This window comes from Eucalyptus grandis, chromosome 10 (genome assembly GCF_016545825.1).
Source record: "Eucalyptus grandis isolate ANBG69807.140 chromosome 10, ASM1654582v1, whole genome shotgun sequence".
Classification (NCBI taxonomy): domain Eukaryota; kingdom Viridiplantae; phylum Streptophyta; class Magnoliopsida; order Myrtales; family Myrtaceae; genus Eucalyptus; species Eucalyptus grandis.
Genome location: NC_052621.1, coordinates 35,737,125 through 35,809,213, shown reverse-complemented (window position 1 = coordinate 35,809,213; position 72,089 = coordinate 35,737,125). Strand labels below are relative to the sequence as shown.

At 38.4% G+C, this 72,089-nt stretch overlaps 5 protein-coding genes and 1 long non-coding RNA gene across 6 annotated transcripts in view; 1 reads left to right on the top strand and 5 right to left on the bottom strand.

Annotated features, from left to right (window-relative positions):
• Positions 1-492: 492 nt before the first annotated feature.
• Positions 493-1,089, bottom strand: LOC120288857 (abscisic acid receptor PYL3-like). Its single transcript, XM_039303038.1, has one exon. It carries the CDS (start codon positions 1,087-1,089, stop codon positions 493-495), a length of 597 nt encoding a protein of 198 aa, XP_039158972.1.
• A 21,801-nt stretch (positions 1,090-22,890) lies between these two features.
• LOC104423037 (abscisic acid receptor PYL2) lies at positions 22,891-23,707 on the bottom strand. Its single transcript, XM_010035494.3, has one exon. It carries the CDS (start codon positions 23,651-23,653, stop codon positions 23,051-23,053), a length of 603 nt encoding a protein of 200 aa, XP_010033796.1. The 5' UTR covers positions 23,654-23,707; the 3' UTR covers positions 22,891-23,050.
• Positions 23,708-31,221: 7,514 nt separating this feature from the next.
• Positions 31,222-31,950, bottom strand: LOC104423035 (abscisic acid receptor PYL2). The gene is given in 2 exon segments (XM_010035493.3): positions 31,222-31,407; positions 31,410-31,950. Coding segments are annotated over 2 exon segments (618 nt in total). The 5' UTR covers positions 31,933-31,950; the 3' UTR covers positions 31,222-31,312.
• Positions 31,951-36,301: 4,351 nt separating this feature from the next.
• Positions 36,302-42,464, bottom strand: LOC104424140 (ABC transporter C family member 8-like). Its single transcript, XM_039303037.1, has 12 exons — positions 42,440-42,464; positions 40,269-42,217; positions 39,863-40,183; positions 39,675-39,761; positions 38,962-39,564; positions 38,695-38,859; positions 38,316-38,610; positions 38,018-38,232; positions 37,638-37,943; positions 37,461-37,524; positions 37,011-37,250; positions 36,302-36,432 (listed from the first exon to the last, which is right to left on the bottom strand). Exons 1-12 carry the CDS (start codon positions 42,462-42,464, stop codon positions 36,302-36,304), a joined length of 4,401 nt encoding a protein of 1,466 aa, XP_039158971.1.
• Positions 42,465-46,599: 4,135 nt separating this feature from the next.
• LOC104423034 (ABC transporter C family member 8-like) lies at positions 46,600-53,062 on the bottom strand. Its single transcript, XM_010035492.3, has 12 exons — positions 52,867-53,062; positions 50,705-52,653; positions 50,300-50,620; positions 50,114-50,200; positions 49,403-50,005; positions 49,136-49,300; positions 48,755-49,049; positions 48,456-48,670; positions 48,075-48,380; positions 47,895-47,958; positions 47,454-47,693; positions 46,600-46,918 (listed from the first exon to the last, which is right to left on the bottom strand). Exons 1-12 carry the CDS (start codon positions 52,889-52,891, stop codon positions 46,788-46,790), a joined length of 4,401 nt encoding a protein of 1,466 aa, XP_010033794.2. The 5' UTR covers positions 52,892-53,062; the 3' UTR covers positions 46,600-46,787.
• Positions 53,063-71,611: 18,549 nt separating this feature from the next.
• LOC120288918 overlaps positions 71,612-72,089 on the top strand; it is a 762-nt gene continuing 284 nt past the window's right edge. Inside the window, exons 1-3 of the long non-coding RNA XR_005546831.1 lie at positions 71,612-71,752; positions 71,839-71,964; positions 72,087-72,089. The exon at positions 72,087-72,089 is cut by the window's right edge and continues 284 nt beyond it. This is a non-coding gene — a long non-coding RNA (uncharacterized LOC120288918). The remainder of the gene's footprint in view (positions 71,753-71,838; positions 71,965-72,086) is intronic.

Below are 72,089 nucleotides of genomic sequence, written 5' to 3'. Positions count from 1 at the left end.
CTTTTTTTTTTTTTTTTTTGATTAGTCTTATTATAGTCCTACTTTAACTCTCACTCTCAAACTTTTACCCTACCTCCTTGTAATGCATGGGAGTTGAAACCCACTCTTGAAACAAATTCGTCCTCACCTCATCCCCTTGAGAAAGTGGAGATTCGAACCTCCATCGCCCCCTTCCATGTTGGAAGGGTGGCCGCTCGGGAAAACTCCAGTGGTTTGAATACACTATACTTATAGAAAAGTCTTTTCACTTTTCATTATTTGACACGATTACAAGATTCATTTATATGTAGACTTAAAACACAACTCTTGACATACCTTAAATATATGAAAATACATGTCTAAATAAATAGTAATAAAGATACTTTAATATGTGTGCCGAAAAGACTTATGTTGGAAATTGAACAGCCTTTTGACCAAAACATGAATAGTCACGAGAAATAGGCGGTGATATCTTCAATAATCATGAGTCATCATCAGCACTTTTCATCACCATCATGCATTTCCTCCTTCATTTTTCTCTTTCTTCAAAGAAGCCATGACTATTTCTTGGTTCTGCTTCAATATGGTGTTGACGAACACCTTGGTGTCTTCACAAGTTTTTCCTTCAGGGATTTGCACGGCATAAGACTCCAAAACCAAAGTCGCGACCTTCCTTTCTCCTTCAATGATCTCATTCACCGAGGTCACCGAACGGTAGTCGCAAAGCCCGTGGTCGCCTCCAATAATTCTAAAGCTCACCACGCGCCTCTCGTCGTCAAGGATCTCCACTCTCTCCATGCTCGTCGAGGCCGGCGGCCCTGAGAGCATCTCGATGTCACGCCTGCTCCAGACCCTGACCCCAACCCCGCCATTGCCTTCCCTCATATGGCATTTCCTGATGAAGGGCTTGTACCTCCGAGGGTTCGTGAAGTCAAGCGCCAAGGGCCACACGGCATGGGCTGGCGCGTCGATGCTCCACGCTATGAGGGACGTGCATGTGTTTGGGGCCACCGCGCCGAGGGTGTGGTGGGTTTGGATGATGGATTTGAGCCTGTCTGAGTCTTGCGGCGAGAGTCGATATTGAGAAGAAATCTTATCGCCAGGGTCCATACCTTTCCCTGCGTGCGGATCGGTTGTTTGGTATAGATTAGGCGGAAAAGGCAAGTGGGGAGGCTTTTATTATTGGACAGTGATGGAGAGGAGAGAGGAGGATTAGAAAAAAAAGGAGATTATTCTCTGTCAAGAGGGTTCAAATGAGAAAAAACTTTAAGTACACAACACATATAATATTTTCTTACGATATTCACATTTATCACTATAAATTGAATAATTGGAAAAAAAATTCAGATTATTACTACTTATATCAATGGCGATGGAGGTGGATTGTGTAGCAAAAAATGTTACGCAGTCTATGAATCATGTGACATTCTAGTCAATTATCATATTTGGGATACTTCAAGTTAGGGGCATTAATATTTGATGGGGGAAATATCTAGGGTTTATTAACAACCAAGTGATTTTCAATTGCCAGAGAAAAAATTGTCTGGTCTTCTTATTTGGTTCTTGAATATCGAAATGAGCTATATCATATAATATAATAAATATGCAAGAATAGCTATCGGTAGATGTCCCGTTTTACTTCTTTTTCTTTGTAGTAAGAAAAGAATTAATGAGATATTAGTAAAAGGATCATGGTAAATCTAGGTAAAGGTATCGAGTAAGAAATACTAAGACTTGTCTCAAGTATTTTATTAGATTTTTATACAACAATGCTAGAAGTATTAGGAGATTTTACTTAGAAGTGATTTAACAGCTTCATATTGGGTGCTAGGCACTTTTAGTATACATATATTATACTGCATAACATCTCGACGTACGGTTGTGATTAGGTAGCTTAAGTAATGTACTCACAATACGAAGGTTCTGTTGGGATAAAGAACAATATTTGTGGAAAAGGCCCAGATAATTTTTTCCTACTAATATTTTTGTGAAAAATAAATAGGATAAAATATTGAATGAAAACAGTAAAGATGAATAGTAAATAACACCAGAATTTTAACATGGAAACCTCCAAGATACCTCAAGGGGGATTCCACTATGATAAATAATGAGATACAACTTCACCTTAAGGGGGATCTCTCAGTGTCTTTAATTTGTGGATAATAACTTTCTCGTTCTTCTGTTATGCTGCTATGATATTCTTGTTTTTGTATATACTTCTCCGTTAAGGAGGATTAGGAGCAAAATGCAATCCTAATTAGAATTTTACGATATAAAAATCACCTAAATTTATTTCATAATATCTTGTGATTTCGTAGATCTAAGAAAATCAGTTTGAGTTGTTTCCCAATCTCCCTTGATTTGCTTAATGGGGAAAATCATGTTGATTTATCTCCTGATCTCTTTTGATTTTTTTCTTTTTCTTTTTTCTCTCTTTTTTTCTTTTTACTTCTACACAATCACTACCATATATATTCTACTACAGGATATACATAATTGTGTTGCCCTCTCCAATTGGGAGTGACCTACTCAGCAAGTTCCACTAATTTTTTTTTTTATATATATTAACTGGGTGTTGGGGTCCTTAAAAGTGGTTTAACAGCTTCATATTGGGTACTAGGCACTTTTAGAATAAACATATTATACCACACAATATCGCGATGTGTAATCACAACTGGATAGTTTAAATAACGTACTCGTTTGACATGCAAGTTCTGATTTTTTTTTTTTTTAAATATTAACTGGGTGTTAGGCTCTTTAAGTACCCAACTATATCCCAGCGAGTGTCGCAGTGCCCCTATCCCATATATACATTGGATACTTATCAAACTCTTGGAGGTGGCAACAATAGATAGCCCAAGTGTGCAGATTTGAACTCAAATCTTGTGCGAGAAGGACGAACCCGATCACCACTTGTCTTGTTATCAATTTATTTAGTGCACAAATTTTAGTAAACTTTTAGTACTTCTAAAATCGCTCGCTCATATGGTTCCTCTTCTCATGGGAGAATTACCAAAAAAGTCCTAAATCTATTGTGATTGTGCCAATTTAGTCATAAACTTTTTTTTTGCCAACTTAGTCCTAAACCTTTTACAATTGTGCCAATTCAGTCCATCGGCCAAAATTGGTCGGCCGGTCCGCGTGGACGCCGGCCGGCCAGCGAACGATTTTTTAATAAATTTTTTAATTTTTTCGATTTTTTTAATTTTTTTAATTTTTTTTTTTTTTTTTTTTCTTCCTATCTTCTTCTTCCTCGGCCGGCGAGGCTCGCCCCGCCGGCCACCGGTGAAGGCGAGCCTCGCCAAGTGACGACGAGGCCGCCGTCGCCCGGCCAAGGGGAGGCTCGGCCTCGCCCGGCCATGGCGAGGTCGAGCCTCGCCCAGATCTGGCGACGGCGGCCTCGCGTCGCCGGGCGAGGCTCGCCGCCAATGGCCGGCGGGGGCGAGCCTCGCCCAGACTGCAAGGCCGCCGTCGCCCGGCCAAGGCGAGGCTCGGCCTCGTCCGGCCATGGCGAGGTCAAGCCTCGCCAGATCGACGGCGACGGCAGCCTCGCCGGCCACGGGCGAGGCCGACCCTCGCCTTAGGCCGGGAGAGGGTCGACCTCGCCGGTGGCCGGCGAGGCCGCCGTCGCCGGGCGAGGCTCGCCCCGCCGCCACTTTGGCGAGGCTCGACCTCGCCATGGCTGGGTGAGATCGAGCCTCGCCTTAGCCGGGTAACGGCGGCCTCGCCGTCGCCGGGCGAGGCTCGCCCGCCAGTGGCCGGCGGGGGCAAGCCTCGCCCGTGGCGGCGAGGCCGACCTTGCCGGCCGAGAAAGAAGAAGATAGGAAGAAAAAAATTAAAAATTAAAAAATTAAAAAAATTAAAAAAATCGAAAAATAATAATTTATTATTAAAAATCGTTCACCGGCCGGCCAGCGTCCACGTCACGGCCTGGCCGGCCAATTTTGGCCGGATGGACTGAATTGCACAATTGTAAAAGGTTTAGGACTAAATTGGCAAAAAAAAAAAAGTTTAGGACTGAATTGGCACAATTGCAATAGGTTTAGGACTTTTTTGGTAATTCTCCCTCTTCTCATGGTAGGTGTATAAGACCACTAGCCTTAATAGAAAATGTTAATATATGAAATAATTTGGCCATTAAAGATGAAAATTCGGTGATTCATTACCCATTCACGCATGACTACACTGGTTGAGGCCTTACCTCCTGACCACAAGGTCAGGAGTTCGACTCCTGGAGTTCATCACAACTTCTAGAGCAATTCCGTGACTTAAGTGGGGGCCCCGGCTGGCTTGAGATGTGAAAATATATACTCAAAGTGCATTTTTGTTCGAGGTGACAATACAGCAATGTTTAATATTGCAAAAGCAAAATGCACAGGTCCCAAAAATTCTCTGGAAAGGAATTTACAATTTGGCAACTTGATGATATCAAATTCATCATTTTCTATCACACCCGAGACTATGGACAAAGGGGCGTTATTGGGAGTTGACTCGGGCTCAGATAAATTAAGTGTTTTGTATGTCCTTCTTTATTTGAAGAATAATATCTATTGATATTATGTTCTTATAAGTGAGCCAATTGGTTCATGGGATTCTACTGTAATTAAAGCTTATTCTGTTCCTGGTACACATAATTATCGACATAAAGCACCCAAATGTATGTAGCTCAAAAAAAAAAAAAAACTAAATTTAACAGAATCATGACATGTTTAATCCCCCATAGCAACCTCTTCCACCCATCCGTCCCTTCTATCCTCCATCTTTCGGCATTCCACAAAACTCACAATACCTAGATTGAAGAAAACCCACAAAACCCAAAATCCATATCTGCATTCTACCCATTTGGGTTTCGCCGCTCCATTACTTTGGGTTTTCATCCTAGATCCAAGAATACCCACATAATCCTTACAACCAAATTCCAGCCATTTGGTGCTTTTACCATTACTTTTCGATCATGAAAAATTCCATCCTCTGACCACCTCACTTGGTGCGACAATTTAGCAACACGATACCAGCGTAAGAGCTCCCTTCAAGCTACCTTTGCTACGCCAAAGAGTCTGTTCTCCAGGGCTTAGCATTGCAATTGCTCCTCAGGGTAATTTTATTTCTTTAATCTTCTCGGACAATAGCTGTGGATTGAGAATCTCTTTATTGGCCTGTATAAGAGAAATCGAAATGGATAATGAGCATAATGATGAAAGAAGAATGGTGGTTTTGTGTAAAAGTCTTGGCAATTTATGGTCCAAAGATGATATTGTTGATGTGTGAGATGAAATTTCTAAAGAAAAACTGAAAGAATGCAAGCTAACTTTGTTTTGGAAGCTATATTCTAAGCCTAATGTGAATTTTCAAGCTTTCCTTAACACTATGAAGAGAGCTTGGAAGACTAAAATGTGGACTGCACCTTATTAGAGCTAGGGTTTTTCTCGTTTTCCTTTGCCTCCCAAGTTGATAAATAGAGAGTTTTAGACTCAGGGCCTTGGTCAATTTCCAGCAATGTCGTCCAGATACTCTTGAATTATGCTATGAGTTTACCCACTGTGCTTTTTGGGTACACCTTTATGGTCTCCCATTTGGTCGAGTTACTCACGAAGTTGTAAAGGATGTTGCATCGAAAATTGGAGAAGTTGTAGAGGTGAAATTATAAGCCAAAGGAAATTACAATTACAAGGTAGGCAAAGCAAGAGTTAACCTGAACTTGGTTGCCCCTTTAAAGACTGGAGTCATTATTAACTTGGGCAGAAAAAAAGGTTTGGGTGGAATTTAAATACGAAAGACTCTTGCACTATTGTTACTTTTGTGGAATAATAGGGCACTATGCCACTTTTTGTATTGAGATACCATATAAAGATTCAGGCCTTGAGAAAAATTTACATGGGAAGTTTGGGCAATGGTTGAGAGCATAGAAGAAGTCAATTCAGTGGGCTTTGGTGGCTAGCACTAATAAGCCACCGGGTCATCCATGAAGTTTCTAAGTTAGAATTGTAAAGGGTTGGGCACACCCTTGACAATTCAAGCATTGAAAGTCTTAGGCTTCTTCTTCTTCTTCTTCTTCTTCTTTGGCCATGGCTGGTGCCAACGACCGGCTAGATGAGGGTTGGCGACCTCATTGGAGCGTCGCCGGCCCTTAGAGACGCCGAGCCTTAGCCTCGGCAGGCCAAGGTGAGGCCGACCTCACGTTGCTTGGCGAGGTCGAGCCTTGTCGGTGACCTCGGTGGCTAGCGAGCCTCATGGTGGCCTGGCAAGGCTACGGCGAGCTCGCCAAAGGTTGCCCAACCGGTCGCTGGCTGCTGCTGTGGCCGGCGACTGGCCACAAAGAGAAAGAAGGAAAAAAAAAGAAAGAAGAAAAAAAGAAAAATATAATAAAAAATGTTGAAAAATTTAAAAAAAATAACAAAATTATATAAGTTTACCAAACATATTTCTATTCTTGAAGTATAAATTTTTTGTAGTTACCAAGCGTGTTCTTCTACTCATAAATTTTCACGATAATAGAAATAAATAAATAAACTAGTTATGTTTAAAAATTGTTCTTGGAATAGAAACATTACCAAACGCGCCCTTAGTGACTTAGGAAAGGCCCAATATAGTGTTTTTAATGGAAACAAAAAATCAAGAGCAAATGGTGCAATCCGTTAGAAGGCAACTCAAATTTCAGAACTGTTTTTTTGGTAGATCCAAAGGGTTTAGTAGCGGAAGGTTTGGCTATGTTCTGGGATGACCGGGTTAATTTAACAATGGAGGGGTATTCTAAGATTCATATAAATGTCCGTGGTCAAATCTTAGAACTAAGACAACTCATGAGAATCACCTTTTTGCATGCCCCCAATGATTTCAAAGAAATAGTGTTATTATTGGAGTCGATCCATAAAGACATCATTACAAATCAACTTCCTTGGCTATGTCTAGGCGATTAATGAAGTCTTGTATCATTGGGAGAAAGATTAAAGAAGGTTGGCTAAGCATTACCGAATGACAACGTTTAGGGATTTTCCGCATGCTTGTTCTTTAATTATTTGGAAAGCAAGGGTTGTGTGTTTAAATGGACAAATAATAGAGAATGGGATGCCTTTGTTAATGAAGAGCTAGATAGAGCAGTTTGTACAACGGAGTGGAGATTAGCATATCTTAATGCAAAATACCTAGCCTTACTAGCTCTTGGCTCAGATCATAGCCCCCTAATTTTATCACTTTTCCCAAGAAATGATCGCAGAAGAAGAATGCTTAGATGTGAAGCTTACTAGGCAGAGGATGAGGAATGCAGACAAATAGTGAAGAAAGCTTAGGTTTCAACAAACTCTCCAAGGAGCAATATTGTAGATAAGTTGAATATAGTGACCAAAAAGTTGGCGGAATGGAGTAAAAACAGATTTTCTAATGCACATAAGAGAATTTCGTGGCTAAGGAATGAGCTCCAAGTACTGATGAATAATCCTAGGGGGTCAAATGATCATGTGAAAGTCTAAAGGATAAACTAAGAAATTAAGAATCTATGGTGGTAAGAGGAGTTATATTGGAGGATGAGATCAAGAATTAGCTGGCTTAAATGGGGGGATAGAAACACTGAATTTTTTCATGCTACTACTATCCAAAGAAGAATTCGGAACAGAATCACCATGCTGAAAAATTCAGAAAGGCAATGGATGAGAAACGAGAAGGTTATCAAGGAAATGATAAGGGAGTACTTTAACGATCTGTATAGATTGGAGGGGAACATAAATTTTTAGCCAATTTTAGATCAGCTTATATGCTCGATTTGATATTAATCAACAATTGACACAACCCGTCACAATGGATGAAATTACAGTTGCAGTATATCAATTAGGAGCTTCTAAAGCTCCTAGGCCTGACGTGTTTAATGGTTTATTCTTTTAACATCATTGGAAGGACTTAAATCAAGAGATTTTCAAGGAGGTGCAACAATTTTTTGAGACATGATACTTAAACCCTGAGCTTAACAGAACATAAATAACCCTCATTTCAAAAACCCTAAATCTAGAGAAGTTAGAACAATTCCGCCCTATAAGCCTATGCAATTTTATCTACAAGATCATCTCCAAGATGTTGACGAATAGGCTGAAACCTTTACTCCCCAACCTAATTGAAGTAGCACAGAGCACCTTTGTAGGAGGATGCCAGATTCAAGACAATATCTTGATCGTATAGGAGGTGTTACATAGACTAAGAACACAAGAGAGGAAAAAAAGGTTCCAAGCGGTCTTAAAGCTAGATATGCAAAAGGCTTGTGATTGAATAGAATAGGATTCTCTTAGAGAGTGCCTAATTAAGATGGGTTTCTGTGGAAAATGAGTTAATTGGGTAATGCAATGTGTTTCTACGGTATCTTTCATAATCAAATTTAATGGGGAGCCCATGCCTTATTTCAAACCCACTAGAGGAATTTGCCAATGTGATCTGTTGTCTCCCTATCTTTTCATTCTAGTGGCCAACGTACTCTCTCTCTTGATAAAGCAAGCAGCCTCAGTAGGTATTATTTGAGGAATCAAATTGAGTCATAACTGACCTATTCGCAAATGACTTCATTTTTTTCCTACACGGAACTATAATGGAATGTCAAAATCTAGTGACTATTCTATATCAATACTGCTTTGGTTTTGGTCAGGCTATTAACCTAAACAAATCTGGGATATATTTTAGTAAAGGTTGCCCATAAAGTTTGAAGAGAAATATGGCTTATGAGTTATGAGTTCCTGTAATTAACAAAACAGGAAAATATGTTGTTATTCCATCGGATTGGGGGGGATCGAAGAAAGAGCCGTTTGCTTGGATCCTTACTAGAGTCAATATGAAATTAGAGAGCTGGAAAGATAACTTATTGTCCAAAGCCGGGAGAGAAATATTGATAAAGGTTGTGGTGTAGGCTATTTCTCAATACGCCATGTTCATTTTGAAAATTCCACTTTCAATTTATAAAGCTATCGAGATGAAAATTGCCAATTTTTGGTGGAGAACTAGTAACAAAACAACTAGTTTGCGTTGGGAAAAATGGGACAATTTAAAGCTTAGAAAGGAGGAAGGAGGCCTCGGATTCAAAGATTTAGGGGTATTTAATAAAGCTATGCTAGAGAAACAAGCTTGGCAATTAGCTCAGTAGCTAGACACGCTTTGGGGTCAAGTTATGAATGGATTATATTTCCACAAGGGGATTTTTTGAATGTTGGAAGAGGGTGTCGGTCTTCGTGAGGTTGGCAAAGTCTCACAACGAGGACAAATGCTATATCTCCTAGAATCATGTAGGCGGTTGGGAATGGAAAGAAAATCTCAATTAAAAATGATAAATGGCTAAAAAAAGGTCTGCTTGGTGGTCCGACAACAAGGAATGAGCCAATCAAACCGAGATTTGGTGTCCTAAATATTAATGTTGATGCCTCTTCCTTTCCTCACTCTGATGACCCATCCCAAGCCGAGAACATTACAAAGGCGGACATAAGAGGTTTTCGAGCGGCTGTTCCTAGGGGTGAGCATGGTTCGGGTTGGGTCGGTCCACCCCCTAACCCTAGAACCAACTCGCATGGTGTTGGTTTTCAATTTTTAGGACCGAGGACTGACCCTCTTAAGCTTGGGACCAAGGATCAGACCAACCCAATGGGTTCAGTCCGATTCCAGGGTCAACCTGGGACCAACCAATAATTTTTTATTTCATTTTTTTATACTTTTTAAAAAAACGATTGAGAACCGAAGTGATTAATCGGTTTGGTCCGGTTTCAAGGTCAACCCAAGACCGACCAATAATTTTTTATTTCATTTTTTGTACTCCTTGAAAGGGTAACCGGGGATCGTACCGACCCAATGGGTTCGATGATGAGCAAGTTTAACTAAGAAAGGCAAGCGGTGAGGGTTAAGTGAGGTGAGTATCGAACAAAATGAGCATCGAATGTTGATCGGAGAGCAACAAGCCAAGCGAGCATCAAGTGGCGAGTGGCACGAAGTGGTGAGCGGTACGAGTGACCCAAAGTGAGCGAAGCGAGTGTTGAGTGACGAGCAGAGAAGTTGTTTCTTTCGATTTTGGCAAATTGAAGACTAAAATGACAAATAAGACAGAAGAGAATGAATACTAGATGATGATGCCATAAGGTGCCTTTTTGGACGCCATGAGGATTCCTTACAAAAACATTTTCCTTATTCGTAAATTATAACTATTGATGCCGTAAAAGACATTAAAAACCTAAGTTATTAAAGAACGATTTAAAATTACTTGAACTCCTCACTAAAGAGCCGTTTAATGTTGTTAACGTCGTTTATTTTAAGATTTTATCTATATAAAAATTTATAAATAATATCTTATATATATTTATATATAATAAGGGTTGGTTCGGATTGGACCGACCTGAAACTCTCAGGACCGATGACCAATCCGTATAGTGCTAGTCCAGGAATTCTTTGACCAATGACCGACCTAGTCTCCCTAGGAACCGGACCAAGACTGGCAGGGTTGGGTCGGTCCATGGTCGGTCCAGGGTTGAACCTAGACCGATGCTCACCCCTAGCTGTTCCCTTTGTTTGAGACTTCGAAAAATCCCACCACGAATCGAGACGAACAAGGATGCGAACAAAAGAGGAGTTGCGATCATTACAGAGGCTAATGATAGAGGATCTCTGGTGGTTATCTCCTTCGTTCGAGCCTTTGCTGTTTCGACCCGGACCCAAGTCAAATAGGGGGACAAACAGAGGACATCCAGTGTCAATGAGCGAGATGAATAGAGGAGAATCTTCAGATGAGGCCTCGTTCGTTCGAGATGTGGCAGATCTACCTCGAACTAAGCCGAGTACAGAAGTGAACAGTGAAGACTCTCGAGCAGATGCTTTGTTTGATGGAGTTTCTGAGGAACGACTTCAAGACAAGAACATTACAGAGGCGGACAGAGGAGATTTTCAAGCGGCTATTCTCTTCGTTCGAGACTCGAGATCCCACCACAAACCGAGACAAACAAGGATGCGAACAGAAGAGGAGTTGCGATTGTAACAGAGGCTAACGACGGAGGATCTCCGACGGTTATCTCCTTCATTTGAGCCTCTGCTGTCTCAACCCGACCCAATTCTAATACGGGGACAAACAGAGGAGATCTGGCATCGATGAGCAAGACGAACAGAGGAGAATCTTCAAAGGAGGCCTCCTTCATTCAAGATGTGGCAAATCTACCCAGAATCGAGCCGAATACATAAGTGAACATTGGAGACTCTCGAGCAGATGCTTTGCTTGATGGAGTTTTCGAGGAACGACTCCGAGACGAGATGAATAGAGGACGGAATCACACGGCTGTGGCCTGCGTTGTCCAAGATGCGTCCGGAAGGATGCTCGATGGGTTCTCCAAAACAATTGCAGTGAGCTCACCTCAACAAGCAGAAGCTGTGGCGTTGGTTGAAACCCTAACTTTCCTCCTCCCCAGATCTACAAAGACTTTGCAGCTTGAATTTGACTGTAGTGTACTTGTACACTATGTAAACTCCTCTGATGTGCTGAATTAGGAAGTACAATCCCTGGTGGACCAAGCCAAGGAGCTGAAGAGTAAATTTTTGGGCCTCACTATAACCCATTGCAGCTAGGATTCGAGGGATTGGCTAGCCAAATCACAAAGGCTAAACATTTTACCTAAGAATTGGGTCACCCACCCTCCCTCTACTCTCTTTAATATGTTATGTTCTGATGCTCTTGATGTATTTTCACCATATTTCATTAAGTAATGAATATTATATGGATTTTCGACCTCAAAAAAAAAAAAAAAGTCCATGTTTGGACATTCCAAAGTTTTCCATTTTTTTACCTAATGCTGCCTTCGACAAGGAGAAGATACTTCGTGAGGTTCGATCAACAAGGCCGAGTTTGGACTTTTCCATGTCTTTCCTCCTTGACCGACTTGAATATCGCTGAAGATAATTTTCGTAGATTTCAAAACAACACTTTATCCAATACAAAGTTCAAGCTAATATTACTTTTCATTCTTGGCCACATCTTCATCACAGAAATAATATTTGTAATCTTTAATACGCCATTGAACGTTATCCGCAATTCAATTTGGATTAAATTTGTTCAATAGCTTTAAACTCGAAACATATTTTAGTAGTAATGGTGACTTTTCATCCAATTTTTAGTGCATTACTTTCCGTTGGTCGTAATTGGAGCTACATGTGCAGGAGAAGCTTAGTCAATAGTGCAGAACTACGAACGGTGCTTGCTGGTCAGATTAGTTTAGTGCATTTTAGTATAGGAGGGTGATTTGAGTCGAGGCATACAATGTATATGAGGAAATCTTAATGCTCAAGAGAAAGGAAATGATGTATACGAGGAAAATTATTGAATTATTCCCTTGATTCTTTCTCGAGAGTCCATCTTAATTTTCCCTTAAATTGCGCATGCTCTGTGCCCGCTAACAATTCTTTCCATTCCTTAATCTTCCTTCTTAAACATTGTCTGATTAGGAATGAATTCAAGGGAATGATATGAGATTCTCAACCAAGATGCAATTAGTAAGCAGAGTTCCCATACAAAGACTCTATAGCTGCAAGTCCTACTTTTTTCCTTCCATTTCATTCTTTTCATGGAAACAAATTGATCCGTTGCAAAGCAGAAGATTTCCATTCCTAATTGGAATTGAGATCCAACACTTCCCTTAGTTGCCTAATCGAGTGAAGATTGTTGAATGCAGCGCTACACATATGTAGGTCGAAGAACCTCGTTTGGCTTGCTTTCATAAGGTTTTGTAATTGCAAATACAGATCATGCTAAAACTTTATCTGCTTTGCTACTTCTGCTGGGTGCCATGATTAATATACCGAGAAAGGGGTTTACTCGAGCAAGAATCCCTGTGCCTGAAAAGACAACGGGTTTTGCTAAGCCTAAAGGCACAGTGAAAACCATAGAGGTTTGCTGTTTGGTTATTTCTATGAGATTCTACCACCTTAGTCTGCATAGCAGTCTACCTGTGTGAAATGCTGGAATTGAATTGCAATGTTGCATGCTACAGAGTCACTATCCAAGCGAGTTGATCCATTGTGTCGACATCTTCAAGCAACCTGCCTTTGATAATCCACTTTTGAAGAATCACATCCTCCTGGTATTGCTAAATGCAGTTTAATTTGAGACTGGTGTTGTTGAAATGTTATGGACCGCACCAGATGAGCAACCTAAATGCGGTTTAACCGTTCAACCATACAAGACAACATCCTATTGAAGGTCAGCATGTAGCCATCGCAAGAGAAGTCAAAATTTTTAGGGATACAGACCAATTCTGATGGTTTAAGTGATTTTCCTGTTCACGTTTCTGTTTTTAGCACTCAGGAAGATGAGCCAGTTAGAGATGGCTTTATCCAGGAAAGTAGGAAGATGTAAATACTTCTCTATAGATCTAACGAAAGCTGAAACTTTTATCTTCGATTCTATACACGTGAAACCGAACTCAACGCAGAAGTTAAGGGTGGCAGAACCACCTGAAGGCGTGTTCAGACAGGCTGGTGGAAATATGGAAAGTGCCCTGAAGGAACAGTCCCCATTAAAGCCAGCAAAAGCACGATGAAGAAAATAACCAATCCGTTTGTTCAGCAAACGAAGAGAGCCAGTCAAAGCCAACCCGACACATGTTGCGATGGGGCGAGCAATCGAACAATAATATAGACAAAAAAAAAATCGAACACCAGATTTACGTGATTCAGTCGTAAAGAGCTACGTCCACGGGAAGAGTAGCAGCGAATTTCACTATAGATCAAGCGATATAAGGAGATTACACACTCAAGTCACTCAAACACTCTCTTAGTGTTTCCCAAGCCAAATAATCTCTCAATCTCACGAAGGAATTACACGCAAATCTTACCACAAGATTTAATTGGTTTCAACACTAAACCTTCTTGGATGTAATCCACGACAAAGAAAATCCCTCCCAAGCACTCAACAATGAGGCGGCGCTTCAAGACCAATTCTTCATGATCAACGGCGGAACACCAAGCACTCACGCAGCGCTTCAAGACAATTTGTGATACACCTTCTTCCATCCATGGCCACAAGTCTATATATATATCTAAGTGAAACATTTATTCCTTTGCTAACTTCTCATAGGATTTTTTTTCCTATCTTTAACGATTTTATCTAAAACATATCTTTATATATTTTAAACAAATTCCAAATCCAAGTGAAAGTTGGACTTTCCTATTTCAGTGGCCAAACTCTCCAACGCAGATTCGAACTTTGAGAAGTTGATCTTCATATCTTGCTCAATTTCGAATGTCTGCAACATATCCAATTCGGAATATTCGGAATTTCACATTAGGCTCAAACTCGAGACATATTTTAACAACCCGAACCAAGCTCCCCGTCATGAAGTACGTGCAATCTGAAGGAAAAGAGATGCTCTTAAGACCGTCACCTTTGAGTTCATTTACATAACAGAGATGCTTTAACTGCATTGAAGCAGACTTCTTCAATGAATACGATGTCGAATTTCATGGAACAGTATGCCCAGCAGCACTTGCCGTGCAGCGCGTGCGAATGTCAATGTGTGGAATCCCACGATATTGGACAACGAAGTTAGTTTCGCTCAAACGTGGGCTGTAGCGGGGCAAAACGAGGACCTGAATACTATCGAGTTTGGATGGACGGTAAGTACATGATGAAAAGGTTGTATCGGCATCGTTCGTTCTCTAGAAGTGCCCGGAGGAAAGTGTTCTCTCCTTGCGGGTTTCAGGTAAGTAAGGCTCCTAATTTCGGCAAGCAGACCAGGTCATTCATAATCTGGACTGTGAGTTCCTCTCTCTGTCTTTTATCATATCTGAGATTGTCATCAGGACTCGGGATCGAATGGTTGACGATTGACATGCTTGTTCTGGATGATTTTCAGAGCGATAACTACCAGAAGACCGGTTGCTTCAATCTCGACTGCCCGGGATTCGTACAAGTGGACCGCAGAATTACTCTTGGAACTCCGTTGCAACCCATACCCAGCTACAACGGGGATCAATCCGAGGTTTATACGTCTGTAACCCAGGTGAGGGAAACTGTCCATTTACAGAAAGAACAGCTTCTTTCATGTTCTCTGTCTAGTTTTCTAGTCATAATAGATAGATCGTATGATGCTCATCGTCTTCATCTGGATGCCCCAGGATCCTGCTACCGGACATTGGTGGCTTCGATATAAGAATGTCGACGTAGGATACTGCCCCAAAGAAATCTTTACTACTCTAAGCACAGGTGCTGATGGGGTAAGTTAGGGCGGAGAGATAGTAAACAAGGAGCCCGGTGGTCGTCATACGACGACGCAAATGGGGAGCGGTCACCTTCCATTAGATGGATTTGGGAAATCGGCCTATTTCCACAACCTTAAATATGCTGACGTCGATTTGGTGAACAGAGACGCGGATAATGCTTTCAGGATAGTGACGAACCCCGGGTGCTATGATTTGCAGATGAAGGATAAGGATGCTCGTTACGGGGTTAATTTCTTTTACGGCGGTCCTGGGTACTCAGACCTGCGTTTGAAGTAGTAAATAGCGGCTAAGTCATAGAGCAGGCCTCCCTGGTGCGTACATTATGTGCAGATAGTTTCGGAACGGCATCCGGAAATTACCGTTCATGATCGTTTTTGGAAGTATGGTCACATTGGTTTGCATTTCAGATGTATCGTCGGCTTCGAATTTCAGCTGATGGTGAGCAAGTAACAATTTGAAAATCAGTTGCGAGTTTCCACGAGAGTCTTGGAAGTTCATGCCTTGGCACTTCTCCCATATTTCTCTCTAAGCCTTTAGTTCTTTTCTTTAGCTGGCTTTGATGGGGCATAAAACGTAAAGAATCGGCAAGTAAAGAAGAAGAAAAGAGGAAAATAGAGAGGGAGTGCAAAGAAACGAGAAAGAGAGAAAAAACAAAAGGGGTTTCTTGCGTGCATGCTCCAAAACTTTCGACAGGCTAGGTTAATTCCATTTTGTAGCGCCCACTAGGATTCGTACTATTCCAATCGGATGAAATTTCAAATCCAAGCTGTAAATTCGGATCCATGTGAATTCTGAATCCCTGGGTTCAATCTAAAAGTTGTAAAGTTATGTAATTATATGGAAATGATAGTTTAGAGTATTATGAGATTTTATAGAAGTCGATTCCGAATTGTGATTTAGTTAGAATAAATTTTTAAAGTTTTGCATACATTGCTTCCTAGTTCCGAATATCTGTTTCAGCAATTGCTAGTGATGTTCTGTTTTCGGCAATTACTAGTGATGTACATTACGCAGACACATACGTATAAACTTAACTGATTGGAGAATGTTTTCTCAACTAGAACTAAAAGAAAGACGTAGCCCTTTTCTTAATGCTTTCGCTCAATATGCCATGGAAATATTTTAACGAAAAAAAACTTTTACACAAAAAGAAATTTAGTTTGATTAAGTAGGTAAACCCTAGACTCATGAAATAGCTTACTTAGATAAATTACCTTCTTCAAAATCAGAGGTTGATATACCAAATATGCTTTCGCTCAGATGCTGAGTAAGGTTGTTAAACATGTGGGGCGAGTAATTGAAGTCAAAGTAGATACAAAGGAAGGTACCAACTTCAAATCAGGCGAGCTAGGATGGAAATTGACATACGGATGCCTTTAAAGATAGGACACCTAATCCGCCTTAACGGAAAAACTATATGGTTAGACTTTCGATATGAAAGACTCCCACATTTCTGCTATTCATGTGATGGGCTATGCCACTATGCCACGTACTGTCAAGAAATACCTTTCACAGAAGCAAAAATGGCCAGCAAGGAAAAGATGGCCTTCGGCCAATGGTTTTGTGCAGAAGTAAAAGAACACAACCCATATTGGCTAACCTTTTATGGTGACCAGGGAAGACCCACCGAGACAGAGGAAGTGGTCCCAGAAACTCCTCCCTTTTTGACAACTAAGGCTCCAGCAATTCCCCCCACTGAGAATAATGCTTCTGAAGGCATCAACTTTCCCACAATGCCATTTGAGTTGGATGGCAAGACAGCAGGACAATCATCTAAAGGGGACACAACCTCTATAGCACCAAAATAGAAGGGTATCCTTGTTCCTTACTTGACTGATAAAGAGAAGAGAGTTGGGATCATGCGGGAACTAATCATTCCTTAGTTAGCTGATGAGGTTCAACAACATACGCAATACTAGCAACAGCAACAACAACTTCACTTGAGTTCTATGTGCCCAACTGTTTCCATGGGGGATTTGATCGCTACACCTTCATAGATGAAACGTATCTAGGATCAGCACATGGATGTTCTAATACCAAAAAAAAAATAAAGCAATCACGAGTTTCAACAAAAGCAGGAATGGCAAAGAAGTTGAAGAGATATAACCCATATGAGTCGAGAACTCATATCATAGAGGAATTGGATGAGACTCAATTAATGGATACTCCAGTACTAATGGCTGAAGAGAACAACAAAAGGGCTGAGGTGGCTTGCCCTCAAAAGCCACCAATAGTAAAATGAAGCTCCTGAGTTGGAACTGTCAGGGTCTAGGGTCTTCCCTGACAATTCAAGCCCTTAAGGCCCTCCTGGCCAAAGAAAGACCGAATCTAGTGTTTTTGATGGAGACTAGAACAGACCAGAAATGATCACAAAAATTCAGCGACAGCTCAAATACACATCTCTCTCAGAGTGGTTCAGTCACATCAGGACTTCATAGACATGATATGTACTGATTCAAGGAATAACATACCTACACGTGTGACTTGTGTCCATGCACCAGCGGTGTTTCAGCTTCGACAACAGCTATGGAATGTCCTCCGACAAATTGCAAGCTCTAATTCTTCACAGTGGATAATGTGTTGGTGATTTCAATGTGATAACCTATCACTAGGAGAAAATAAGGAAGATGTTAGCTGATTTTCACCATATGAATTCCTTCCTGTTGGAGAAAATCTCATTGAGTGTTTTGAAGATGACAAAACGTTTCCATTAGTCTAGTCTGAAGACTTGCAGACTCTTCCATCAAAGTCTGAAGACCTCCGGACTGCCAGACTCAAGACTCAAAGTCTATCCTCATTGACAGTTTCTAGACCATCGAAGAAGACTTATCTAGAACTGGATGTTTCGTCAAGGATTTGACTTTATTAACTGGAGTAGATCTTCTGGTTGGATATAGCATGTCGGAATCCTTTGTTCTGATCAAGATTGATTTGAGAATCGTGGATTCGTTGATTGGCGAAGTATATTTTGAAGGTTCTACTTATGGAAACCAAGATCCTGATTGTATGGGCGAGCAGGATTGATGGGCTATCGTCATGTTCCTTAAATAGCTTGAAGATCATCCTAATTGATTATGTCCAATGGGTAGATTGAAGAAATTCCTTTGGTAAGTGCCAATGGGTATGATGGCATAAAGGAGTATATAAGAAAGACGTTCCAGTTGTTCAAGTGTATGCGCGATAGAAGAATTCCAAAGTCTAAAGCTCCTTGTTCTTAGTCAATTAAACTGCTGAGCGAAATCTTGTACGTAAAAGAGAGTCTATATCATTGAGAGACCTTGAGGAAGTGTAGTAAAGTCTCTACACTGTGGATTCAAGGAATAGCCTAACTGTAACAACTCTTTTGTTCATAGTAAAATCCAGCCAGTGGGCTGTCAGTGCGGAAGAGTGGATGTAGGCTTGGATTAAGCCGAACCACTATAATCTCTGTGTTCATATTCTCTTCTCTACACTCTTCTACTCTGATCGTAATTCATTTTGAGAATTTCCTTTTCATAATCTATTGTTGATTTGCACTGCACATATCTCGCAAAATTGTTTCTGCACCTATTCACCCCCCTTTAGGTGCTCATACTAGCTTTCACACTTCCGAGAGGTGTTACATGACTGCTCCTTACTTGACATGGAGAGTAAGGGATGCACGTTTACTTGGATGAATAATCGTGCGGGAGAAGAAATTATCAAAGAGCATTTAGATAGGTTCTTTGCAATCTGGATTGGAGAATCGCCTTCCCGGAAGCTAAGGTGTATACTTTACCAGTGGTAGGATTAGACCATAGTCCTCTAATCTTAAATACTGAAGCGCATATAGTTAGAAGACGCAGACCTTTCGTTTTTGAAGCATTCTGGTTACAACATTCGGACTGCAAGAAGATCATCACCAATGCTTGGAAACAGGCTGCTAACTCTAGTTTTGACTGCCACATAAATTAAAACTGGTTAGTTCAGCACTTGCCTTGTGGAGTCACTAGACTTTCTCCAACGCAAATAAAAGAATCAGCGAACTATAGCAACTGCTTGAACATATTACAAATCAATCTGATAGACACTACGATAAAGCGACATCAACAAAAATTAAGACATAAATTCAGCAGCTTTGGCAGCAAGAGGAGCAGTTTTGGGCTATGAGGTCACGAATCAATTGGCTAAAATGGGGCGACAAAAACACAAAATTCTTTCATGCAACCACCATCTACAGAAGACAACAGAATCAAATTACGATGTTGTTGGACGCCGACCAAAGATAGGTGAGAGATGAGGCCCCACTAAAAGAGATGACACAGCTTTCTTTTCCAACCTTTACAAAACAGGGGGCTACTGCGACTTCTACCCTATACTTGCTCAATGCCCTAGCATTGTTACAAATGACATGAATGCCTCCCTCACAGCCACGGTAACAAAGGAGAAGGTTCGCATTACTACCTTTCAGCTGGGCGCGAACAAGGCCCCGAGCCCAAATGGTCTGAACGGGCTGTTTTACCAATCAAATTAGGACACCCTATAGGATGAGCTATTTCTTTCGATTCAAATTTTTTTTCATTCAGGATTGATGCCCCCAGACCTTAATAAGACTAATGTGTCTTTGATACCGAAGATATCCCTTCTTGAAAGTTTGGACTATTATTGTCCTATCAGCCTCTATAATTATGCCAATAAAGTCATCTCCAAGGTCCTTGCAAATCGGCTGAAGCCTTTATTACCTCACTTGATTTCCACTAAACAAACTGCCTTTGTAAGTGGGCGACAGATCCAGAATAACATCCTTATGGTCCAGGAGATTCTCCATCAAACAAGAATACGAAAACAACGGCGAAATTTCCCGGCAATCTTAAAAATGGACATGCAGAAGGCATATGACAGGGTGGAATGAGATTTTCTAATGGCTTATCTACTCAGGTTAGGCTTCCATCCTACATGGGTTTAGTGGGTCTTTCAGTGCATATCAACAGTATCTATTAGTATAAAATTCAATGGCGAGCAACTGGAATATTTTCACCCGACGGAAGGACTTCGACAAGGCGACTCTTTGTCCCCTTATTTGTTTATTCTGCTGGCAAATCTCCTTTCAACCCTCATCCATCAAGCCATTGATATGGGACACTGAAGGGCATCAAACTTAACAGGTGGAGTCCTATTCTTTCCCATATGTTTTTCGCTGATGATGCTATATTCTTTCTAAATGGTACAATTAGAGAAAGTCAAAATCTGACCAATATTCTGAATCAATACCGCCTAGCCACGGGGCAGTCTATAAATAGGAATAAGTCTGGTATTTTCCTAAGTAAGGATTGTCCAAGGTGTCTCAAGGAAAATCTGGCTAGTGAACTAAGAATTCCTATGCTGGAAAGAACAGGCAAATACCTAGGCATCCCATCTGATTGGGGGCAATCCAAAGGAGAGATGTTTGCTTGGCTTTTGGGTAGAGTGACTACAAAGATGGAATGTTGGAAGGAGAATCTAATTTCTAAGGGCGGAAAGGAAGTTCTAATAAAGATTGTTGTGCAAGCCATACCCCAGTATGCAATGTCCGTTTTTAAAATACCTATATCCATTTGTAAATCTATTGAAAAGAAGATTGCCCATTTCTAGTGGCAGAATGATTGTCGGAAATTAGGGATTCATTAGAAACAATAGGATGTTTTAAAAAGCACAAAGGTGAAGAGAGGATTGGGTTTTCAAGATCTCGTTGCTTTCAACAAGGCCATGCTTGGAAAACAAGCATGGCGACTAGTTCAATAGCCATCCTCCCTGTGGAGTAAACTATTCAAGGCCCTCTATTTTCCATCAAAAGACTTTCATTATGCGGATAGAGGTGCCCGCCCTTCCTGGGGTTGGCAGAGCCTTTTGTCAGGAAGGGATGTCATTTTATCTAATCTTCTTTGGTCGGTTGGCGACGGAGATCAAAATCCATGAGGATAGATGGCTTCCTAGGGGAATTCTCGGCGGTCCAGCACAAAGAGAAGAACCAGAATTGGTGTCTGACCTACTGGTACAGAATTCAAACAACTGGAATGTGACTATTCTGAATAAATTTTATGATGAACAAACAACACAAGAGATTCTCAGAATTTTAGTGCGAGCTAATTTTGCAACAAACCGATTGGTATGGATAGCAGCAATCAACGGACAGTACTCAGTTAAAAGTGGTTATCACTCAATCAGGAAAGAATAAACAAGTACAATCACGCATCAAGCATCTTCCTCATATCAATAGCCCCCACAACTTTCGAAGAACATTTGGAAGCTTAAAGTAGCACCAAAGGTCAGGATTTTTCTCTGGTCTATTTGTCACAATGCATTGCCCACGAAAGATAATCTATTCCATCGTCGAATTAGCAATGATCTCATATGTACTTTATGCCTAAATCAACAACTTGAGTCGATTGAACATCTCCTACTGCTCTGCCCATGGACCAACTCAATATGGTCCCACCCTAACATTCGCATCCAGATTAACGCAACAGAAGTTCACTGCATGGACAAATGGATAGCAGATCATATAATACAAAAGAAAACCTCACTTGATTTGGAGACAGTTGTAGCAATGTTCTAGCAGGTCTAGAAGGCTCGAAATAGGGCCATCTTCTCTCAACATCGATCGGATTCGAACTATGTTGTCCAAGCTGCTCTCACCCAAGTTAAATTTGCCCAGAACTGTGCTTTGTCTTCGACGAGAACAGGAAAGAATCATGAAAGCCATGGCGACTTTTGGAAAACCCCTGATCTGGGCACTTTGAAAATAAATATTGATGGGGCTTACATTTCAGGTAATACAAAAGGATCTACAGCCTTTATTTGTAGGGATCACTCGGGGAAAATGCAAGAAGGCTTTACTAGGACTGTAGTTGTGTCTTCGCCCCTGCAGACAGAAACCCAGGCTATGATCGTTACCTTTCGCCACCTTCTGCAGCATGGAAAGACTAAAACGCCTCTGGTGATTCAATCGGACAGTCTTCTCTTGGTAGATTTCATTAACAACTAGCAAGAACCACCATGGGAGATCCGCACCCTTGCCCACGAAGCTGCTGCTCTTTGCCGTCGTTTTACCCTCCTTCAACTTAGGTTTTGCAAAAGGGAAGCAAACTCTGCAGCTGACTGGGCCGCAAAAGCCCACAGCAAGGGTTCCCTTTTACCTTCTTGGGCTGAATCCCCTCCCCCTCCTCTCCTTGACCTGCTTCTTTTGGATGCTCTAGCGGCGGGTTGTATTTTGCCCCTCTATCAATAATATTCTCCTTTCTGTCCCAAAAAATAAAAAGAACTACGAAAGTAATATGAAATCTTCTCAGTGCCATTGCTAAATTCCTTTACAATTTAAACTCGATCATGGGTAAGATGCCAAGATAGCAAGCTAGAGACACATAACGTCACCAGGCAAAATCCAATCAAATCCGACGTGCATAACATCATTTCCAGGTTCACATATATCTTCAGTTTGCATTCACTGAACTTTCATTTATATATTAAAGCTTCAATTCTCTCTCTATCTCTCTCTCTCTCTCTTTGGAGAACAGTCTAGGATGAGGATCAAGTTCGAGTAGTATATACCATGACTCACCGGTTCATAAAAATAACTAAAAGAGGTACGAGACAACCAAAACAAATTTTCCCCGAAAAGAACATGAGAAGTAAAAAGGCAGAAAAACATAGAATGCATGCACCGCCCCGATTTATATAATTTACTCTATAATGCATAGTAACTAGAGGAATCAAAATGGTACGCAATATATATAATTAAAGTGCAATGTACAGCAATTCGCACAAATAATTAGTAACATCCTTTACATTACAAGCAGTTTCTTCACGCAATCGGACGTTCATCATCGTCATCATGAGTCATCATCAGCACTTTTCATCACCATCATGCGTTTCCTCCTTCATCATTCTCTTTCTTCAAAGAAGCCATGACTATTTCTTCAAGCTTTTGCAGGTTCAGCTTCACTATGGTGTCAGCGAACAGCTTGGCGTCTTCACAAGTGTTTCCTTCAGGGATTTGCACGGCATAAGACTCCAAAACCAAAGTCACGACCTTCCTTTCTCCTTCAATCATCGTCACCTCATTCACCGAGGTCACCGAACGGTAGTCGCGAAGCCGGTGGTCGCCTCCAATAACCCTAAAGCTCAGCACGCGCCTCTCGTCGTCAAGGACCTCCAATCTCTCCATGCTCGTCGAGGCCGGCAGCCCCGAGACCACCGTGACGTCACGCACGCTCCCGACCCCGCCATCGCCTTCCCTCATATGGCAGCTCTTGATGAAGTGCTTGTACTTCCGAGGGTTCGTGAAGTCACGAACCAAGGGCCACACGCCATGGGCCGGCGCGTCGATGCGGCGTCCTATGAGGGACGTGCACGTGTTTGGGGCCGCCGTGCCGAGGGCGTGGTGGGTTTGGATGATGGATTTGAGCCTGGCTGAGTCTTGCGGCGAGAGTGCGTATTGAGAAGAAATCTCATCGCCAAGGTCCATACCTTTCCTTGTGTGCGGATCAGTTGTTTGGTATAGATTAGGCGGAAAAGGCAAGTGGGGAGGCTTTTATTATTGGACGGTGGTGGAGAGAGAGAGGAGGATTAGAAAAAGGAGATTATTCTCTGTCAAGAGGGTTCAAATGAGAAAAAAATTTAAGTACACAACACGTATAATATTTTCTTACGATATTCACATTTATCGCTATAAATTGAATAATTGGAAAATTTTCAGATTATTACTACTTATATTAATGGCGATGGAGGTGGATTGCGTAGCAAATATGTTACGTAGTCTACGCATCATGTGACATACTAGTCAATTATCATATTTGGGATACTTCAAGTTAGGGGCATTAATATCTGAAGGGGGAAATATCTAGGGTTTAATTAACAACCGAGTGATTTTCAATTGCCAGAGAAAAAACTGTCTGGTCTTTTTATTTGGTTCCTGAATATTGAAATGAGCTATATCAAATAATATAATAGATATGCAAGAATAGCAGTCGGCAGATGCCCCGTTTTACTTCTTTTTCTTTGTAGCAAGAAAATAATTAATACCACTCAAGAAGCAATTTTTTCCTTTATTATTTTATATCATCGAGATATTAGTAAAAGGAATATGGTAAATCTAGGTAAAGGTATCAAGTAAGAAATACTAAGGCTTGCCTCAAGTATTTTAGTAGATTTTTATACAACAATGCTAGAAGTATTAGGAGATTTTACTTAGAAGTGATTTAACAGCTTCATATTGGGTGTTAGGCACTTTTAGAATACATGTATTATACTGCATAACATCTCGACGTACGGTCGTGATTAGATAGCTTAAGTAATGTACTCACAATACGAAGCTTCCACTATTTTTCTTTTTTTAAATATTAACTGGGTGTTGGGCTTCTTAAAAGTGGTTTAACAGCTTCATATTGGGTATTAGAATAAACAAATTATACCACACAATATCGCAATGCGTAATCACAGCTGGATAGCTTAAATAACGTACTCATTCGATATGGAAGTTCCGATTTATTTATTTATTTATATTAATTGGGTGTCAAGCTCTTTAAGTACCCAACTAAATCCCAGCGAGCGTTGCAGTATCCCTACCCCATATATACACTGGATAATTATCAAAGATACACTGCTCTATCGCTCTTGGAGGTGGCAACAATAGATAGCTCAAGTGTGCAGATTTGAACTCAGATCTTGAGCGAGAACGACGAACCCGATTACCACTTGCCTTGTTATCAATTTATTTAAAGCACAAATTTTGGTAAACTTTTAGTACTTCTAAAATCGCTCGTTCATATGGTTCCTCTTCCCATAGTAGGTGTATAAGACCACTAGCCTTAATAGAAAATGTTAAATATATGAAATAATTTAGCCAATTAAAGATGAAAATTCGGTGGTTCATTGTACTGGCTAGCTACGCTTCTTGAGATGTGAAAATATATACTCAAAGTGCATTTTTGTTCGAGGTGACAATGCAGCAATGTTTAATATTACAAAAGCCAAATGCGCAGGTCCCAAAAATTCTCTAGAAAGGAATTTACCATTTGGCAACTTGATGATATCAAATTCATCATTTTCTATCACACCCGAGACTACGGACAAAGGGGCGTTATTGGGAGTTGACTTGGACTCAGATAAATTAAGGGTTTTGTATGTGCTTCTTTATTTGAAGAATAATATCTATTGATATTACGTTCATATAAGTGAGCCAATTGGTTCATGGGATTCTACTGTAATTAAAGCTCATTCTATTCCCAGTACACATAATTATCGACATAAAGCACCCAATGTAGCTCCAAAAAAAAAAAAATTAACAGAATCATGTCGTATTAAAGGTTCGAATAGGTTGACTAATATGCAATTTTAAAATAAAGTGCTCTTTAAGATATATGCATGTGGCCCCTGGCCATCATATGTGTATAGACTCTCTCTCTCTCTCATTACCTCTCAATATAAAACGTAGGTTGAAGCACAATTATTTAGTTGGATAATAAATATTGACAACTTGTGTTAATTTAAACCAATGCCAGTACATTTCACTCTTTTTTGAGTGGAATTGGAATTTGATTTTTTTATAGTTTTCTTTTTGTGGTCTCAGAACGACCACAATTCCATCGCCATTGATCGAGCTGTACGCATCTTTTCCAAATTTATTGTAATTAATTCCAATTTGCTGTGCATGAACCGCTTTAAGTGTTGTTTCTCTTTGTAGTAGGTTGTGATTTGACATGGCTTGTATCTGTGGAGACATTGATGTGTCTGCTAGGGCTCTCTCTCTCTCTCTCTCTCTCTCTCTCTCTCAGGAAAATGGGGAATAGTTTCCCTCAGCTATAGCATTAGATATTTTCGAATTTCAGTCAGATGTAATGAATATTTCTAAGATACGTACGTTCATTATTTAGCGACATTAACATAGCATTTATACCAATTTTTTTCCTGTCATTTAATTTTCCACTATATATGTGGTCCTTGATTAGATTAGGGCTCTAGCTATAGTGTATAGTGCCTGCCACAACAATTATGCCAATTTTCTGACCCAATAAATCAAGAATGCAAAATGGTCCTTTTATATACACTTTTTTTAAGTAGGGTTGGTCCCATTAATTCCCCCTAATCTAGCCAGCTTGAACGAGAGTTTCTAACTGTTCACAAAAAAGAGAGTATAATAAATATTAATGCCTTAGTCTAAAATAAGCATATTTAATTAACTTTCTAGCTAGATATATAACCCGAGATTTAGCTAATTTTTTCAATGCTGAAAAAGAAAGTCAATGGTTACAATGCAAGTTTTCAGCATTTTGTGAACATAAAGAAAGTCCCTACTTGAATATCCACTTGAGAAAGTACGGGTCAATGAAGTGGAAAATGACGTCTGCACAATTTGACTCGCTTTTAAAGATTGATGCACGGAATTAGTTTTTAAATGAGCCACAGACTTTAATGACAAAACCGCACGTATCCCAAGTTGTTTAATACCTACTTTAAAGTGTTTCGTATTATTAATCTCAGTTAATCAATATTTGGGCTCTTAATTCTAATCCGGTATTAGTGGGTACCAATCCATGCTATTCTGGAATCTCGTTATGTCTGCAGACAAAGTAAATGCCGCATTTGATAGGCCAGTTTAGCCTCCTCCTCGGAGACTAGAGATGGGATGCCCTCAAACTCTAGTGGTTTTGAGTACCCTATGTGTAACGATGGATTAATCCAAGAAAATGTCAACTTGCTGAGATGTCTGGCACAACCAAGTCTCGACCGGGATTCATTAGGCTCTGCACCCAATAGAGAGGTTCATATAAGTTCTCATTTGGGTTTGGACCTAAACAAATTCTTAAAGGGTTTGAGGAGAAAAAATAGGCGAGAGATCCGATTTGAGGTGGGAAACCGTCACAATGTCACCCTAGTATTTTCACTAATTTGAAAAGAAAAATTTGGATGGGAACTTAGAGGCCTTTTCGATGGGGAAGGTAGACTCATCAGCACTTTAGTATTGACTACTGCCAAGTAGGAGAGTATAGTAGCTCTCAGTGTCTAGAGTGAGTTGAGAGTGGGTGAAATGCCTACTACTATGTTGGCAAATCTCCGTTCAAGCCTTTCAACCAGCTGCCAACACAGTACGCACCCTTAGTTGAAAGGCTTGAGCTTTGGTACGGGAACCACGACATATTTCCTGAAGGCATAGAGCAGAAGGAGAAAGTTTATAGGCCAGGTCACAACGTTCAGAGCTGGGAAGAGCAAACAGAAGGCGACCCACCAAAGAGTAACCAGAGTTCTCATCCACTTGGATGTCGCAGCAAGCAACGAAACCACGAAAGACATCCACATCAATCCTCTAACAAAGTGAATCAACCAGCTCTGCGGTCTGTTTATGTCGGCTTGAAGTAATAGACTCCGGAGGGCGACACCGAAGTGTGCGATGCTACTGCATGGGCAACAGACTGCAACGACGATGAGTACCAAGTCCTTCCTATTGCTGTTTCCATTAGCGTTGCGCTTTGTGAGGCTGTCGGTGTTCCACGAGACATAGAAAGTGCGGAGGAAAAGCAGGTTGATGGCGTCGATAATGCTTCTTTGGGGGCGAGAACCGAAATCAACCTCTCCATTGCATATCCGAGAGAATGTCTCTGATTTCAACATACGAGAAAATGAATGTAATACTAAAACCAATGACAGCCTCAGTGGTTACCGACCAAGTTAGCTAGAGCATACATTGGGAAGGCGAAGAACATGTCAAGATCTCAATCATACAGCAGTATGAACAAATGATATCATTTTCATTCATACAAAAGAAAAGATGTCAGTTTCATTGCAGAGACACTTCAATGTTCATCATCTAGAAGAGAGCCATGGATGGAAGATCTTGGGTTCTTTGGGCTTTGAGCTTTTGCTTCTCCTCAAGCACACCAACTGATGCGGGAGTTCAAATATATAAAGACTCGATCGTTGGGTTCTCGATGTAATTCAGTGGTCAATTTCTGTTGTAGCAAGATTCTCAATCTCAAGCAATGCGAACTTGCTAGCCACGGTAGCTGGTTGGTTGTTTGATCTGTTCACTATCAAAAGACTTGTGTTGATGAAGCTTCATGAAGGCCAGTTCCAAGCGGACTCCACGTCCATTTTTCAGATTCCAATCTATATGGTTCGTCAAGCAAAATTAAAGGTGGGGGCTGTCGATTTTTCACACATTTGCACGAAACATTATCAACATGGAAGCATATTTTTTGACAAACATGATAACGAGACAAACCGACAAGAATTAAGATTACAACAATATTTCAGCATGTTCAACAAAAATAGATTGCTTTTCCATCTGGGAAAATTATCAAAAAAGTCTTAAACTCATTGTACAAATATCAATTCAATCTTTAACCTTTTAATTTTGCCAATTTTGCCAATTACTTATACTTCTCGATCAAATTACTAAACACAAATACAACGATCAATTTTTTTTTTCATTATTTTCTCACAATACTTCAGTAATGTAGTTGATTATATGTAAAATATCCTTCCGTCGTCTAAAAACGGCAATTGGGAATTTTCTTATTGTTATCGAGTCACTATATTTAACATTGATATCATAATATGACAAAAATTTCCATCTTTGTTGCAATTAAAACAGCAAGATTTATATGAATAATTAACACTAAAAGACGTAATACAATTTATGCTTAAATACATATTCCCATTATAGAGAAAGGAAAAATCACGTCTGTGCAATGACTGGAGATGATACTATATATACTTAAATACATAAGCCCTTCGCAGCCCCACCACCTCTAGGCAAGGCAGCCCTGCCCGAATCTAACGAGGGCTGCGTTGCTAGCCAAAACAAAGAATAAAAGAATAAATAAAGAAGATAAAATTTTAAAAATTAAAATTTTATAAAAATGTCAACGTCAACGCCAGTCACATCACATAGAATGATCGATGTTCATGTTAGCTATTGTCAGCATAAATTGGCTAAATGAATTGAATTGGTATAAATATTAAAATATTCATAACTAAATTTATCAAATTGAAAGATTTATGACTGAATTAATATCAATATAATATATTTATGACTTTTTTGGTACTTTTTCCTCAATTTGATATGCGGTATCGCAATCAAAACCCTTGATGCATGCCATGTAAATCAACCTGATAAATCGATTGATGTTTTTGTTTATGAAGGAGAGCGTGATAATGTCAAGAAAGACCGCTAGGGCCTACAACTCGAGTAATATGACTTGCTCGTTACGAACCTTTTGACTGATAAGTTTACACGACCTATTTAACGTTCTCATCGCCATATCGGAGGATGCAAAATTTGCTAGCCAATATCAAATAACTTTTCTTTGATCCATTTGTTGTATGTTAAACTCACATACAAGCAATGACATGTCTGGAAAGGCAATGCATGAGAATCTTTTAGAAATTTTAATTTTTATAAAGGAAAAAGTAAGTGTTGAATTGATTGAAATACTATGATGATGTTAGTAATAATTAGGAAATTGAATGAAAGCAAAGGCAGCACATGCAAAAGAGATAGCTGGTTGGTCAATGCTAATACCTAGGTAGTGTGGGTCCAACCAAAGAAATGTCATTGCTAGTCGAAAGTATACATAGACCTGTAATTTTATTCATGTTTATATCTCCTTCTTAAGATGTCAAAATAATATTTTTGCTTATTTAAAAAAAAAAACATCGCCTTATTTTGCATGCTTGCTCAGTCAATATATATAGCACCTCCTCCTCATTTTACTGCGATTCATCACAATCAATATGCATTCTATGTTTATGGCATGAGATACTCAATGATTTCTAAATTTCTCGATTTTTTATCTGGGTCATGCATATTCAAGCAAATTCCTATCAAGAAAGTTCACCACAAATATTCATTTATAAAGGCTATCTTTTCCTTCTTCTTTCTTCCTCCATTCATACTTCCGATCAGTAAGTTACAAGTGATGGGCATCATAGAGACACTTGCATGCACACTAAACTTATTAGTGAAAGTTTCCTTTAATTAGAAATTGAGGAAAATATAGCCCTTGTCTGAATGCTTTCACTTTTAGCCTTGGAAATATTTTAATATGCATGGATATTTACACAAGGAATTAAGTCCACCTTAAGTAGGTAAGCTCTAGACACAAGAAATACCTCTAGACCTGTAGTTATGCATAATGAACTTGCACCAGATTTGAATAGCCAGACTTAACACTCCCTATGCACATATCATACCGGCCTTTTCCTCGTCTTAAGACCGCCGATCATGAATAGGTAGCCTAGCTAAACAATCTTATTAAATTGTGTGCATGTGTAAGTGTGGAAGAATATTTGGTGGAGGATAACTTAGATAAATCACCTTCTTCAAAATCAGAGGTTTTTTTTTGTTGACAGAAAGGAAATATTATTGATAGAGGGGCAAATTACATTGCACTGTGATAACATCCGAAAGAAGCAGGTCAAGGAGAAGAGGGGGAGGGGATTCGGCCCAAGAAGGGGGTTGACACACCAAATAAGTTGAACTTGACTGATACAAAAGATTAGATGCAAGAAATTTCCCCATTTTGATTCCTAATTATGATCTGTGGAAAGTGAAATTCAAAAACAAAAACAAAAAGCTGAACATTGAACTAAGAAAATGCGAATGCAAAATATTCTCTTTGCTGTTACCAAGTACCTTTATGATTTAAACTCGATCATGGGCAAGATGCCAAGATGGCAAACTAGAGATACAATAATATAACCAAGCAAGATCACATTGAATCCGACATATATAACATCATATCTTCATTCATAAATATCATCAGTCCACGTTCACTTAACTTTCATCTATATGTTTAGGAGAAGTATCAGGTTTGAGTAATATGCGAAAACATACATATATGTATGTATGTTTGTGTATTGACTTGCCAATTCATAGAAATAACTACAAAAGTTCACAAAACAACCAATCAAACCTACTCTGAAAAGTTCATGAGAAAAAAGTGGAAGAAAAACTTGGGTGATGTGACGAAAAAGGTTAGCAGTATGCATAATTAACGCATAACGTATAATGATTCACGGATACAATTAGCAACATCAATAAGCACCATCATTTACACTCACATGCGAATTGTTCACACAATCGTATGTACCCATAAAGTCGCATCATTATGAATCGTCATCATCATCACTTCTCATCACCATCATGCATGTCCTTCTTCATTTTCTCTTTATTTAAAGAAGCCATGACTATTTCATCAAGCTTTTGCAGGTTCAGCTTACTATAGTGTCAGCAAACAACCTGGTGTCTTCACAAGTGTTTCCTTCGGGGATTTGCACAACATAAGACTCCAAAACCAAAGTCATGACCTTTCTTTCTTCTTCTTCATTCGTCATCACCTCATTCACCGATGTCACCGAGCGGTAGTCGTGGAGCCGATGGTCACCCCCAATCACCCTAAAGCCCAGCACGCGCCTCTCATCGTCGAGGACCTCCAATCTCTCCACGCTCGTCAAGGCCGGCAATCCCGAGATCACCGCAACGTCACGCACACTCCCAACCCCGCCGTTGCCTTCCCTCATGTGGCAACTCTTGATGAAGAGCTTGTACATCTGAGGGTTTGCAAAGTCGCGCACCAAGGGCCACACGGCACAGGCCGGCGCTTCAATTCGCCGTGCTATGAGGGACGTGCACGTGTTCGGGGCCACCGTGCCGGGGGAGTGGTGGGTTTGGATGATGGATTTGAGCCTGGATGAGAATTGGGGTGAGAGACTGTATAGAGACGAAATCTCATCCTGAGGCTCCATGTTATTGAGTGGGGATTATTTGTCTGGTACGATTAGGAGGAATAGGCAAGTGGGGAGGTCTTTATTATTGGATGGCGACGGAGAGGAAAGAGAGGAGGATGAGAAAAGAAGGTTATTCTATCTTTCAAATTAAAATTAATTGAAGTACATAACGTGTCTAACGTGTCTAATATTTTCTTATGCAATTCACAATTATCATCATCTTTTTAGATAATTGGTCAATTTTCAAAATGTAACTATTCATACCAGTGGCGATGGAGGAGGATTGTATAGCAAATGTGTTACGTAGACTGTGCATCATTTGACATTCTAGATGATTGTCATATCGCATTATCATTTGAAGGGGGATATATCTGGGGTTCCTTATTTGGTTCCTGCATATTGGAATGAGCAATTATATAATATCAAAACAATGCAAGAGTAGCTGTTGCTAGATGCGCGGTTTTACTTTTTCCTTTTTGGTAGTAAGAAAAGAATCACTTTTACTCAAGAAGCAGTTTATTTTATTTTATTTTATGTCGAGATTTTCATAAAGGAAAGATGGTAAACGTAGGTGAAGTTATAAATAAGAAATACTAAGACTTTTATATCAAATGACGAGAAAGTATTTTATTAGAATTTTAAACAACAACGCCAGAAGTATTAAGAGCTTTTACTTAACTTTTTTTACTAAGTGGTAAAATAATTTCATATTGGGTCCTAGGCACGTTTAGGAAGCATATTTTACACTGCACAACATTTGGATGAGTAGCAGTAATTATCTAACTTACATAGCGTACTCATTCACCATAGATGTTCCACTTTTTCTTTTCCTTTTTTTGTCTTTCTTCTTTATATAACCGTGGTGCTCACTAGAACTTTGGCAACCACCATGATCCATAGGAGGTGTTGTGTACATGCATCCATTTCATGTCTCTTTAAGTACATAATTAATCCCTGTCAAATGTGGCAGTCCTCCCGCTCAATACACACATCAATTAATTACTGGAACCAAACCACTGGGGGTTCACCCCAGTGGCCACCCTTCTAACTTGGAAGGGGGAGGTGGGAGGTTCAAATCCCCACCTTCTCAGGGGGGATTGGGGTGGGAACGATTTCATTTCAGGAATGGGTTTCGACTCCCACACCCCTGCAAGGAGGCATGGTAAAAGTTTAAGAATGAGTGTCAGAGTAAGATTAGAATAGAACCGACAAAAAAAAATACCGGAATCATACAGTTCTATGCTGCTGAAGATAGACCCAATAAAATAGTGCAAACGTGGCGATTCGAACTCCAACCTTGAGTGAAAAGGACAAACATGCTTATGGTTCATCTTAACAACTAACTAATTTTATGAACTTATTTAATTCTCAAACTGTAATAAATATTTAGTATTCCTAACATCGCCGAGTTATACGGCTCCTCTTCCTTTAATGGGTGTATACGACCAATAGTCTTAATAAAATAAGTTAGTTGTATGAAACAATCTGCCCTGCAAAGACGAAAATGTAGTGCTTTTTTCGTTGGCGGTGACGGATGAGTAATGTTTAATATTACAAAGCAAAATTCCCAGGTCCAAAATTCTCTGGATATAAATTCATTATTTGGCAACTTGCTGATATGAAATTCGTCATTTTCCATCACCCCCGAGACTACGGACAAAAGGAGTTGCTGAGAGTTGACGCGGGTTCAAATAAATTAAGTATTTTGTACGTACTTCATTTTTCTGAAGAATAACATTATTAAATATTACAATTTTTGTCATTATCTTCATCCTCTCATTGTCTTCATCCTTGAGAGTGAGCCCATTGGTTCATGGGATTCTAGCGTAATTAAAGCCCCTTTTATTCCTACTAGACGTAATTATTGACATAAAACAGCCAAGATAACTCGACAAATGGTACTTGAAGAAAAGAAAATCTTGAATTAACATGATCAAGACGTATTAAAACTTTGAATAGGTTGACTTATATAATTTTTTTTCTATTAAATGCTTCTCAATCTATATGCATGTGGCCTCTGTCATTGTACACGTATATTACGGGGTAGGGTAGACTCTCTCTCTCTCTCTCTCTCTCTCTCTCTCTCTCTCTCTCTCTCTCTCTCTCTCATTACCTCTCAATATAAAACGTAGGTTTGAAGTGCAAATTTGCAGTTGGATGATAAACATTGACCACTTGTGTTTATTTAAGCCGATGCTAGTACATTTCACCTTTTTGATTTTTTTGCATGGAATTGAAATTTTTTTTATGCTTTTTTTTTTTTGTGGTCTCCGGATGAGCACAATTCCATGACCATGATCAAGTTGTGTGCATCTTTCGAAATTTATTGTAATCAATTTCAATTTGTAGTGCATAAACCACTTTAAGGTTGTTTTCTTTGTAGCTAGGTTGTGATTCGACATGTCTTTATCTCTAAAGGCATTGTTGTGGGTGCTAGGGCTCTCTCTAAGGCGTAGGGGATAGTTTCCATTAGCTATAGCATTAGAGGTTTCAAATTTCAGTCATGTTTAATAAATATTTCTAAGATACGTTTGTTTATTATTTTATGACTTTCAAACATCTAACATAAAATTTATACTTTTTTTTTCCTGTCATTTTTCCACTATCCATGTGGTCCTTGATTAGTTGAGGACTCTAGCTATAGTGGATAGAACCAGCCATAACACTTGTGCTAATTTTCTGGCTATATAAATCAATAATGCAATATGATATCTTTTTATATACACTTTTTAAGGTAGGGTGTTACACAATGAATCGAAGAGAAGTTCCCCATGTCTAGCCAGCTAGAATGAGAGCTTTCTAACTGTTCACATAAATTGGAGTATAATTAATTTAATGCATGTATTGGAAATAAATTCATTTAATTAATTTCTAGCTAGAAAGATAACCCAAGATTTAGCTAACTGAAAAATTAGTTTCCTAGTCATAATACAAAGTTACGGCTTAGAAGGATTAATTTACGAAATTAATTTTAGAACAAACAATAAACATTTATGACAAATTTGTACGTGTCCAACTTCATTAATTCCTACTTTAGAACCTTTTTAATGATTTTTACATATTATTTAGAAAACATCTGATGACATTTTGAAATTGACAAAGTCATATATATTGTTACTACCGGATAGATGCAAATATTGCATTATCTCGGGTTGAACCAATGCAAGGAAAACTCTATTACCACCGATAGAACTGGAAGTAGGAAGTGAAAGACTAAAGATGAGCAGAAGGACCTTGATGGAGGTGAACAAGTCAAGAAACAGGAAGTTCAGGAGGACTTGGAATTATTGTAACTGGGTGAAGAGTTCATGTAGTCGGAGTCATATAGAAGGCAGCCCGCAAGTCAACTAACGGTGGGAAGCTTGATAAACTCACGAGTTGCTAGTGTAAGCGGTTCCCTATATCACCTAAAAAGAATGTGTGTATTGTATAAATACACATCATGTCTCAAGACCCGAATATTCCTTTTGAGAAAAATCTAAATCTCGAGAAACAAAAAGTTCTATTCATGGAAATCACATTACCGCAGAACAATATAATTGTATAGGTGACAAAATCTCCCGGTGATTATGAAGTTTATCTTGAATGGGTAAATTGATCACTTGAAGAGTTTCCAACTGTTTGTATAGATCTTGAAGACCATCAGACATGAATTTGTGAGAAAGTTTACAAATTGAGAAAGCTTTATTCTTTAAATACATATACTATTGTAATATAGCGAGCAGTTCATTATTCCTGAGAGCAATTCACTGGTTGTAATATTTGATGATAAGTGCACAAATGCCGTAGTAGTACTTGTGCATTATTACTGTGATCTACTAGCATTCTAACTTTTTAAGAAATTACAAGTAGATTCCAACCAGTGAGACATTGTTTGGAAGAGTATACACAAGCTTAATCTAAATTAAGCCACCATAAAGAGGTTCAAAGGAAATACAAATCTCTACAGGATATGGCAAGGAGGAATAATGCTACTAACTATTTCAGCTCTCATATATATAATGACATGATGAAATAATGCTACTAACAGAAAACTTGTGCAATTTCCGTGCGTGATACTTATTTATAAAGAGCTGTTGAACTATCAAAATAAGGTTTGAAATAATGTCACAAGCTCACGGTTCACTTTGGCACAACTTTGCTTAGACATATGATAAGTGTATCCATATTGCTGATTTGGCTTGACAAAATTAATGGCACAAATATGTTGGTTCAACCTTAATAACAGTCCTTATGCATTAATATAGACTCCACGAAATGATAAAACAATGCTACTATAGATTATAAAATGACCATCAACCCACATTGCAATGCACTTGATTGAAAAACTATTACATTAAAGGCACACTGAAAAATTAATTGTCCAGCGATAATAAATAAGAATGCCTTAGCAGAGATGATTTCCAAGATTATAGGAGGAGCTTCTCCTGCAACTTGCCCAGTATTCAGCAACCAGCTTGGAGAAGTAGGAATTGGTCTCCATCAACTTTGAGGGCTCCTCATACTCCACCAGATTTCCTTAGAAAAAAGGAAGCAAAAAACACCAATTATATCCATGTTAATTTTTTTTTTAAATACTGTATTTTTTACTATGAAATCACACAAGGTACATCGTCAGTGTAAAATATTTTTATTATATAAAAACAGTAATCAGATGAAATCTTTAATAGACTATTAAATTGAATAGAGCTATCAAAATCAATAACTATAAATGTGTCCGTGCCTCAATCTGCTTGTGTAACAAGTTTTTCACACGGCTAGTGTGCTAAACAGAGCCCCTTTTATTATAACAAATCGTTCCAGCTATAAAATGACCCCTTTTCAGGGCACCATCACAGTAATTTTTCTCAAAATCCATTTTTGCCTAATGTATTCACGGATAACTTGAAATTATAAGCATTAAATGGTTTGATCTTTGAATAAGTTTTCAGCAATCCCAATCCACCGCGGCCTTAAATTTTCCTTGACAAGTCACAACGAGACAGATATGTTCTACTTCTTAAAGACTAAACATAAACTCAATTTACAAAAACAAAATGAGATTGTAATTGTTTCATGATAGAGATTATGAATGTATAGGATAGCTAGAAACTTACCATGAGAGAGGACCATGACCATGTCACTGTCTATGACAGTGGGGACTCTGTGAGCCACGGTGATCACAGTGCAATCTGGGAACTCTTGCCTGATGATCCTCTGAAGAACGGCATCAGTGGTTGAATCAATTGAAGCCGTGGCTTCATCAAGAACTAGGATTCTGTTCCTCCTCAGTAGAACTCTTCCCAGGCAAAAGAGCTGCCTCTGCCCAGCACTCCAATTCTCTCCTCCATCGCTCACTGTTTGAAATTTGAAGAAGCAGTTCACATTCCCATTAGCATAAAAAAGATTCTGAATCATTTTGATTTAAGGTCTGATGATATTGGTACATGCTTGGAGTGTAAGCTACTATTGCATTGCTATGAACAATTATTGTCTTATCTTAGCAGGATTTTAGTGACTTTAAAGCTGTGACTAGATTGGTACATGTAATGTAACAGAATGCTCACCGGAAGAATCAAGCTGATTCGGAAGGCTGCTAATTGTGGCCTTAAGCTGACATTTTTCCAGAGCCTATAGATCAAGAAATGAACACATGTCGGTTCGCCACATCCATGAAAAAAGATGATCTAACTGGGAGAGATTATAAGAAGAAGTCCAAAAATGAAGCCTAGTATGCATATTACCATCCAAATCTCATGGTCAGAGTAAAGGCCAAGAGGGTCCATGTTCGTCCGAACACTGCCTCTGAACAAAGTGGGCTCCTGAGGGATGATGCTGAGCTTCATCCTCAAGTCCTTCAATCCAATGGAAGTAATGTCTAAACCGTCAATGTAGATTGTCCCACTTGCTGGCTCGACCAATCGAAATAATGCACTGATCAGAGTCGTTTTCCCACTTCCGGTTCTTCCGACAACACCGACCCTGTTTCCTTCTTTGAATGTGCAATTGATTCCCTTCAACACGAGTGGTGCATTGGGACGGTACCTTAGCTGAAACCAAATAAGAAAAAACACTTCATATTGGCAACCTGATAAAATTTTCTGATTTTTAATGCAGTTCGAACCTTTAGTTCTTGCAGCTCAATCCGGCCCTTTGATGGCCATGAAGACGGTGGCCTATGATTCTCCGCGACCGCTGCAGGCTCAGATGGTATGTGCATGAACTGTTTGATTCGCTCGACTGAGATAATGTAGTTTGACAAGTGGCAATACCACTGGGTCACGAAAACATGCGTACCCGTCAACGTAAAAGCATAAGAAAGAGATAACCCCACAAGTCCTGCAAGAGCGGGATAAGCAGATTTAACTAGTACTTTTGACAATTTGACAAGTTCTCGCTGTATCTAGTAAATTTTCAGTTACCTGGAGGTACGTTTCCCTTAGGAAGAAGAATCAGAAGAAGAGAAGCAGTGAGTAGGGTCAGGTTCTGTAGTGTTTCTATTCTCAGAACTAGCCACTCCATTAGTGCATTAGAGTGGAAAAAAAGTTTCGCATCGGCATCCACCAGTTTCAGGAAATTGCAGAAGAATCTGTCTACTGCGTTGAAAGCTCTTATGGTGACCACACCTAGGGATGTCTCGGCTGTATAGTTCATAAGGGGAGCTTTTGTTGTTCCGTTGATTCTTATTAATTCGCGCGCCGATGCCAAGTAGTATGCCTTTTAGTCGTGGGACAGAACATGGTTAGCCTTTGTGCTCAACGGATATGGACAAATTTAAAAGGTCTAGACTTGGAAAATCACCTGAACATATTTTGCAGCAACCATTGCAAAAGTCGCAACCATGAGAACTTGCCATGTGACTGAGGCCATAATCCCAATTATAGCTAGAAGTTCAATTCCAGCAGCTATCACAAAGATGATGGAGAATGGGATGTCAAAATCTAGCATGCTTAAGTCTGATGAAGCCTGCGAAAATTTGAACGTCAGCCTGATTCCCTGTATGGAAAGTGCTGAATACAAAATTATGGTGCTGAAGATATCATAAAATGAATGTGAATATAATCTTACTCGGGTCAGAATCCTCCCCACTGGAGTAGAATCGAAGAAGAGCATCGGAGCTCTGAATATTGAATCAGTTAAACCTGAAAAGAAGGCCTTGGAGGCCTTTAGACCCAGATGAGCTATGATGAAGGATCTAAAGAACACAAACAAGGTACTAAGTAACGAAATCCCAGTGAAGACACCGATTAAGGTGCCACTACCAATGTCCTGGAACTGAACAGCTAGTGCTAGCCAATAGGTCGATCCAGCCTGAAGCACCACAAATGCTAACTGTGTCAGTAAGCCTAAAAACAGAAGGGTTGATCCTTTTGACACCATTATGTAATCCCAGAACGCCTTCCGCCCAGCGTCACCAATCTCCTTTTCTTCTTCTTCTGTAAGTTGCCCTCCCAGTTGGGCCTTCTCTGGTATCTCGCCTTGTTCAGTCTCTTTAGATTCCTCGAGCTTGACCATATTTGAATTCGCAATGTCACCGGGGATTTCACTGTTTGAAGGTCCAAATGTGGTTAAAACTTCTTTGTGAGCATTCACAAGCTGTTCGAACGCTGTTACTGCTGTCAAAAGCTCCTGGTAGCTCCCTGATTGTGTAACACGTCCCTCCTCCATCAGCTTCACAGCAGAAAAAGCGATTCATCTCTAGCATATCCGAAGGAGAAAGTAATATTGGCCGAAACACTTATCTAATTATGTATATGACAAGTATGGAAACCGGTTCTTACCAAAATTTGATCCATATCCGAGAGAAATTCCACTTGGTGAGTCACTAGGATGACCATCTTATTTTCAAGCATGCCCATGACACAGTCCTGCAGTAAAAGACTCGAAAAAACATGGCAAGCTTGTAAATCTTTGGTGTTTCTCTCGATTATTTTTTTTTCCTTGGGAAAATATGAATTCAACTTCTTACATTGAAAAGTATTGCAGCAGTGTGTGCATCGACCGCACTGAAAGGGTCATCAAGAAGATAAATGTCTGCATCATTATAGACGGCTCGAGCAAGTTGAATCCTCTGCTTCTGTCCACCACTCATGTTGAGCCCTCTCTGGCCTATTTCTGTGAGATCTCCATGACTGAAGCTGCTGATATCCTTATCCAGTGCGCACGCTTTTATAGCATTCTTGTATCGGGCTGCATCCATTGGTTTTCCATAGAGTATGTTGTCCCTAACCGTCCCACTTTGGATCCAGGAAGTTTGAGAAACATAAGCGATTGATCCACATATTGTAACCTACAATAAGAAACACGAAAGAAATTAAAATTATGTGCATGACAGTGGTGTACAACTTATGGGCATAGATATCTGGAAAACTCACAGTTCCCGTAGTTTTGGTCATTTCTCCTAGTATGGCATGAAGAAGCGATGATTTGCCAGCCCCGACTGGACCACAGATTGCTATCTTCTGCCCACATTTGGCTTCCAAGTTTATGTCTTTCAGAGTCAAGAGTGGAGAGTCCATGTCCCAAGCAAAATTCCCTGATAAAATGTGTATGCTGGCGGTGCTAGATGAATCCTCTAATGGGACTGCCCTTATTCTGTCGTTCTTCAGCTCGTCATCTACCAAAAACGCATTAATACGATTGAAGGACACCATCGTTTGGATCAATATAGAAAGGGCCTCAGGGATCATTCTAACAGGCTCACCCATCGCCCGCAACGTTGCAAGAACTGTGAAGATAGTACTAGCATTTAATGGGGCGCTATGCAAGAGAGCGCAACCTAAGAAAATCACCGAAGAAATTATAGTCGGAGACACCCAATAAATCCCAGTTGCAAAAGCCCTCTGGAACTGGGCTTTGGCCAGCCACTTCATCTCGGTGGCACGGCCCAACTCTATCAAGTTTCTGAATCTTTCTTCCCACGAATGCAACTTTATGATCTTCATGCTGTTCAGGATCTCTGAAGTGGACCGGAGCCGTTCATCTTGGGCGATCATGAACTGGGACTGGCAGTTTTGGAGGATCTTGGCGAAAGGGACATTTAGGAGTCCACAAATGAGGAGCGGGACTAAGGCCGGAAGAGCACCAATGCCGATCACCGCAAAGAGCACACCGATGGACATGAAGAGTTGCAGCGTGAGGGTCCAAGTGGAATGAAACCACCAAGGCAATTCACCCATCCGATATGCATCCACTGCGATATAATTCATGATTTCACCTGTTGAGTGCCGTTTTCTACCGGTGTTCGAAAGTTTCAGCTGCTTCTGGTAGACCGCTACCATAACAGCCGATCTCATCCTCATTCCAGACCTCCTGGAATTAAAGAAGTAATGCCTCTGCGAAAAAGACTCGACTAGCTTGGCAAGAATCAAGCACCCAATAATAACGAACCCTTCTGACAAATTTCCAGCGCCTTCATTCGAGTAATTCACGAACCAATACAGTAACAAAGGGGAAACAACAACGGATATCATTCGGAAAAGAGCACATAAGCCTGTGAAGATGTTCTCCTTGAAATATACTTTCGCAATGGTCTTAATAATTAAGTAGCTCTGTGACCCCTTTGGATCATTTACAACCACATCCCATGCACGTGAAAATTTTTGATAGGCCAGATCAGCTTCATCCTCGGAGACCAGAGATGGGATGTCCTCGAACTCTAGTGGTTTTGAGTATCCCAAGCGTAACAATGGATTAATCCAAGAAAATGTCAACTTGCTGAGACATCTGGCACAGCCAAGCTGTGACCGGGATTCATAAGGCTTTGCACCTAGTAGAGGTTCGTATAATTTCTCATCTGATTTGGGTTTGGGAACCACAAAATATATCCTGAAGGCACAGAACAGGAGAAGGAAGTTTATAGGCCAAGTCGCAATGTCTAAAACTTTGATTCCGTGCCCATCCAACAAGAGCCTGAGGTTGAGAGCTGTGACGAGCAAAGAGAAGGCGACCCACCAAAGAGTGACCAGAGTTCTCATCCATTTTGATTTCACAGCAAGTAACGAAACTGTCAAGGACATCCATATCAATCCTCTAATAAAGTGAAGCAACCAGCTCTGAGGTCTAGTTATGTCGGATTGAACTATAGAACCCTGGAGGCCAACACCAAAGTGCGCGATGCCACTAAATGCGCAACACACTGCGGCGACAACAAGTACGAAGTCCCTCTCAGTGTTGTTTCCATTAGCATTGCGCTTTCTAAGGCTGACGGCAATCCAAAAGACGCAGAAAGCGCAGAGGAAAAGCAGGTTGGTTGCGTCAATTATGCTCCTTTGGATGCAAGAACCCAAATCAAACTCTCCATCACATGTCCAAGAGAATGCCTCTGAATTCAACATATACCAAATTAAGAATGAAAAACTAAAATTGCAGTAGGCCCGTTTGTTTCTGACCAAGTTAGCTAAAGCAGACAGCGAAAGACCAAAAACATGTCAAAATCTCAACTGTACGGTACCATGAATGAATAATATCTGTTTCGTTCATACAAAAGAAACAATGTCACTTTCATTGCAGGGACACTTCAATGATCATCATGCTATGGATGTACCTGGTAAGCTCCAGAGGAGGGCCATGAATGGAAGAGCTTGGGTTCTTGGGGCACTGACCTTTTGCTTCTCCTCAAGCACACCAATTGATGGAGGAGTTTATATATATTTAAAAAAAAAAAAAAAAAAAAACACATAGAAGAACCGTTCAATTATTGAGAATGAAGAGCCTTATAATAATAATGATGATGATCTTGTCTCGGATCTAGTCACGAGAATAAAAGAATAGGATTAGTTATTATTTAGCCTATTAAGGTGTATTTGGTAACTATTTTGTTCCCAAAAATAATTTTTGATCATAAAATGTTTTTTTTTTAAATTCTGTTTCAAGAAATAATTTCTAAGCATTTGAAGGCATTTAGTAACTATCTAAAATTTATATTCTCAAAATATAACTACCTTTGACACCGTCCTCAAAATTTTTAAACAAAATCATTTTTCTTTTTAATTTTTAACAATTTTTTCTTTTCCTTTTTTCTTCTTTATTATTATTTTTTTTCTCTTCTTCTTCAAGCCTTGGCTGGTTGCTAGGCTTAGGATGACCAGCGATCAGCGATCGGCTAAAAGGTTGTCAGCCTTTAGCAAGGCCGCATCTCGTCGGTTGAGCCTTGGCTGGGCGAGGAGCCTCGCCTAGATTTGGTGAGTCAATCTTGCCTAGCCGCTAGCAAGGCTCAACCTCGCCAGGCCAACATGAGCTCGTTGGACCTCGCCTAACCAGTCACCAATGACTAGCGGTAGTGGCGGCGAAAAAGAAGAAGAGAGAAGGAAGAAGAAAAAAAAAAGAAAATAAATAAATAAATTTAGGTTGGCTTGATTTTTGAATTGTTCCTAGGAATAAAAGCAGTTTTTTTTTTTTTTTTATCTATTCTCTAGAAAAATAAAATTGTTTTCAAGAATAAAAATTTTATCAAGCGGATTTTTGTTTCAAATCTATTCTCGAGAACAAAAGAATAGCATCAATTATTATTTCGTAAGTTGCCAAATGCGCCCTTGACAAACAGGCCCTAAGCAGACGAGAACTCTAAGCTTTTTTCCTCGGAATTTTTATATATACATTTGATTGAAGCTCGTGGCTGGTTTTGGGGTTTGTAGATTGGGAACTTTTGGATGTTAGGCGATTGCTTGTCTTTATCTCAATCTTGGGACTCCTACCAACGTAAAAATACGCGCAGATGGTCCGTGTCTGAACCTCAATCAGCTCCACCTCGTAACTGCGAAAAGATAAACAGACAGAGAGAGAGACTTTGCAATATTACAAATTCGAATTATACATATCCAACTCACCATCTTCCGCCAGTTTTATCACCAAATTCTAAACGCCTGTACACACAGACCTTGCGGCTTTTGGCATGATGGATTTAGCCAAGAAATGACATGTTGCAGTTTCAATTGGTAGCAGCTGCAGACTTTCGTGTGCCGTGCCTTATCTTGTTTTTTTCCTGAAAAAGTAATGAGGAAATCTGGTCTGCATCGATAAAGTTGGATTGCCGATGCTATAGGAGGTGCAAATTGGATCTGTAAACGATTCCTCGACTTCATATGCTTTTAAATGTAATATTTTCACGTCGCATGGTGCGTATATTTCTTATTTATTTTACCTCCTTTGATTAATGATTAAACCTTTTGATCAAAATCCTCAAGCGAAAAGCATAACGGGAGCAGATTAAAATTCATATCAGCATTCAAATCTGATCATGCATACGGTAATTTGTCCGCAAACTTCTGTTTGGCCGAAAAAGTGTCTTATGTGGAAATTGACAAAGGACGTGAAGAGCCCTTTGTTGATTCTTGGACAAGAAACGTGGACTAACAAGAAATTTAAAGATGTGAAAACCAGAAGCATTCGAGGCCAGCCATTTAACAGAGTATTGAAACATAAAGATAACAGAAAGATAAAATATAATAGCGGGTGTTCATTGATTGAGGTGTGGTCTCTTGCTCAAATTACAATCTTAATATTTATAGCTACTGAAACGGCTAACAACAGTTGCAAAGAAAGCAAACAACAGCCTACCTGTCTTCTAAAATTTAGCGACATATATATACAAACGGTTATCAAAATACATACCACTTCCATTATCATGACCTCATCACTTGCCCCACCTCAATGGTTCGATCCATATTTCGTATCTTCTCTTTCAAACGGCTATGACAGCCCGTATTTCTCGGCTATTATCATTAGTGTGGCCCTTGAATTTCTTGGCCTCTATGAACCGGTGATCACGTTAGGCGAAATTATTGGCCTCAATCTTTGCTTCAACTTTGACCCCTCTGTCGACAGAATCGACTTTCACTAACCAACGCCTTGCGACTCAACACTAAATAATTTTTTTTCATGATACCCGTCGGCAACTTTCTGTCACCTTGTCGATTGTCCGAAATTGCCGACCAAAAAAGCCTTGGCCAATTCCAACCTCGCCATGCCTTGCTCAATCTTACTCGGCCCGAGTCAACAGTCGTGAGCTCGATCAATTTTGGGTGTTGACAGGTTCGTAACGTGAAAATGTTAACACTAAGGCTCCATTCGTTCAGCAAAAAAATCTTGTTTTTGAAAAATGTTTTTTAGCAAGTCATTTTCTAGAAAAATGATAATATTTTCTAGTATTCAGTTAAAATCTGAAAATAAATTAGAAAATATTTTCCACCGTTTGGTATCTAATTTGATTTTTGGGAAAAATTACCAAAAATAAATCGAAATTTTAATGTTTAATTTTTAAATATTTTTAAAATTTATTTTTATATAGTTTTTTAATTGAAATTCTAATTAATTTTTTTGACATCCAAGATCCAACTCCGGCATACCTTACGGGTGCTCACGGCCATCGCCGCCCGACAGCAAATTCTAATTATTTTTATTTTTAAAAAATCAATTTTTTAATTTTATTTTCTTTTCTTTTTCTTTTTCTTTTTCTTTTTCTTTTCCTTCCTCCTTCTTCCTCCTCCTTTCTCCACTGGTAGAATGCTTTAGCGATAGCCAACAACCCAACGACCTAACAAGATGTGGGTCGGCAAGCTCAAGGTTCGGCCAATTAGACCAACCCGAGCTCGCCAAGCCCTGAGCTCGTGGCTTGCCCGAGGCGGTTGGGCGAACTCAAGCTCAATCATTGCTGGTATTTGGTGAGCTCGGGCCTCACAGACCTATGGGCGACCGGCCAAGGAAGGGAAACAAAAAAGGAAAGAAAAGGAAAAAGGAAAAAATAAAAATAATTAAAACTCAATTTTTGTAAAAATAAAAAAGAAAAAGAAACATAAAAATAATATGAAAATGTGTTTGTTGAAAGTCGGTGAAGTGAAAAAGAAATAAAAAATATTTTCTATTTCCTAAAAAGTGGGAAACGTTTTCTCACTTTTGAATGTATTTACACAGGAAAATTTGAAAAACGTTTTTCTATATAAGTTGTTTTTGGCGAAACGAATTGAGTTAACTTATAACATCATAAAATATCTCTAAATGTCGCAAGTGATGGAAACCATTTTTGTAGTTGTCTTCAATAATCATAACTGCGATATAAGTATTTGTAAATGAGAAGTTACTAACAATCCTTCACATTTAATTATATCACCCAAGTCTTATAACTGCCATATAAGTATTCTTTAATTTTTTTTTCTGGTCCCACAGTCCAAATTACATGTGAGAACGACCCCGTCAGTTGCTGGACTGAACCATAGAACTTCCCCACTTCAAATTCGACCGCTTAATGTGTGGATACAATGAAGTTATGATGGGAATGTGACCGTTGGGACATGTCACCGAGGTACGGAAAGATAATCATCGCAACTTTCGACTCTCGAATTTCGTCATTCTTTTTTCTATTACATGCTTTTTTGGTGGGTATTTTTCCTTATCATATGCTTGTGACAAAAATTCGACCATATATATACTCGTTGCGGTGGAACCAGACAACATTGAAATCAATTTGAACGGCGTTTAATCAATGAAAAAAGACAAAAAAATAAAAATAAAAATGGTTGTATCATAGGGAAAAGCATCATTTTCCTCCGTTTAGATTACCAGAATGGACCTATGTTTCCTCTCACTTAAAGGAAGCAGCCTCAAACATGAGTTAACCTAAACCCATTATCAAAACATATACCATTTTATACATCTTATAAAACAGTGATATGATAATAGGAATGATGAAATAATATTAAGTACTATTTCAACAAACACATGAGACAAGTTATGTAGAGTAGATCAATTCCATGTGACTTAGCTTTAGATCCCATCATCTCGTTTCTTAACAACGTAGAATCACCATCAACTAACATTGCAATGCACTTTATTACAAAGCTATTACATTATAGGCACAATGGAAAACTAATTATTTAGTGACAACAAGCAAGGGTGCCTTAGCAGTAATAATTTTCAAAATTGAGGGAGGAGCTTCTCCTGCAACTTGACCAGTATTCAGCGACCAGCTTGGAGAAGCAGGAATCGGTCTCCATCAACTTTGAGGGCTCCTCATACTCCACCAGATTTCCTTTAAAAAATGAAGCAAAAAACACCAATCAGATCGATGTTAAAAATATTGAAAGAAATTGGCTAAGTTTTCTATTAAGAATTCATAATTGGAAAAAATTAATTTTGTTTATAGGAACATTTATTAATTGAAAACTCGCATTTACTAATGGAATGATTACAATTACCGTAATTTGAAAAAATAAATGTGTTAGTGTCTGAACCTTACTTGTGTCATTGAGTTTTTCACAGGGTCAGTGTGCCAAATAAAAAACCTTTATTATATCTAATTTGAGTAAGCTACGGAATGAAATTTCCCCTGCACTCCCATCATAGTAAATTTTCAAAATCAATTTTTTGCCTAATTGTCCACGGATCATTGGAAAATCATCGGCTTAACACGATGCGATCTTTAAAATACCCATCACAATTGACAATGAGACGGATATGTCTTTAATGCTTCCAGAATAAGCCAGGACTCAAATTAGAAAAAGAAAATGGATTTGTGATTGTATCCTGAGAGAAATTATAAATGTAGAGGATGATTAGAAACTTACCATAAGAGAGGACCATGACCATGTCACTGTCTATGACCGTGGGGACTCTGTGAGCCACGGTGATCACAGTGCAATCTGAGAACTCTTGCCTGATTATCCTCTGAAGAACAGCATCAGTTGCTGAATCAATCGAAGCAGTGGCTTCATCAAGAACTAGGACTCTGTTCCTCCTCAATAGAACTCTTCCCAAGCAAAATAGCTGCCGCTGCCCAGCACTCCAATTCTCTCCTTCATCACTCACTGTTTGAATTTTGAACAAAGCCGTTAACATTCCCATTAGCATAAAAAAGAGTCAGAATCATTTTGATTGAAGGTACGCGATCATGTAGTGTAAGGCACTGCTGCATAGCTACGAGCAATTAGTGTCAGATCTTAGTAGGATTTTAGTGACTTCCAATCTGTGACTAGATTTTGACATGTAATGTAACACATGATGCTCACCAGAAGAATCCAGCTGATTCGGAAGGCTGCTAATTGTGGCCTTGAGCTGACATTTTTCCAGAGCCTACAAATTATGAAATAATCAAGGGTTGGTTCGCCACATCTATGAAAAGGATGATCTAATTGGGAGACATATTATGAAGATTGAAAACCAAAAATGAGCACTATTGTACATATTACCATCCAAATGTCATGGTCAGAGTAAAGGCCAAGAGGGTCCATGTTAGTCCTAACGCTGCCTCTGAACAAAGTGGGCTCCTGAGGGATGATGCTGAGCTTCATCCTCAAGTCCTTCAATCCAATGGAAGTAATGTCTAGCCCATCGATGTAGATCTTCCCGCTTGCTGGCTCAACCAATCGAAACAATGCGCTAATCAGAGTCGTTTTCCCACTTCCTGTTCTTCCAACAACCCCCACTCTGGTTCCTTCTTTGAATGTGCATGTAATACCCTTCAGCACGAGCGGTGCGTTGGGACGGTACCTTAGCTGAAACCAAGTAGGAAAAAACTCTTCGTATTAGCAACCTGCAAAAAATTTCTGATTTTGAGTTGCAATTTGTACCTTTAGTTCTTGCAGCTCGATTCGACCCTCTGATGGCCATGAAGAAGGTGGCCTATGATTCTCCACGACCGCTGCAGGCTCAGATGGTATGTGCATCAACTGTTGGATCCGCTCAGCTGAGATGATGTAGTTTGACAAGTAACAATACCACCGGGTCACGAAAACATGCGTACCCGTCAACGAAAAAGCATAAGAAAGAGATAGCCCCACAAGCCCTGCAAGACCCAAATAAATAAATTTAACTAGTACTTCCAATAATTCAATAAGTTCTCGCTGTTTTAATGTAAGTTTTTATTTACCTGGAGGCACATATCCTTTAGGGAGTAGAATCAGAAGAAGAGAAGCGGTGAGTAGGGTCAGGTTCTGAAGTACTTCTATTCTCAGAACTAGCCACTCCATAAGTGCATTGGAGTGGAATAGAAGTTTCGCATCAGCATCCACCAGTTTCACGAAATTGCAGAAGAATCTGTCTACTGTGTTAAAAGCTCTAATGGTGACCACACCTAGTGATGTCTCAGCCGCATAGTTCATGAGAGGAGCCTTTGTTGTTCCGTTAATTCTTATTAATTCGCGCGCCGATGCCAAGTAATAGGCCTTTATAGTTGAGGGACTTAACATGGTTAGCCCTTCTTGATCAATAGATATAGTCAAATTTAAAAGGTCTAGTCTTAAAAAATTACCTGAACATATTTTGCAGCAACCATTGCAAAAGTCGCAACTATGAGAACTTGCCATGTGACTGAGGCCATGATCCCGATTGTAGTCAGAACCTCAATTCCAGCAGCTATCACAAAGATGATAGAGAAAGGGATGTCGAAGTCTAGTACACTGAAATCTGATGAAGCCTGCAAGATTTTAAATGTCAGCCTAATTCTTCATATGGTAAGTGCTTGATACAAAATGATAGTGCTGAAGATATTGAAACATGAATAAGAGAATGATCTTACTCTAGTCAGAATCCTCCCCACTGGAGTAGAATCGAAGAAAAGCATCGGAGCTTTGAATATTGAATCAGTGAAACCTGAAAAGAAGGCCTTGGAGGCCTTTAGACCCAGATGAGCTCCAAAGAAGGATCTTAAGTACACGAACACAGCACTAAGCGAGGAAATGCCCGTGAAGACACCTATTAAAGTGCCACTACTAATGTCGGGAAATTGAATGGCTAGTGCTAGCCAATAGGTCGATGCAGCCTGAATCGCCACAAATGCTAACTGCATCAATAAGCAGAAAAACAGAAGGGTTAATCCTTTCGACACCATTATGTAATCCCAGAACGGCTTCCACCCAGCATCACCGATCTCCTTCTCTTCTTCTTCTGTAAGTTGCACTCCCGGGTGGGCCTTCTCAGATATCTCAACTTGTCTACTCTCTTTAGATTCCTCATGCTTCACTGAAAAGGAATCCGCAGTTTCACCGGGGATTTCACTGTTTGAAGGTCCAAATGTGGTTAAAACTCCTTTGTGAGCATTCACAAGCTGTTCAAATGCTGTTCCTGCAATCAAGAGCTCCTGATAGCTCCCTGACTGTGTAACACGTCCCTCCTCCAGGAGCTTCACAGCAGAAAAAGCGATTCATGTTTAGCATATCTGAAAAAGAAAGTACCACTGGCCTAAACTTTTCTAATTGTGCATATGAGAAGTATGAACACCGGTTCTTACCAAAATACGATCCATATCTGAGAGAAATTCCACTTGGTGAGTCACTAGGATGACCATCTTATTTTCAAGCGCGCCCATGACACAGTCCTGCAGTAAAAGACTCGATTTAAGAACAACAGGATTTTTAATGATTGGCGTTTCTCTCGATTATTTTTTCCCTAGGAAAATATGACCTCAACTTCTTACATTGAAAAGTATTGCAGCAGTGTGTGCATCGACCGCGCTGAAAGGATCTTCGAGAAGATAGATATCTGCATCGTTATAGACGGCCCGAGCTAGTTGAATCCTCTGCTTCTGTCCACCACTCATGTTGAGCCCTCTCTGGCCTATTTCTGTGAGATCTCCATGACTGAAGCTGCTGATATCTTTATCCAGTGCGCATGCTCTTATGGCCTTCTTGTATTGGGCCTCATCCATTGGTTTTCCGTAGAGTATGTTGTCCCTAATCGTCCCGCTTTGGATCCAGGAAGTTTGAGATACATAGGCAGTCGATCCGCATATTGTAACCTAAATCAAGATACATGAAATAATCAAAGTTAGGTGCGTGACAGAGGCGCACATCTTACGGGCATAGATGTCTTGAAAACTCACAGTTCCTGTGGTTTTGGTTATTTCTCCAAGTATAGCACAAAGAAGTGATGATTTGCCCGCCCCAACTGGACCACAGACCGCAATCTTCTGCCCACATTTGGCCTCCAGGTTTATGTCCTTCAGGGTCAAGATTGCAGATTCCACGTCCCAAGCAAAATTTCCTGATAAAATCTGTATGCTTGTGGTACTAGACGAATCCTCCACAGGGACTTCCCTTATTCTGTCGTTCTTTAGCTCATCGTCCACCAAAAATGCGTTGATACGATCAAAAGAAACCATCATTTGGATCAATGTAGACAGGGCCTCAGGGATCATCCTTACAGGCTCGCTCATAACCCGCAACGTTGCAAGAACCGTGAAGATAGTACTAGCGTTTAATGGTGCACTCTGCAGGAGAGCGCAACCTAAGAAAATCACCGAAGAAATTATAGTCGGGGACATCCAATAAAGCGCTGTCCCGTAAACCCTCTTGAACTGGGCTTCGGCCAGCCACTTCATCTCAGTGGCACGGCGTGACTCGATCAAGTTCCTGAATTTTTCTTCCCACGACTGCAGCTTTATGATCTTCATGCTGTTCAGGATCTCTGAAGTGGACCGGAGCCGCTCGTCTTGGGCGGTCATGAACTGGGACTGGCAGTTTTGGAGGATCTTGGCGATAGGCACATTGAGGAGTCCGCAAATGAGGAGCGGGACTAAGCCTGGAAGAGCGCCAATGCCAATCACCGCAAAGAGGACACCGATGGACAGGAAGAGTTGCATCGTGAGGCTCCAAGTGGAATGTAACCACCAAGGGAATTCACCCATCCGATACGCATCCACAGCAATGTAATTCATAATTTCGCCAGTTGAGTGTCGTTTTCTTCCAGTGTTCGAAATTTTTAATTGCTTCTTGTAGACCGCTACCATAAGAGCCGATCTCATTCTCATTCCGGACCTCCTGGAATCAAAAAAGTAATGTCTCTGCGAAAAGGACTCCACTAGCTTGGCAAGAATCAAGCATCCAATAATCGTGAACCCTTCTGACAAATTTCCCTGCTCTCCATTCGAGTAATTCACAAACCAGTACAGTAACAAAGGGGAAACAGCGACAGATATCGTTCGGGAAAGCGCACATAAGCCTATGAATATGTTCTCCCGCAAATATACTTTCACAATGGTCTTAATAACTGAGTAACTCTGTGAACCCTTTTGTTCGCTTACAACCGAATCCCACGCGATTGCAAATTTTTGATAGGCCAGATCAGCTTCGTCCTTGGAGACAAGAGATGGGATGTCCTTGAACTCTAGCGGCTTCGAGTACCCCAAGCGTAACAATGGATTAATCCAAGAAAATGTCAACTTGCTGAGGCAGCTGGCGCAGCCAAGCTGTGAGTGGGATTCATCAGGTTTCGCACCTAATAGAGGTTCGTATAATTTCTCATCTGGGTTCGGTTTTGGAACCATAACATATTTCCTGAAGGCACAGAACAGAAGGAGAAAGTTTATAGGCCAAGTCACAATGTCTAAAACTCCGATTCCGAGCCCTCTCAACAAGAGCCAGATGTTCAGAGCGGTGATGAGCAAACAGAAGGCAACCCACCAAAGAGTGACTATGGTTCTCATCCACTTGGATTTCGCAACAAGCAATGAAACTGTCAAAGACATCCATATCAATCCTCTAACAAGGTGAAGCAACCAGCTCTGTGGTCTATTTATGTTGGCTTGAAGTATAAGACTCCGGAGGGCGATACCAAAGTGCGTGAGGCTACTAAATGCACAACAGACAGCAACAACAATGAGTACTGAGTCCTTCCTAGTGCTGTTTCCATTGGCGTTGTGCTTCCTAAGGCTGTTGGTAATCCACAAGACGTAGAAAGAGCAGAGGAAAAGCAGGTTGGCGCCATCAATGATGCTACTCTGGGTGCAAGTACCGAAATCAAGCTCTCCATCACATATCCAAGAGAATGCCTCTGATTTCAGCATATAAGGAAAAAGAGTGAAAAGCTAAAACTGGAGTAAGCCTCTGTCATTACCGACTAAGTGAGCAAAAGCATGCATCGAAAGGCAAAAAAACATGTCAAAATGTCAATAATACAGTACTATGAACAAATAAGTTCCATTCTTACAAAAGAAACAACGTCAATTTCATCGCAGAGACGCTGTTCACGATAGTATTGACATACCGGGTAAGGTCCAGAGGAGAGCCATGGATGGAAGAAGTTGGGTTATTCGGGCTCTGAGCTTTTGCTTCTCCTCAAGCACACCGACTGACGTAGTAGTTCAGACATAAAACATGAAGGGCTGTTCGGTGAATGAGAACGAAGAGGCTAATAATAATAATGATCTGGCCCCAGATTTGACGCGGACCAGACGATAAAACTCTGAGCTCAGAATGCAAATCGGGTTTATATACATGCTTGTCTTTATCTTTGTCACAAACATGCATCTCATGGTACTCCTACCCTGCAACATTTCAAATTTGGATTATACATATCCTACCTTACCATCTTTTGATAGTTCAATCATTAAATTATTGGCATTCTTAAGCGTCTCTATGCTATAAACTAATTCTCTAGGTAATTTGCAGTTAAAATGCAGTCCATGAAGGGCTTGAACACGAGATTCGCCTATTGATGGATGGCATATCTACTGCAACTAATTTGGTTTTCCCTAGTTCTAAACATAGATCCCCTCATTGATATTAGAGCCATGGTTCCATTTGTAAATGTTCTGTGTGCTTAGATGGTGAATTTAATGTAGAGAAAAATTTCTCTTCATCATGACCGATCTGGATATTACTCAAGTAACTCTCAATGCTCCTATAACTCTTACTCCATTTTCATCTTCTTCCTCTTTATCTGAGTTTCAAGTATCAAATGCTTCTAAGATCAACTATCTTTATGGAGTCTCTCTTGATGATGATACTAAAATCTCTAAAATCCAGCTTCCTCTTATGAACCCCATTCGGCTTTTGCTAAACCACCCTCTTTGTTTTCTCTAATCCACTCTATATGACTCTATTTGTTATACTCTGAAAGAAGTAAGAGATTATGTGCAGTCTTCCAAGTTTGACCAGCACCCTATTCCAACCACTGAAAATGAGTATTTTGTTACTATCCAGATTCCTCTGGAATTTCCTAAATAGTGGACTCAACAAGGATATTCTCATATCCATTATGGTGTTATGCGACTTGCACTCACTTTTCATGGTCGAAAAGGCTTGCCAATTGTGATGAGAATGACCCTATTGGATACTTGGTTCTTAGAATATCAGCATTTTTGTATTGGCATTGTCCAAACCACCTTGAATGCTGGGACAATCTTTGTAATCTTGTATTCAAACTTCAATGTTGCTCTTTCATATCTTTAGTTGTTTTCTTTCTTGAAGGTTCAAATCCAACTCACCGGAGCACCCCAAACTACCAACTCTATCACTACAACCCTTCATTATCAAATGGTCTATCGAGTACAGAATCATGCCTTTGATCTCAATTTCCAAAATGGAAATGAAGATGCTTTATTCATCTCCATGTAGAATGATCGAGCTTCTTGTATCCATTTTCCTAGGCAAATTCCTAAAGAAAAATTGTCTAAGCTCCTTCCAGAGACTTAGATTACCAATTATAAAAACTTGCATCAAAACAACAAGCCACTCCAATCCTTAGATTTTGAATTCATAAGGAAAAAGGATGGCATTGTTGCTATCAAATTTAGCCAAAAAAATGAAGAAAGCCCCTCCATCTTCCAAACTTTGTTTATGATCTAACCTTGTGTTCCAAATCCGCTCCCTGAGCCAGACCTAAAGAAACTTGTCCAGTACTTCCAAAGTAATGGGAATCATGTCCATTACTACAAAGACCCTTATGATAATTGTTTTTGGGATCCTTTTTACCAGTTTTCTTCATGTATAAATTCTCCTAATGAAGTAGACTCGGCCACAAAGCCCAAGTGAAAAGCCCGAAAAGCTAGAGATGGTTTATATCAAAGGCACTTGAATGGAGACCCCTCTATTGATACTTTTGGTAAAAGTAATAAGTTTCAATTTATGGTTTCCTATGCCCCATCTCCACTACCCTCATATGCATTGTGACCCTCATCACCCTCAGCTTCACCACCCTCGCCTCCTTATAAAAAAAACCAGTTATTTCTTCATTTTACAAGCCAATCCTTTAGTGGGTGAAAAGGAATTTAATCCCACTTGAACCACCAAAAGAAACACCATCTTGTCAAAACTGTCAAAAAGAAGTTAACCTTTCTATTTCAATGTTCCAAGAGGCAGATTTTCCCCTCTCGTTCGAGAATGCTCTAAGCTTTTTTTCCCTACCACTGAATAATTTATTGATCCATGGGGGAGATATCATCATGTCCCAAAAATTCCCACCCCGACTAATGTGGATGAACATAGTTGGCAAAAAAAAAAAAAAAAAACTCATTGTTGAAACTATTTTGAATTAGCAACCAAAAACTTTTTTCGCGCACAATAATGCCTTCAAGACAATTGACTCTAGGATTGTTGATGTGTAACGAAATCTCAAAAGATATGATGAATTCAACAAAAAAAATGCTTTTAGATTTCTAGAAAATGCTTCATGCCCTACAATCATGATAGTATTTAGGATATCACTATCTTAAAAGCCCAAAACCTGAAATAGAGAAGCTCAAAAGATAGATCCAACTCCTTGAAGAAGGAAAGTTTAAGCATTCTGATCCATTCCCCATTCTGCTTAGGATTGAGTACTCTTCTCCACCACCACTACTTTAGTCTTTGTTGTCTTTGCAAAAACTCTACCTGACAAGAGAGAACTGATGTGGTAGAAATGCAAAATTGCCTCTGAGAAATGGAAAGGCTAAGGAGGGAGAGGGGAAAAAAAGATTCTTGAGGAATCCTTCAAATATGTGAAAGAGGATTCAAATCGGTTGATGCTATCTTATTCATAAAAGACCTAAGTAGTCAGGAAGGTGAACAACTTGATCCTGCAACCTCAAAAGAACAAATTCCTTCAGACTCAATGTTTCCAATAGACACAACATCGGACTCCAACTTAGTATCTCTTTCATTTTCTTCTTCTTTTTCAATTCCCACTGCTGAAACCTTTCCTATTGTACTAGCCACACTTTCAATATTTATGGCTGATCTACCAAAATAGGAAATGGAATCAAATCCTTTTGAACTAGAGGTTATTCAACCAAACAACCCGTCCCAAATTCTCATTTCCTCTTTCAAATAATTTTTCACCCTTGATGATATTCCCTATTCCAAATGGCCAAAAAGATTTAAAAAATTCCACTACTAGCTAAATACTCATGCTGTTACTGTTGAAAGCAAATATAAGATTCTTTTTGAATTTGTCACGAGGTTTACTGGAAGCCTCAGACATTGGTGGCAATCAACCTCGTACTCAAACCAAATGCAATTCTTGCTCATGTTAGACTTTGCCCAAGCCATTGGAATTATCTATAATTTTTTCCATAGGTAAACCCACTGATTTACTTGAGCTCAAAAGAAGAGAATATTTCAAAAGAAAATGTTTCTCTTTCTAGAAAAGGCATCTCAACAAACATTACCAAGAGATGCTCAAACTCTTCTATGACCTTGGAGCTGATATAAACTTGAAGCAAGTTTTCCTAACCTCTATTCCCAGAAAACTCTCCTAACAAGTTGACGTATCTTTTCTCAACAAACAAAGGAGAATTGTGGACATTCCCCTTGGAGAAATCCAACAAAAAATTCATTTATCTTGATGATTTATGTCTCAAATGACAAATGATGAAAAAATTTAGCAAAGATGATCGAGAGCTAATGGTGCTTGCTCTCACCAACGCCTTAAGATTAAATGCTCTAAGAAAGATTGCGATGGTTCCTGTAAAAATATATTCCAAGAAAAAGAAGCATTTCAAGAGATACAAGTTAGGAAGATCCAAACATGGATTTAAACATTTTCGGAGAAAACGATTTCTAAAAATGGAAAGATCATTCAAACCACAAAAAATCAATCCAATTCTTCATTTGCAACAAAAAAGATCATTTTGCCAAAAATTGCTCCCAGGCGAAAAAATGTCAGAATCATCTGATACACTATACTGAAATTCAAAATAGTGTCTTTCTTGAGAATGATGATGTTGAATCATTGTTTTCCATTGATGAAGATCCAACTGAACAAACTTTTTGTGTCATTCCTTACCATTAAACCTTTAGCAAAACTGATTCTAATTCATATTCTAAAGATCTTTTTCACTTATCCCTAACATCTGCAGACCTAGACCCTAGTATATATTATAGTCGAGTTTATTGCCCCCATTTTCCTATGAAAATTTTCACCTCAAAGTTTGATAAACCAGTCTCAATCATTGCTCTTATAGATACTGATGCTAGTTCTTCAATTTTAGATACTATAGTCTTTTTTTTTTCTTTTTGAAGAATACTGGACTTCTTGTGTCTGATACTTCAATTATTAAAGGTTTTTATGTCAACAAGGCCTTAATGAAACATCAGACTCCTAATGGGTTTGTGAAGCCTTTTATGTCAACAAACCAACTGAGTAAAATCGAGGAAAGATGCAATTGGTCATAAATTACCAACCCCTCAACATTTTTCCTTCAAGATGATAAATTTCCTTTACCATCTCAAAATACCCTTTTTGTTGGACTAACCAAAGCGCACATCTACTCCAAATCTAATCTCAAAGCCGAATTCTTGCAATCGGGCATTCATCCGCAAAATAAGATTTTGTATTCCAAACCAGCATTTTTAATGGAAGGTTCTCCCTTTCGATCTCAAAGTAGCCCATTCCTTGTTCCAAAAAGCCATGTTCCGCATCTTTTAACCAATTCTGCCTAACGCAACAATTCATATTGATAACATACTACTTCACAGCCCAGATGAAGAATCTCACTATCGACTTCTCGAGCAGTTTGCAAAAATTGTAAAGACATATGTAATCATGCTCTATCAAAAAAAGATTAACATTGCCTAGACGGAAATTAAATTCCTAAGTATGCACCTTAACAAGAGTACATACTATCTAAGGTCACACATTACTAGGTAATTATTGAAATTTCCAAAAAAAAAGGATTTCACCCGCAAAGCAAGTTCAATAATTTATTGGGATAATTAATTCTCTCAAGGATTTTGTTTCAAACATTGCAAAGTTGTTGATTACATTGTAATTGATGCTGAAGAAAAATCCCTCACCTTGAGAAAATACTCAAACTAAGGCAGTAGTAGAACTAAAAGAAATTATGCAAACTCCTCCCCCATTGCAAATACCATCTACTAGGAAAAGACTTATTCATGATAATACTAGTACAAACACTTAGAGGGGGTGATACTTAGAGGGGGTGTAAATAGGTGTTTAAAAAAAGTCTTGACAAATAAATGTGGTATAAAACAAGTTGTGAGCAAAGTTTGAATGAGGATCAAAGTCTGACAAACGATCCACCAAACTTTTAGTAGATGTTCAGATCTGTTATGCGATGGAACAAACTTCTGAAATAACCTATAAGTATGCAACATACTTAAATAAGAAGAATTAAGGGAAGAGAAAATTACACATAAGATTTATAGTGGTTTGGCTTAGATTAAGTCTACGTCCGCTCTTCCACTCTGGCAGCCTTCTGGCTAGATTCCATTATATGATCAACAATAGATTAATTTTGAGTGCAAACACTTAGTGATATATCACATTATCTCATTAAGTCACTTTTTTTGTATTTTTCTCATGATCGCAAACGTTTAAGCTCATGAAAAACAAGTGTATGATTAAAGTTTGCTTAGACTTTAGAATTCTAGATTCTACGCTACGTCTCTTACTTGCTCCTTGGTATTTGGTCTTCTTAAATACTCGTTCACTTCTAAATTAGCCGTTGGACAGTATCTAGAGAATCGTCTTCCAATCTGCCTGTTAGACAAATCTGTATAAAAAAGATTTAGTAGCGATTGAGTGATAAAAATAGAATTTCGTGTTAATTATTATTGTCCATACAAACAGAATCTTGATTCCATAAGTAGAGTTTCTTCTTTTAGAAAGTTCTTGTTTTCAAAATCCAATTGTCAATAAATTAGATTAAGTCAATCAAATATATATTAATGTAAAATCCAAACCAGATCATTAGCCGTTATACATTGGGGCTTGTGTTAAGTTATGTCAAGTTGTCTCGTTCTGAACATGCTTCATTGTTATGTTCTGAACTTGTGTCATGTTCTGAACCTTGCCACGTTCTGAATTTGTGTCTCATTCTGTATGTAAAGTCTGAGTGTGCTCTATCAGAAGTAAAGTCTGAATATCTTCCGTCTGAAGTAGACTTTATAATATGTACGTAAGTCTGAACATATTCTGCTTCTGAACATATTTAACTTTAAGGTCTGGATATAATTTGAATAAATTCAACTTCAACATAGAGTCTATCTTCTGGTTCTTTTAAGTATAGACTTCGATAATATCATTTACACATTCTATCATCTACATAGTCTATTACTCAACCATTAAATACGTTAGTAGCCTTTAATTTATTTTGTCATTTTCAAAACATCATAAAGGATTTCCCTAACAATCTCTCTATTTTTTATAATGCAAAACAATCTTTGAATATGCAGATGTGTAATCACACTTTCTAAAATATTGATAAATCAATTATCAAATTTTAGATTTTCAAAAAATGTGATTTGAATCAAAAGAAAGCAAATAGACTGAGCATAATAATATGTAGAAATATAATCACAACTCTATATTATGCAATGAATAATATCAACACATATACATATCTATATTCTCTCCCCTTTTTGTCATAATCAAAAAGCGATAACAATGAAAATGGTATCACTTAGAGAATATAAAGCGATAAAAAATATATTTTCCATGAAACACAATTTCTAAAACATTAGTTTCTACAAAGTAAGTCAAACATCAAAGATATGTAATATAGCTCACTTCGATCATATATATTAAAAAATATCTAATAAAAATCACGGATGCATTATAAATTTCACTTACCCTTTTTGTCATAATAAAATAATAATATAAATAAGAGATTTGTTAATGACAAAAAGTAATAAAAATGCACTAATCGGATTTTATAGAACTTAATAAGTTCTAAAACATTTACCTTTTTCCTCTCTTCCATAATAATCAAGATCATGATTAATTCAAAAGTATTTTTCCATAATTGATCAATGATCCCCCTCAGTTAATTGTCTTTCCTTTCTTTTGGATTCATTTTCTCCCCCTATCATTAGGACAAAATTTGTGAATAGCACTAATTGCAGCTTGTGCAAATTGAACAAAATATTTTTCCATTATTTCTTTGTAACAACAACATCTGTAACGATCATTTGCTTTTTGAAATTCAAGGCAAAAATTTATTTTATTCAATCTGCATAAACTTAACAAACTTTTTGCACAAATAAGCTGTTATTATATCCACGTAATATATAATGCACTTTCTTTAAATAAATAAATTGAATACCATATATAAGATTATCAAATATTTAAATTCAAAACTACTCAACCTTTCATACGACACATTAGGGACTTGCTCAATAATTTGCGAGAACAAAGGAAGAAGAGAATTTTTTAGCCTTCAAAAAATAGTATAGAATCTCCACAATTTTTGGATCGAGCTTTCCAAAATCTATATGAAAGATTATTTTGCCACCTGCAAATTCTTGTATAATATATAACAATCCTTGCAAAAATATCATGTAACATCTTCCTTTGATTTACGGATCAAACTTGCTAGATATAAGATATCTTCTAAAAATATAACAAGAGCATCCATGAACAAGAAATAATATCTTTCATGAATAAAAGGGATTTCCTTGAGCATAAATCTCAAAAACATATTATTAATGCATTTCGCAAAAAGAAAGCAGATATTTCTATCACATGCCAAATCAAGCAGTAAAAAAAATGCAATGCCTTATGTTTATAATAAGAGATATTTGCAATATAAATCATATATAATTCATAAGCAATCATCTAAAATCTACATAAAATCGAGTTGAAATTTGCAAGGTGGGATGATAAAAAAAAATTATTCTCTTACCCAAGGTATATGTTTGAAATATACCATTGATTTAAGAGATGACTATTCCCAATCTTCGCATGAGATACTTTTTTTATTGCACCAAAATTTACGTAAATTCGCAAACATTCTCTCCCTATAGAATTTCTTGCAGTGAACCCATTTCCTTTTTGGTATCCATGAATTTGGATCATTCATTTTTGTTAAAGCAAAATATGCAATCTTCATAAATAATCAAATATTCTTTGTAAACTCATCATAACAAAGTAGTTAAGGGAGACTATCTTGCATAATGAATTAATATCTCATAAAACAAATTTCCACTTATTTTCTTGGATCCATGAGAGTTAGTAGAGTATGTTGTTTTTATCGAGTCTCTCTTAACTGGTCTCTAGAATTTATGACATTAATTCTCAAAGTGTTCGGAGTCTCCACAATTTGAACACTTGGAGACATTTTGACCAACAGGTTTTGTAAAGATCCTTTGAAAATGCTTCTTGTAAGCAAGTCTATGAGGTCTTTGTCTAAGTCTCTCCTTGACTTTAGAAAAGTCTATTAGAGAATCACTTTCCTTATTAAAACCAAGTCATGACTTATTATAGTAAAGTACTTGTAAAGAAATGATATGCTTTAATGTTTTTGAACCCTTTAAAAATTTTGTCGAAATATTCAAAAGTTCTTTCTTTAAAAAATCATTTTCCTTGACAAGTAAATCTCGACTTTCTTTTGTTTGTAGAAAATCTTTTTACAAAATTTCAAACTTTTCTTTTTGAGAAAGATCCTATTGCCTAAGCCATGAATTCTACTTTTTTAGCTTGAACATCCTTTTAAGAGAAGATTTAAGGTTTAAGCAAAGCTCATTTATGTACTTAGAAACTTTAATAGGAATTTGACTTACCTTGATTTTCTTGTCGGATTTTGAGTTTGTGTCTGAGTCGAATTCTAAATTTGAGTTTGAGTCTGAATGTACCATCAAGCATATATTTCCTTGCTTGTCATCTTTTTTCATTTTTCTTTTCTGCCCATTCTACTTATATTGTCTTCTTCCACTGAATTTCCTTCCTTTTCTACTCAGTTTTTTTTAATTTCTTCATCATAAAGCAAGTTCTTCGTCGTTCATGTCATTTTCTGAGTCTGTATCATCAGAATTAATGTTAGATTTAAGTGCAATGGACTTTTCACCTTCAGGATCTTCATTAATAATTTGTTCTACTTCATAGGATTGAAGGGTGTCAATGAGTTCATCAACTAAGAGTGGCACAATTTTCTGAGTCTCTTAGATTGAGGTCTTAACATGGTTCCAATCTTTTGAAAAACCTCGCAGAAGTTTATTAACCTTCATTGGAGCAGAAATTAGTTGTCCTTGATATGCTAAACCATTTACAATGTAAAATGGCTGAACATATCTCCAATTGACTCTCCTGACTTCATCTTGAAGGATTCATATTGGCCAAGTAGGAAGTTTACTTTTGTCTCTTTTACACAATTACTCCCTTCATAAGTAACATAAAGTCTATCGCAAACTTCTTTAACTGTTTCACATGAAAAGATTCTATTATATTCAATCAGAAATAAGGAGCATGGGGTTCATAAGGCGCATTTGCATTAAGATCTTCTTTTTTGTACATCTCAATCCGAGGCATAGGAGCATGGGGTTCGATCTCTTTGTCTTTGCCATTCTTATTTGATGTAGACGTAGCAATGAGATTGATTCATCTTTTCACAACATCCCATTGTAAGGGATCTCTAGATCTTAGGAATGTCTTCATTTTGTTTTTCTAAACATTGTATTTCTTTCCATCGAAATATGGTGGCTTGGTGTTGATTTGTCCTTCAACCAACTCCAGAGCCAAGATACTAGTCATAGAAAATCTTTAGCTCGAAAGTAAAAACACTTCAATAAAACAAGCACTTGGCTTGATACCAATTGATGATGCTAGTACGAACACCTAGGTGTTTAAAAAAAGTATTGACAAATAAATGCGAAATAAAACAAGTTGCAAGCAAACTTTGAATAAGATCAAAGTCTGACAAACGAGCCACCAAACTTCTAGTAGATGTTTAGAATCTGTTATACGATGAAACAGATTTCTGAAATAACTTGTAAGTATGCAATAGACTTAAATAATAAGAGTTAAGGGAGGAGAAAATTGTGCGTAAGCTTTATAGTGGTTCGGTTTAGATTAAGCCTACGTCAACTTTCCCACACTGGCAGCCTTCTAACTGGATTCCACTATATGATCAACAAGAGATTACAACTTTGTGTTTGAGTACAAACACTTAGTGATAAATAACACTATCTCACTAAGTTACTTTTTTGGTATTTCTCTCATGATCACAAACATTTAAGCTCATGAAAGACAAGTGTATGATCAAAGTTCACTAAAACTTTGAAATTCTAGATTTTACGCTACATCTCTTGCTTGCTCCTCGATCTTTGGTCTCCTTAAATACTCCTTCACTTCCAAACTAGCCGTTGGACAATATATAAAGGATCGTCTTCCAATTTACCCGTTAGACAAATCTGTATCAAGAAGATTTAATAGCCGTTGAGTGACAGAAGTAGAATTCCAAATTGATTTTGATTGTCCATACAAACAAAATCTTGATTTCCATAAGTAGAGTTTCTTCATTTAGAAAGTTATTGTCTTCAAAATCAAATTGTCAATCAATTAAATTGAGTCAATCAAATCTATCTTGATGTAGAATCCAAACCAAAACACTAGTCGTTATACGTTGGGGTTTGTGTTACGATCTATCAAGTTGTCTCATTCTGAACATGTTTGTTTTGAATTTGTTATGTTATGAACTTATGACTCATTCTGGACCTTGTCACATTTTGAACTTGTGTCTCGTTATGTATGTAAAGTCTAAGTGTGTTCTGTCGGAAGTAAAGTCTAAGTATCTTCCGTCTGAAGTAGACTTTATAATCTGTACGTAAGTTTGAACATATTCTGCTTCTAAACATATTTAACCTTAAGGTCTAAACATAGTTTAAATTAGTTCAACTTCAACATAGAGTCTATCTTCCGGTTCTTTCAAGTATAAACTTCGACAATATTCTTTACATGTTCTATCATCTACATAGTCTATTACTCAACCATTAAACACGTTAGTAGCCTTTAATTTATTTTGTCATCTTCAAAACATCATAAGGGATTTCCCTAATACTTTAGACTGATACTAGTGATGAATACTAAGCAACCATACTATTTGAAGAAATCAATGGTAAGCGACATCTTTACGCATACAAAAGTGGAAAGTTCTTGCAGGCTAAAATGTACTATCATTCTACTTTAAAAAAAATTAAGGGAGTCAAGAGTGAAATAAAATAAATAAATAAAAGTTTGAATTCCATCTTATTGGCCATCATTTTCCAACAGAATTGAATATGGTATCTTTTCCCCAAATAACCAAGTTTAAGTACAAGCAAATTCCTCATTCCCAACCATCTCAATGGGCTAAATGATTTTCCAAATATTCTTTCGAAGCCAAACACATTGTAGGAAAGAAAAATGTACTTGATGATCTTCTCTTCAGATCAAAGGCACTGGTAGAGATCAACATGTACATTTTAAGGCATTCTTTCCCCAGCAAGAAAATATACAAGATTGAAAGGATGCGGGAATGGCCAAGTCTGGAATACCCTTAGGAGATCATTGAGCAAATCTAGAATAACCACCTCACTCAAAATCTTGACAATCTCATGCAAATCTCTTCCGATATCATGGAGGCTCAATTTTTCATCATTTCGAATTAAACCCAGGTATCCATTTATACATCCACTAATTCGGAAGGAATATGATTTTCGTGAAAAACTTTGATGGTTGTTATGGTACTTAACCAATAAGTATTTAATAATTATTGAGTTTCCCACAAGAAAATTCATTGTCAAGCTAACCAAGCTAATTACATTCAAGTACAACAATGAAAATGAAAATGATAGAAACCTCCTGACTGTACTCAAATGGTTTTATCCTCCTACTTACTAGAAGCACCTCTTTCTAGAGGAATTGAGAACTGCCTGAGCAAAGCTAGAAACACCAATGTGTTTCTCTAACGACCATGGACTTTTGTGCACAATAATAGTACTCTCTCTAGTGCTCCAGCTAGAGTAGGAACTACAATCTACAAACCTCAGCCACATTCTTAGGAAGCTCATATTTATAAATCATTTCCCGATTGCATTGGGAACTCCAAAGAATCCTATGCCAAGAAAATTAGACCATTCTTGAAAAAGCATGGGATAACTCAAGACCTGTCCCATTGGATCACTATGGACTTGCACCTGTAGCCAGACAAGCACTTGAAGAATTCAATAAAGCATAGAATCGAGCAAGAACACCTCAATCACAAGAGTAAGAAATGATAGACACAAACCATCCTGCATAATCCTCTCAAGAATCCTATGCCCAATTGGGAAGCGGGGACCTTTCTCTCAAAACCCCTATAATCAATGACCTATATCCCTATCTCTTGGGTTAGACTCAAATACCATCTCTCATTATGTCCAAACATCCAATTGGCCTCAGCCAATCATAACTGAAAGAATAAATACTGACACTCTAGGACCCTCCGGGACTTGTGAAGAAGGTTCCTTTCAAGCAGTCTAGTTATATAGGACACCTTGATCTCGCAAAGAGAATTTGCTCACATCTCAAATAGTCCTCCTGCTCTTGACATTGGTCTTGAACTACGCCACATGGAAGAGCAACTTGCGCATCACGATTCGGATAGTTTAGACTATGACTACAACTCCCAAGATGGGATATAGGCCTATAACAAGATTACTATAGTAGAGGTCACTGTAGCAATACTGTAGCAATAGACTAGAAAAACCACTATTCGTAGTTACTATTCATATCACCTAAATTAATTCCCAACTAGGATTCTCGGAACCTGTGTTTGTATCAAGACCCGAGAGCATGGTCTTTGTTTTATGTGACCTCTTGGAGCCTATATAAGGTAAAAATGATGTAATGTTTTTGGTAGAATCTCTTGAAGTAAAGTGTGTGCTTTTGAAAAATCTCTCATGTCTCTTTAAGACACCTCATCTTCTCTAACCTGGTAGGATTCTTTGAAAAATATAGTTCAGCTAGTTAAAAATGTTACCATCCTAACATCCTTGAGCGTCTCTATACTCTAAACTAAATTTGTGGATAGTCTGTAGCTAAAAGGTAGTTCCTGAAGGGTTTGAACACGAGATTCGCCTACTGAAGAATAGTATACTTGTCGCGACTGATATGATTTTCCTTGGTTCTAAGCATAGATTCGGTAGACTTTGCCCAAGCCATTGGAATTGTCTTTTGGCACTATGGTTCTAGCCAAGTGCATATGAGTGTGAATAAATTATATAATGTATATAACATACGCATTCTAGAGAAATTATATAATGCATATCACATACGCATTCTAGAGAAATCTAATCAATAGGTTCATGTTGAGTAAATTATATTTTTCTAATTGAGGAGTTAGTAAACACTGTTCTTCGCATGCAATAATACACCCCAAAGTCTCATAAGGCTGAACATTCATGCATCCATAACTTCTTGTGTAAAATTGGAGTCGACCTGAATTTACCTCTATGGTTGTAACATTCATTCACGGTTTATAAACTTAAAGGCCCTAGCGGTAAATAACTGTCCTCATATGTCGTAATTTTGCATAATTTAGAGTAACATTGGCAATTTATAGTGAACAATTTTCCTTAAATTTGCATAAGTTGCTATCTTCTTAAATTTACACACGACACCAATCCCGTTGATTGCTAGACTGAACTATAAAACTTCAACGTGACAAAGGGCCAGATTAGGAGAGTCCAGGTAAATATCCTTTTTCCTTTTGATCAAAGAGTCCGGATTACATACGACACCCATGGTCGACATAATTATAGGGAAATGCATCAGTTTTCTCTGTTTAGATAGTGACAGTGGGCCTATGATGATGATTGTAAAGTTCCACTCCACCTTATAGTTCCCGAATTGAATTTGATTTCTGGCAACTTAATCCAATTTATTTCCTCCAACCATGATTGGTGGTACCATCGAAGCGTGCTACACTTAAGATGAATTTAAAAAATGGAGTTAGGATCCTGGCCTATTTTGTCTCATTAGGATGTTCTTATTGGCCTATTTTTTCTTCTAATAAGGATTTAGTCTACTTTAAAATGTAGGGAAACGACTAACGCTCTACATGCTCAAAATAAATCAGTTAAAAATACAAAATCAACTCCACAAGGCAGTAAATAAACCATTTTATGATTTTCCATTTTCTGCAGAACTTCTCGATGTAATTCACTCGTCGATTTTTCCTTTATTAAGGTTCTCAATCTCAGGCAATATGAACTTACTAGCAACAATGATTGCCTGTTTGATACTTCCATCATTAAAAGACTCGTGAGCTTCAGGTTCTTCTTTAAAATGATTCAATGCCCAATAAAATTCTTTGTTAAACGCTTCACGTTTGTTAGTTTTTTATTCTAATTTATTTTGGTTTGTCAAGCGAAATTAAAGATTACGAACCGCCGAATTTCAACAAGTTGGCATATTATACTATTTTTGTCGAAGCATATTTTAAATAAAAATGAGAGCAAGACAAAGATACATTGTTTTCCTAGCTACACGTACTCAAAATTGGAGTTCGACATGTGCCCATGAATCGCCAATCCTACCAAATACGCGACGTCATGACCAATTAATATTTTTTGGGACCATTTTGTATTTGTTGGCTGTCATTAGAAAAAGGACAGACAGGGACTTGCCTTTTATATCATTATCATTCTTGGGACGAAAACCCCAAGCTAAGCTATTCAATTATGTGACCAGTAATTAAATAAAACGACGGCCCAAATGACTGTCAATTCGAGCTTCATTTGAACACGACTCTTCTTGGCTCTGGGGCTTGCATGACGCCCCAACATTATTAATAGGGACAACTTCTTTTGTCCTTACGTTGTTGACCCCATTCGAAGATTCCTGCTTCGTTATTGCCACAACATTTCTGAAAAAATTTCTAAGAGAAAAAGGAAACTAATATATGTCTCTTTTCTTTCCACAAGACAGGGTGAAGTCCCTAACCATTAGAAGCATTTTTATTAGGTAATGATGAAATCTAAGGAGTTGAAAAAAAAAAAAAAAAAAAAAAGGTATATGCTAACTCTCCTACATGCATAGCTCGCTTATCGAACACTGTATATGCAAACATTGTCGCTACAAAAAGAAAAAGAAAAACACTTCCTAGCACAATGAAGCCATGAAATTTAATGATTATTGTCTTGTCCCTTCCCTTTTTTGCAAATTATTTTGTATTTTTTTTTCTTTTTTAGGAAACCAATAGCCACTACTCTTTGGGGTATGAACAGTGGCTGCTATTTTTATTTATTTTTCTTTTGAGTTCTAGAACAATAGCTACTATTTGAACGTTTGTTTTGACTGACTGAAAAATAATTCAATCCTATTTCTTGCAACCATGAGTATCAAGGTGGCGATTATGTGTCATGATCACCTCATTCGCTGTAGGACCAAAAACAATAAACATCTTGAGAAAGAGGCAGTTTTGTCCTAGAAATGTCATTCTCCACTAAAATTCCTATGCTCCTGGGAAAATCCCAAAGGAGAAAATCATCAGGCTTTCTGTGAATTGGAGAATTACAGCTTTTGGACATGGTTCGATGTTCTCTACTCTCCTGAAATTGGCGGCCACTTTTAGTTCAAATTGGACCTGGATTGCCCTTCAAGTTCATCCACCTAACTTCCACTCATTTGAGCTTTCCCTATGGGCATAAGTTGAAGAGGGACTTTACACTTCAGCTAGTGGTGACCTCCACATTCTTTTCGTTTGATTTCCACTTTCAAGCATAGACACAAATTAATCACATGAGACTTACTGTACTAATCTACCGTCAAATTGTGTTTATAAGATAAGTGTTTCATGGATCATCAAACTCGTTATCGTGTCACTATAATTGAACAAGTAACTTTAATAGACAAGAATCGCTCAAATAGTTCTCGCCTTGTTATCCTCAGTGGTCTAAACATAGATGCTGTAGGTTGAAATCTCTCACCTAAGAACACACCATTGCGCCTAATCATAAGACGACCTTCTAGGATATATAGCTGACTCAATATTGGTTGCCAGCTCACCAAACCCATCTTTCCATTTGATGCAATAAAGATCGTAGTCATGCTTTTCATTTGCCCTCGAACGTACGTTAGTTCAATAGTTTCCTTTCTTCGCGAAAAGCAAAAGGGTATATATCGTCCTCCTTGTATCGATTAGCTTTACGTGCACTCTTCATCTGAAAGTCAATATAAAATAATTACGTGAGCTAGTATTGTCTACAACTAAAACAAGCGTTTAAAGAAAATCCAAACCTTCGTCTTATTTCATCAAACGGTAGCGAGTATCTGATTTTGACATAATTTCTAAACATCAATGCCCAGCACTGACAACATTTTCCCGTTCAATTGCACACCATAGTCAAATGGGCCCGAAAAGACATTGTATTACGTAAAAATTATAAAACCAATCTAACTGGGCCTGTAGAGACTAGAATAATTTTGGCAGGTCTTCCAGTAAGGGAAATTATGATTTCTCTCTTTATGCCTTTCCCAAAAAAGGAAAAAAGTTTGGATGCATTTCAATGTGCTTGGCCAGATATAAAGTACCCTTATTCAAAATTCTAAAAAATGTATTTTTTCATCTCATTTAAAATAAACAAAAACATTTGATCTGCTCATGCCCCATGTAATGATGAGTATATTCTAATCCATAAATTTGCCTACTTAATAATGGTTTTCTCATGGGTTATATGATTCTTTTAAGCAAATACTTTCAAAGAAGGCGACCAGATAGGTTTTTAAGGCAGACAAATCAATCTCTAAGTATCTTATTTGTGGCAATTACTAAACTTCTCAATCAAATAAGTGGTGCACGATTTTTCTATCATTTCCAATTCACCTTCCAGAAAGCAATGGACGGTCGAAAATAGAAATAACGAAATAATTAGACACAAATACAGCAAGGTAATATTTACCCAAAAAAAAAATACAGCAAGGTAATTTTTTTTCATTATTTTCTCTCAATACTACAATGTGAAATATCCTTACGTGATATATACCAGCAATAATTAGGAATTTTCTGACTGTTATCTAGTCCCATATGACTCCAAATTTTTACCTTTATTATATTCAAAATAGCAATATTTATATGAGATATGATACAATTTAAGGAACATTGTATAATAAAATACATATTCCCATTTTAAACAAATGAAAAAATCACGTCCGTGCAGCGCTTGGGTATGCTACTACTTTATATAAATGTTTGTATTGTATTGTATATACATATACATATACATATATAATAATTTATTTATAATTACAAGTTATTGCCTAAGGGTTGCCTCCACAATTGTAACATAACTAGATATGTCATCTTCTCATTAATATTTCGAAGATGGGGACTCTAACGATTTCAATAAACCATTGCACATCCTTCTAACTTTTAAAGTTGATTGAATTGAGTGATATTGCCGACCATATGACTTTGGAGATGTGAAAATTTCAATTTGTATGAGCACGTTTTACATTTTTATTGCTCCTCAAAAAAAAATATTTATTGCTCCCCATAAATTGCAATGTGATATTTGTGACTGGCTTATTTCTTCTATGAAGAAGACAATAGATCATTTTACAAGAATACATTCAATGAGGATGTTCTAAACTTCCGTAAGAGAGTATTAGTGTGATTGGCTTTCTTGAGCTGGTTATTTTTGCCTTGTATTTGCGATTTTGGATTTAACCGTGAAAATTAAGACTATGAAAGATTATTGTGTAGGGAAAAGTACAAAAAAAAAAATCATAAACATATTGCATCGGTATCAATTCAATCATAAACTTTTCATTTGGACCAATTTAGTCCTAAACATTTTTCAATTAATACCAATTTAGTCCACCCAGCCGATTTAGACTGGAAATCGCTGATGTGGACGCCGGTCATCCTAGGTGGCACAAACGGTGCTAACGTGGACATTTTTAAATATTTTAAATATTTTTTCAATTTTTAAATTTTAAATTTTTTTTTTTTTTTTTTTTTCTTTTTCTTTCTCCTTTGCCCCGAGGTTGATACCGGCCATGTAAGGCGACTAGCCATAGCTAAGAACCAGCGAGGGCGTTGCGGCCCTCATTGGCCATAAGCGAGGGTCGCCCTCATGGCTGCAATGACCTCGCCAACCCTCGGTTGTGGCCGGTTGTTGGCTATGGCCGATACCAGCCACAAAGCAAAGGAAGAAGAACATGAAAATAAAAATTAGATTAAATTAAAAATTAAAAAATTATTTTAAAATATCCACATCAACGCAACATGGATGTCTAGCATCCACATCAACGATTTCTAAACTAAATTTGCTAGATGGACTGAATTGGTATCAATGGGAAAATATTTAGGACTAAATTGGTCAAATTAAAAAATTTATGATTGAATCGGTATCAATGCAACAGGTTTAGAACTTTTTTGGTACTTTTCCCTTATCATGTACACTATAGTATTTTTGCAATATTTAGTTTGGCACAATTAGGGGTTTGCAAAGGAATTAGAAATCGCCCAAATCGATTAGAACTAGATTGGAACGGCTTTAAACAAGAGAACCAGTTCAGTTCTCAGTTCCAATTTATGGAAACAGGTGGATACCAGCCTGGTTACTGAATCCATGGGTGAATCCACCCACCGAGATCGAACCGGACCAGTATTATAATAATATATTAATTTTAAATATTAAAAAATGAAAATTCAAAATCACTAAATTTGAAATTTAGGGCTTATTTTGTGGCCCGAAAGTAAGTTTTCTTTTTTTGCAATGAAGGCACTTAATATTGAAAGTCAAAAGCTACTTAATGGCCTGGCAGGCTCTTCTTCACCATTAGCGACAGAGGTTTCAAGCTTTGAGGACTGATCATATAAAATGGGGAAGCTCTCCATTGAGGAAAGGAAAGAGAAGATCCATCGGTACATGAAGAAAAGGAATGAAAGGAACTTTAGCAATAAATCAAGGTCCTCTCTCTCTCTCTCTCACATATCAGTATAATCAGCGTCTTTGCCTTGGCAAATAACTCATCAATCGTACTATTTATATGCAGTATGCTTGTCGCAAAACTCTAGCAAATATTCGTCCTTGGGTGAGGGGAAGATTCGCGAAGTACGATGAGCTTGGAGAGGCATCTAGGCCTTCTTTTAGCACTCATGATGACGACGACGAGGATGAAGTAAGACTTTTCTATGACTATCACAAGCTAGTATTGCCGTGATTAAGACATTATCACTAGTTTCCATTGATTTATCATCTTGAATTGTGATTTACCTTCATACGACACTTATCACTTTGTAGCAA

Excerpts from the sequence above, each read along its gene's own strand:
- LOC120288857 (XM_039303038.1), bottom strand. The coding sequence starts at position 1,089 with ATGGACCCTGGCGATAAGATTTCTTCTCAATATCGACTCTCGCCGCAA.
- LOC104423037 (XM_010035494.3), bottom strand. The coding sequence starts at position 23,653 with ATGGACCTTGGCGATGAGATTTCTTCTCAATACGCACTCTCGCCGCAA.
- LOC104424140 (XM_039303037.1), bottom strand. The coding sequence starts at position 42,464 with ATGGCCCTCCTCTGGAGCTTACCAG. Across the intron at positions 37,525-37,637 it reads CTGACCATGAGATTTGGATG|GCTCTGGAAAAATGTCAGCT; the intron begins GTAATATGCATA and ends CTTGATCTATAG. Across the intron at positions 37,251-37,460 it reads GAATCAGCTTGATTCTTCCG|TGAGCGATGGAGGAGAGAAT; the intron begins GTGAGCATTCTG and ends AATTTCAAACAG.
- LOC104423034 (XM_010035492.3), bottom strand. The coding sequence starts at position 52,891 with ATGGCTCTCCTCTGGACCTTACCCG. Across the intron at positions 47,959-48,074 it reads CTGACCATGACATTTGGATG|GCTCTGGAAAAATGTCAGCT; the intron begins GTAATATGTACA and ends CATAATTTGTAG. Across the intron at positions 47,694-47,894 it reads GAATCAGCTGGATTCTTCTG|TGAGTGATGAAGGAGAGAAT; the intron begins GTGAGCATCATG and ends AAATTCAAACAG.